This window comes from Kogia breviceps, chromosome 1, assembly GCF_026419965.1.
Source record: "Kogia breviceps isolate mKogBre1 chromosome 1, mKogBre1 haplotype 1, whole genome shotgun sequence".
Taxonomy (NCBI): domain Eukaryota; kingdom Metazoa; phylum Chordata; class Mammalia; order Artiodactyla; family Physeteridae; genus Kogia; species Kogia breviceps.
Window position 1 is genome coordinate 117295683 of NC_081310.1, and position 72089 is coordinate 117367771.

At 41.2% G+C, this 72089-nt stretch overlaps 2 protein-coding genes, 1 long non-coding RNA gene and 1 pseudogene across 3 annotated transcripts in view; 2 read left to right on the forward strand and 2 right to left on the reverse strand.

Moving 5' to 3' along the window:
* Positions 1 to 16722: 16722 nt before the first annotated feature.
* SLC16A1 (solute carrier family 16 member 1) lies at positions 16723 to 56866 on the reverse strand. The gene is made up of 5 exons (XM_059060937.2): positions 56245 to 56866; positions 34884 to 35144; positions 29521 to 29664; positions 23392 to 24258; positions 16723 to 21113 (listed from the first exon to the last, which is right to left on the reverse strand). The coding sequence occupies exons 2-5, from the start codon at positions 35098 to 35100 to the stop codon at positions 20836 to 20838; spliced, it is 1506 nt and encodes a 501-aa protein (XP_058916920.1). The 5' UTR covers positions 35101 to 35144; positions 56245 to 56866; the 3' UTR covers positions 16723 to 20835.
* Positions 32629 to 32986, forward strand: LOC131754943 (large ribosomal subunit protein eL37 pseudogene; annotated as a pseudogene).
* LOC136793554 (uncharacterized) lies at positions 55612 to 57406 on the forward strand. The gene is made up of 3 exons (XM_067025559.1): positions 55612 to 55752; positions 55900 to 56824; positions 57112 to 57406. The coding sequence occupies exons 1-2, from the start codon at positions 55612 to 55614 to the stop codon at positions 56434 to 56436; spliced, it is 678 nt and encodes a 225-aa protein (XP_066881660.1). The 3' UTR covers positions 56437 to 56824; positions 57112 to 57406.
* Positions 57407 to 58713: 1307 nt separating this feature from the next.
* The window catches only part of LOC131754974 (uncharacterized), a 14714-nt gene continuing 1338 nt past the window's right edge, over positions 58714 to 72089 (reverse strand). The window contains exons 3-4 of the long non-coding RNA XR_009335378.2: positions 59499 to 59562; positions 58714 to 58844 (exon numbers count right to left, since the gene is read on the reverse strand). This is a non-coding gene — a long non-coding RNA (uncharacterized lncRNA). The remainder of the gene's footprint in view (positions 58845 to 59498; positions 59563 to 72089) is intronic.

Genomic DNA, 72089 nt, shown 5'->3' on the forward strand with positions numbered 1-72089 from the left:
CGTAGGAAAGCCAAGACGTGCAGGTTATGGTCCAGCTCAGCCGGGTCCCCAGGACTGGAGTTCCAGCTCAGGGCTCAATCCCCAAGACAGCTGGGCCTGCCAGAGTCCTAGTTGGATTGGTCTGTTTCCTCTACCCCTTCTTCTCTGCCCTCCTCTGAGAGGCCTGTAGAAGGGGTGAGTAAGGGAGGGGAATCCTGAGTCAGATACTCTATCTTCTATTATCGTCCAAAAGTTCCAGGAGAAACCAGCTCATTCCAATTCTCACCATGCAGAGGCCTTAAGTAAACCTTCAAATCCTATTTCCTTTTTTTTGAGGGTAAGCAATTAGTGAATGGTCTGTTAATAATGATGGAGATCAGAATTGTGATTTGTTTGGGAGTTTGCTTTTTAAATTTTTTTCCTCGTTCTCTGAGAAGTGGCTTCAGTGCAGGAGAGGAACAAGAAAAAAGGAAACTAATGTTTAGTAAGTATCTGTTAAATGCAGCAGGATTCCTTGTCAAGGGTTCTCATGAAATTGTTACCAATTGAACAGTGCCTGTTGCCCCATCTTACATATAGGGAGAACATATGATTTGCTTTTGACCAACACAAGACCTCAGTGTAAAGGTAGCTATGTCCATTCAGAGCACCAGTGAGCCTTCCTCAGGTGAGGCTGGCCTCATGTTTCCCCAGGGACACAAAAATTTATCTGGCTGGGCTGGGATCCATGGACATGTGGGTTTTCCCACTGCATATCTCTGTGCCCTAAGCCTCTTTCACCTCCCAGGACCTGGGGCCCTCCACACACATGCCTCAGGGAGGCATATGTGGAATTCGGAGATGAGAATAAACAGGATATTGTATACAATGCAGGTAAGAATATAAACTGGAAACAATTGGACAGTCTCTTGTTAAATGGAACATTTGTGTACCCTAATACCTAGTATCTTATTTCTTACACATACATAGAGAAATTTTAGAACTGTGTACCAGGACACATGTACAAAACGTATTCAATGCTTGGTATCATTGTTCAAATGGCAAAGGAGTAGAAACAGTCTCAGCATCTATCAAAAGGAGAATGGGTAAGTAAATTATGGCATATTCACACTGTATCAGCTGAGATCCAGTCTGGAAAGCAGAAGCTACACTTTCTCTCTACTCTGCTGCGCATGGCATTTCTCTAGTTGTGGCGAGTGGGGGCTACTCTTCATTGCAGTGTGCGGGCTTCTCTTGTTGCGGAGCACGGGCTCTAGGTGTGCGGGCTTCAGTAGTTGTGACCTGTGGGCTTAGTAGTTGTGGCTCGCGGGCTCTAGAGCGCAGGCTTAGTAGTTGTGGCGCGTGGGCTTAGTTGCTCCGTGGCATGTGGGATCTTCCCGGACCAGGGCTCAAACTTGTGTCCCCTGCATTGGCGGGCGGATTCTTAACCACTGTACCACCAGGGAAGCCCAGAAGCCATACTTTCAATCAGAAAGGATTTAATACAGGATGTTGTTAGCAGAGGCACTGGAGGGCTGAAAGAAGAGAGAGGGAGTGCTGAGCTAAACCCTGAATAAAAAGTCAGGAAGCAGCTACCCACTCCAGGGTGGAGAAACAAAAAGGAAGGGAGGGTTTTACAGACCTCCCAGAAGCTTGGTGGAGGGGCTTTAAGGAATCTGGGCTCTGACCTCTGAGGATGGGACAAAACCCACCACTGCCTCTGAGAGGAAGCAAGAGGTTTTGGGGGAGTGAAGAAAGGGCTGGAGCCTGGGGCTAAGTGCCACCACTAGAGAATCACTGGAAGGAGCTGTAGGGCCTTAACTATACTTACACCCCTACTTCCCTATCGATACTTTTGAGCTTTAAGCTTTTTCGGCTGGCAATAAGATACTGGAATGTCCCCCCCCTGGGCAGAAACCGTTCCGAGCAAACAGGTATGGCGGGGGATGAAACCTCGAGCAAACCAGTATGGCGGGTGATAAGAATGATTAAGCCAGAGTTTAAAGGTCGCCCTAGCCAACCATAACTCATGTGACTCAACCCCCCACCACAAAAACACGAAAATGTAAAGTAGGCATCCGACAGCTAACCAATCAAGGAACTAGAGCCAAGACCCCACTCCGGTAAATGTAAAGTAGGCATCCGACAGCCAACCAATCAAGGAAGTAGAGCCAAGTCCCCACTCCAGTCCAGGAACAAACAAACCAATGAGAAAAAAACCCTTGATATATCCACACTTTGCATAATGAAAAATGAAAGCTATAAAATGTATGTGATTCCGCTTGGGGGGGGTTCCTCTTCGGCCTCCTGCGTGAGGACCAAGGAACCCCGGTGCACCGGCTCCTAATAAACCTCTTGCGTGTTGCAGCGACTCTCGACTCTTGGCGGTTCTTGGGCGAGCTGGGATCCCTCAGAGACCGTTCAGGTCTAACAGAGCCAGGGATATACAGAGATAAAAAGAAGGTAGTCCCTTCTCCCCTCCTCCACCCTCCAATTTTCTTCAGCGCCCCCTATTAGCAGAACCTAACAGCATGCCAGCTGAAAATGGATCAAGGACCTAAATGCAAGAACTAAAACAATGAATCACTTCAAAGAAGACGTAGGACAAAATCTTCACAATGTTGGATTTGGCAATAATTTCTTGCATATGACACCAAAGGCACAGGTAACAAAAGAAAAAATGGACAAATTGGACTTCAAGAAAATTTTAAACTTTTGTGCACCAAAAGACACTATCAATAGAGAAAAAGGCAACCCACAGAATGGGAGAAAATACTTGCAAGTCATATTTGCAAAGGGATTACTATCCAGAATATATAGAAAACTAAAACTCAACAACAACAAAAACCTGAATAAAAAGTGGGCAAAGGACTTTAATAGACATTTTTCTAAAGAAGATATACAAATATTCAATAAGCACATGAAAAGATGCTCAATATCACTAATCACTGGGGAAATGTATATCAAAACTACAATGAAATACCACCTCACATCAATTAGTATGGCTATTATTTAAAAAAAAAAAAAAACAGAAAACAAGTGTTGGCGAGGAGAAAAATTGGAATCTTTGTGCACCATTGGTAGGATTGTAAAATGGTACAGCCACTGTGGAAAACAGTACGGCGGTGCTTCCAAAAATTAAAAATAGAACGATCATATCATCCAGCAATTCCACGTCTTGGTACATACCCAAAAGAATTGGTAACCGGGTCTCAAAGAGATATTTGTATACTCATGTTGATAGCAGCATTACTCACAGTAGCTAAAAACGCTGAAGCAACCCAAGTGTCCATTGATGGATGAACGGCTAAGCAAATGTGGTGTATAAGCACAATGGAATGTTACTCAACCTTAAAAAGGAAGAAAATCCTGACACATGCTACAATATGGATGAACCCTGTGGGCATTATGCTAAGTGAAATAAGCCAGTCCCCAAAGGATAAAAACTGCATGATTCTGCTTATGTAAGATACTTAAGAGTAGTCAAATTCATAGACAAAAAGTAGAACGGCAGTTGCCTGGGGCTAGGGGAAGTGTGGAATGGAGAGTTATTGTTAATGGGTACAGAGTTTCAGTTTCACAAGATGAAAAGAGTTGTGGAGACGGCTGGTGGTGATGGTTGTACAACATTATGAATGTATTTAATACCACCAAACTGTAGACTTAAAAATGGCTAACCTGGTAAGTTTTATGTGTATTTTACTACAATAAGAAAAATTGGGGGAAAAAAAGACGAGAAAACATGAACTTTAGGACAGTGTTTACTTCTTGTTGGGGGAGACAGGAGGGAGTGGGGTGAAGAGCAACACAAAGGAAGATGCAAGTTATTACTGATGTTTCAGCTCTCTTGTCGGGTGGCAGGCTCATGGATGTTAACCGTATTATGTTTTATAGATAATATTTTGTTAAATATGCCTTTAAAAATGCATAGAACATTGAATTTTAAAATATAAGTGAGAAAACATTCAGAGGTAAAAGAAGGAAGGAATGTAGCTTGGAGGCGGGCCAGTTGGAGTAGTGGGCGTGGGTGGTGGCACAGCCATGACATCCGTGGGACAGCGGGGCCCGGGGCTCCAGCAGGAGGGCAGCACGGGTGCAGGAGGAGGAGAAGGAGGGCAGCCTGGGATCCTGGCGGCGGGGGCTGCAGGGCCGCTCTCGACCACACGAGGGCGCCCCACACCGCCACATCCAGGCGGCGGCGGGGAAACAGGCGGGGCAGAAAGAAAGGAGGGAAGCCGGGGAGAGGCCTTCTGGGGAGTGTGGGGTGGAGGGACAGCCTCCTGTCCGCCCAGACTGGCCCCTGTGTTCAGGTTTACCGTGTGGTCAATCCTGGAAGGTCAGTGTGAGGTTCAACTGGAAACACAGCCTGCCTTCAGGCCCTGAGGAATCCGCCCCAGGGTCCACCAGGGCTGCCTGCGGGGGTGGGTGGGTGGGTATTTGTTATTTATTGAGGCGTGGGTGGTGTGCCTGTGCTGTGTCGGGAGTGACTCTATAGGTTAGCTGGTGTGGGTTTGTTTCTCCAGGAATATAGTGGAGAGTAGGAGCAGGGCCAGGAGAGGGGCAGTTGCTGCTTCCGCCGGCCTTGGGCTGGTACTAACAAGGAGAACCTGTAGCAAGATCCAGCCTGTGAGGACTCAGAACTTTTTCCGCCTCAGAGGGGACTCAGAACTTTTTCCGCCTCAGAGCAGCCTCAGGTCTGAAAGAGGAGGGGTGAGCCTGGCTGCCGGCGGTGGAGGGCACCTTCCTCAGTCTGGCCCAGCAGGACTGTATATTGGGGGCTTCCTCTGGGGCCTGCAGACAACGCGCCCCCCCTCCCCCAAGCCTTCTAGTGGTGGTTCAGCACCCAGAAACGTCTAGAATGCCACAGCGACTGCCAGGCCCCGGATCCTGCCTAAAACTGCTGCTTGGGGACCTGGTGTTGCTAACTGGTACCCAAGGGCATAGCCCAGCAGAGGTCTGTGACCTGAAGAACACCGCTGACCTCACGTTAGACCAGAACATTTGTTTTCTCCTCAAAGCAGTGGCAGGGAGCCCAGGTTTGAGGAGGGTATGAGGGGTGGGAGAATGTGCCACCTCAAAATGCGCCTCTAGCAGGATTATTCTGAGCTGATTATTTTGAGAAACTACAGACAAAGGAGGAGTTTTGAAAAACGTAGAAATTACTTTTTTGAAAGAGAAATTTACATTTATAAAGAAAATCTCCATTTGTAAGGGTATCTCCCTCACTGGGTGGAGAAGTTGACTTTGAATCACAGAGAAACTTAAAAATCCCTGAAGAAGGCAGTGACTTAAATCTGCATAACAAACCCTACCCTTGTTTACTCTGCTTTTCCTGGTAGCCCTTCAGAACTGACTTCCTCCCACACTAACCTTTGTTTTTTCCTGTTTTTGGCTGAAGGTGGTATTTAAACCGCTGGTTTAGGCCACCTGGGAGAGTTAACTCCTTTTGCCTAGGTATGGTGTACAAGTATATGTGAATAAACTTCTGTTTTCTTCTTGGTAATCTGTCTTTTGTTTACAGAGGTCTCAGGAGACTCAGAGGGTAGGGGAAAGTTACTTTTCCTCTCCTACAGCGGGGACAGCTTCCAGGACCTAGAGGCTTCTCCCCTTCCCACCAGTCACTGGTTGGCTATTGCCGTGAATGTGCTTTGCGGCCTATATCCTGGTCTGGCGTCTCAGCCCAGAATTTGAGAGCATTAGGTTTGGTAGAAATCAAACCCAGGGTGGGAGCCTCTGGCCAGCAGGCTGAGGCCCTGGTACAGTGTCCCAGAGCAGGGGGAAGAGAAAGTCCTGCAGCTTCTCAGGGGAAGAGGAGGAATAGCAAGCCACAGGCGTCCTGGGGATGGGAGCAGGACATCGCAGTGCCCGGGAGATGCCCTGCGGGGGAGGGAGAACAAGAGCAAGCCTCAGAGGGCTCTGGCTGATCACTCTGTCCTTGTCCAGACTTCTCCCCAGTGGCCTGGCCTTGGCTCTGTACACCCCATCTTTCCAGGAGCTTCATTCTAGCCAAACAGCCACGAGGAAGATGTGAGAGAACTGGCTCTGTACACCCCATCTTTCCAGGAGCTTCATTCTAGCCAAACAGCCACGAGGAAGATGTGAGAGAACAACATCCTTCTGGGATGGGACCACTCTGGGGAGTAGCAGGACCTGGTGGGGAGCGGGGGTCCAGGGAGCAAAGGTTTAATGACCATGTAGTCGTTAAGAAGGCATCAGCATCAGTCCTGGGTTGGTTAAATTTCCAGTTCAGCCACCTAGTAGCCATGTGAACTTAAATGAGCAAATTACTTAACTGAACTTCAGTTTCATCATCTGCAAAATATGGGAACAATAATTACCTTGAAAAATTATGAAGATTTAGAAATTAGGAATGTAGAATGCTCACTCAATAGTAAATGCTGTTACTATTGAAACTGACTTCACCTAAAACCTCTGCTGAGTTTATGATTAACCTCTCTATGCAAAATTTTATTCCCTTTCTTGTTGCATATCTGTTCCCCACAGGATTGAGGATTATCAAAGAAAAAGGGGGATTGAAACCTAGCAGGACCCTGCAGAGATCTCCCAGGTACAAAAAGCCTTTCCATTTCCCCGTTTTTCCTTTGTAGGAAAAGGCTTTAGTCTTCTAGGCCTGAGTTCCAAAGAGCAGATTCAAGCAGTTACTAATTCGGGAAGTGAGGAAATGCAGAAATAAAGGAAAAGCAGCCAAGAAACAATAGTTCAGTGATAAAACAGAGTCCTAAGGATATATATAACAATCTGACAGGTATCTTTGAATTGTTCTGCAGGAAGTAAAGCCCTTATCCAGGTGGAGGTCAAGCTGAGCACAAGCAGGAACATCCCAGACTGGTTGGAACCAGAAGGTTGGTGATTAAGATTCCTGAAATATCACCCTGTTACCTCACCACCAACCAATCAGAAGAAAGTCATGCCCCCTGCAGCCCTCACCCCACATGTTGCCTTTAAAAACCCTTCCCTGGGGCTTCCCTTGTGGCACAGTGGTTAAGAATCCACGTGCCAATGCAGGGGACACGGGTTCAAGCCCTGGTCCCGAAAGATCCCACATGCCATAGGGCAACTAAGGCTGTGCGCCACAACTACTGAGCCTGTGCTCTACAGCCCGCAAGCCACAACTACTGAGCCCATACACTGAAACTGCTGAAGCCCGTGTGCTGAGAGCCTGTGCTCCACAAAAAGAGAAGCCATTGCAATGAGAAGCCTGCGCACCGCAACAAAGAGTAGCCCCTGCTCGCCACAGCTAGAGAAAGCCTGCATGCAGCAATGAAGACCCAACGCAGCCCAAAGTAAATAAATGAATAAATTTATTTAAAAAAACAAAAACCCTTCCTTGAAAGCCATCTAGGAGTTTGGGTCTTTTGAGCACAAGCCACCTGTACTCCTTGCTGGGCCCTGCAGTAGACGCTGTATGTGTCTTCACCACAACCTGATGTCAGTAAGTTGGCTTTGCTGTGCCATGAGCAAGCAGACCCAAGTCCGGTTTGGTAACACTATCGTTACTTTCCAATGCCCAGACCCATGTAGGATGGCTCCAGGCCTCTCTTCCAGGCTCCAGCAAAAGCAATCTTATAATTTACCTGTACTATTGTACTGTGATAGTGAATCACTAAGAAGTTATTATGTTACCCAGACAGGAATGGGTTAATGTCTCTCTGTTGACGGGAGCCTCTGGGAAAATGCCTTGATTCCAAAGGCTTAGTCTGTTGGTTGGTGGGCCTCTCCTTTCATCAGGGATCTCACAGCAGAAGTCATACAGAACTTTCAGAGCAGAAAGAGACCAGGGGTGGTGTCTGTCTCTATTGCCTGCCCCAATCTGTTGGGGCCCAGGAGTTCAGTGTAAGGCTGTGCTGATGTCCCTTGTAACTTTTGTATCATGGGGGTAAGAGCTCAGCAGAGCTTCCCCTCCAGCATTGGGGGAAGAGAAAGGGCCTGAACTTAAACTGTGTGTACAGCTTTTCCCTTCTCCCTGCTCTGGAGCCTCTCAGGCATCCAGTTAATACTCCCTTCGGTGAGGCAGGGAGAAGCCTCCCTGGTTCATGGCACATAACAGCTGCTTAATAAATGTTGCTGGAATTGAATTGGATGCAGACAATAAGGTTTTTGGGAGCCAAGGGACTTTATGTGAATTCAGTCCAGAGGCAGGAGCCTGTAGGTGGGCACCACCCAGGATCAAGTGCCAGGAGTTGATAGGGGCCGCACCCTTCTGGGTGCCCCTGATGTTGAAACCTTGGCAGCCACACCCTAGGTTTCTCCCTGCTCCCACTCCCACCCTGCTGTGCTCACTCCGCCTCTTCCTAAACTCGCTTGAATCTGCTCTGCCTTTACCCTTGTCCTCCTCTCAGCAACCATATCTCCAGCCCAGACCACACTGCTGTATACCTGAAATCCTCATTTCCAACCTGTTGCACAAACCGCATCAAAGTGCTATTACTGAGACCAGAATGGTGATGATCCCTCTCCCTGCTTAAACACTGCTATGCGTCCCCACTGCCTACAGGATAAAGCTCAAATTCTTAAAAAAATGACATGTAAAGCCCCATGCACCTGCTTTCCTCTCCAGTTTCCCTTCTTACCCACTACTCCACTGGGCATGGGTCAGACTGAACTGTCCACTCGTGGAGAATGCCAAGCCAAGCACCCTTTATCTTCCAGGGTTTTGTGTATGTATATGCTTCCTCGAGGTGGAAATTAGCATTGTCTCATACACACACACACACACACACACACACACACACACACACACACACACACACACACCCCTTGTTTCCTCCTGCTTAGTCTGATTAATTTCTAGTTCTCCTTCAAGCCTCATATTAGACTCCGCTGCTACTGGGAAACTGTCACTTACCTCCTTCCCTCCCCACCCTGTCAGTGCTGGCCTGGCTGCCCCCTCTCTGCTCTCCCAGCTCCCGGGTGCTCCCAGGCCTTTACTTTAGCATTGACCTTTGTGATCCCAGTTTTTGCTCCCCCTGAGGAGTGAGTCTCCTCACTTCTTCAGGGTGTGGCCCTGCCTGGTTCACTGCTTTATCTCCAGGGCCTGGCCCAGTGCTGGCACTTGGCAGGCATGTAGCCATGACCACTGTAACATTTGCCAGAGCCCACCTTCATTCAGCACGTGCTGCGTGCCAGGACCCGGGAGGGTGCCTCCAGGCATAAATGTGGTTAATCCTCACATGGCTGAATAGCACACAGGATCCATTCCCACCTGTTTCCTGTCCTTTAGAGGTGGAAAGCTAAAGCCTCGTCACCTAGACCTACTCCTTCGGGAGTGGTGGGTGCACATTGTTATCCAACGCTGAAACCCTCACATGGGATTTGGAAGGTGGAAGGGAGCCAGAGGCCACCTTCCTACCGCTTTGGCTGTTCCAATCTGGCAAACAGGGTCATACAGATGTGCATCTTTTCCTGCAGCGGTGTCCAGTGTGTGGTCCCCACCCCCCACAGCAGCAGTGGAGGCCCTGCCTGCTCCCTGGATCACGGCCACGACAGGGTATCTTGAACTCAGAACTCAGGTTGCCAGTGATAACGTCCAGATGCCCACCTTCCTCTCCTACCCACAGTGAGGGAGCAGATCCTCTGGAGACTCAGCCTTACCTCCTCCCCTCCCCCGTCCAGCCATCCAACCATCTCATTAGCACCTAACCCCCATATCAAGTCACTCTCTGCTCAAAATACCTTGAGTGGTTCCTGTTTCCTGTGCTAAACTCTGGCTGATACGACTGTTGTTATCCTTATTTTACAGATGGGGAAACCAAGGCACAGAGAAGCAAAGTGATCTTCCCAGAGCCACACAGCCAGTGGGTGGTAGGGCCAGGCTCCAAACCCAGGTCTTTCTGAGCCCCGAGCCCACTGCACCATCTTGCCTGGTGAATACGTGTTGGTGTTGGCGGATGTGGGAGGAGGCCCGGTGAGCTTTTAGGCGGTGGGCTGGGCTGATGCCCACGGGCAGGTCCTGAGCAGGTCCCCAAGGTGTCTGTTCCTTCCTGAGAAGCACACGCGGCTCAGGTTCCTGGGGACTGACCCCGAGGCTGGGGCTGTGGGATGTGTGGGGCAGGGACGCTGCCGAGAGCCAAGCCGTCTGGGCACCGCGTCAGTCAGTTGCCAGGGTTGGAGCCCATCAGCAGTGTCTGGAGAAACACTTAAGTGACCAGTGCAAAATCAAATTAGGGGGATGGTGAGGTGGAGGTGTCACCAGGCCCGGAGGCCGTCTTGGGTGGCACCACCTTGGTGAACTTGTAGTGGTTGTTCTTGTCAGTCCCCCAGGGTTGAATGGAGCCTGACAGTCTGACGGACATTTGAGGCTCATGTATGTACCAGAATTCATAGGAAGAACATGGAGGGCACTCAGATTGAATGTTCCTGCCAGCATACTCTCTCCTATTAGACAGCTAAAAGTATAGGGGAGGCCAAAAGGTTGTCCAATGAGGAGAAAAGTAAATCAGAGGAGTTGGTTGATGCTTCAGGTATTTAAAGGGCACCAGTCTTTGGCTGACTACATCTGATGGCAGGGAACAAGGCAGCCAGAGGGCCCGCCCCTCTTCCTGGACAGATCTTCTGGAGTCTTCACTCATGTATCCATTCTTTCTTTCTTAGACTCAATGAGTGCTATCACATAACAAGCATAAACAGATCCTCCCTGCCTCACAGAGACGTTCCAAGGGAAAACATGTCTTCTGAGTTTCCTTGATTAGTCCCTTTCAACATCCTGCCTTTCCACAGGTGCAAACCATTTTCTTGGCAATGAGTCTAAGTGTGCTAGTTGCCTGTGAGACTTGGGTAATACTGCAGGGTTGCCTGGCCCTGTAATGAGGCCTTAACATTCCTAGAGATCTGAGGTACCTGGGATATTAATTCTCTGCCACCACAGGTCTGCCGGCAGAAGTTCAGCCAAAAGGTAGGAAGGGAGGGGAAGGAGTCTGACAAAGGGTATAGAACGCAGACACTTTTTCATTCATTTATCTGAGGCTGCCCATAGGTTCACAGGGATCTCCTGTGTTTGTTCCTTTATCAGACCTGGGCTTGGGAAACACTGCTGCTAATTCACTCGAGTTCCTGAAGTTCATTTTCTGGATTTTAGGGTCCTTGTCACACTGTATTGTAAGCACTGATTTTCTTTTATTGCCCTCACCAGACAGAGCTTCTTGCAAACAGAGACTGGCCCTCACTCACTTTGCTATCTTCCTAGCCTAAGCCAGGGCCTGGCACATGGTCTGTGTTTAACACATGCTTGCTGGTCAGTTCTACCATGGCTCCACACAGCTCATTCTGGATGCTCTTCTCTGGGAGAAATGTAGCCTTCCCTTTCTCTACCCAGCTCAGATGTCACCTCCTGCAGAAGCTTCCCCAGTCTCTGAAATCAAAAGGGCTCAACAACTTTGCATGTTGTTCCCTCTCCTCTCAAGAAGCTCACAGTCTGGTAGGGGTTTAGAAAAGCAAGCTAATGTGTACAATGCTGTGGTGCTAGGAAAAATTATGACAGACTTTAAATGGGCAAAGGATCACTGGGTGTTCATTCACTGGAGTGCTCTGAGTTGTCTAGGATTCCAAGCTGTCTGATTCTCTAGGGAACTAACTGCACATTTGATTATCTTTTGCTGGGCTGTTTTATAACTTTGCTGTGATGGAAGTTAACTTGTACAGGGCTGATGATGGTGCAGATGTTTCCTGCCTGATGTGTGATGCAAATTGTCCCTGTTCGTGGCAATGCAAATGAGTTTTGTCCAGTAGAGAATAAGTCTCCATAAGTCCAATTCTCGTTTGAAAGTTGTAAAATCTTACTGGTTCTTTCCTTTTTTTTCAATTCAATTACTTATTTTAGTAAATAAGAAATAGAAAAATTAAAATATAGATATGTGTCTTTTTACATTTTATTTTATTTTAAATTAATTTTTATTGGAGTATAGTTGCTTTCCAATGTTGTCTTAGTTTCTACTGTACAGCAAAATGAATCAGCCACAAACATACATACATCCCCTCCTTTTTGGATTTCCCTCCCATTTAGGTCACCACAGTGCATTAAGTAGAGTTCCCTGTGCTATACAGTATGTTCTCATTAGTTGTCTATACTGGTTCTTTCGTTAATTAATGAATTATATAAACATGTTAATTTTATTTCTGTATGAGAGTCATGATTTTACCATTTTGAAAATTATGTTTCAGTGGTAAAAACTATGACAGAGGTAGTGATAATATGTACTGAGCATATATTCTGTGTCAGGAAGTATGCTAAAGATTTTATAGTTGTCATATTTAATCCTCATAGCAACTCTATAAGGTAAGTTCTATTTATTAGTCCCATTTTACAGATATAGGAACCGAGGCCTAGAGGTTAAGTAACTTGCTTAAGGACCCAGCGTGAATAAGTGGTCTATCTGGACTTTGTACCCAGAGACCTGGGATTTGACACTAAGATTCATACTCTAAGTGCACTGTCGCCATAAAGGCACTCAGAAACAAATTGGGGCAGCCACTGTGGAAAACAGTATGGAGATTTCTCAAAAAACTAAAAATAGAACTACCATATGACCCAGCAATTCCACTCCTGGGTAAATATCCAAAACAACAACAAGGAAAAACAACACTAATTTGAAAAGGTACATGCACCCCAATGTTCACAGCAGCATTATTTACAATTGTCAAGATACGGGGACTTCCCTGGTGGTCCAGTGGTTAAGACTCCGTGCTTCCACCGCAGGGGGCTCGGGTTTGATCCCTGGTCAGGGAACTAAGATCCCCCATGCTGTGTGGTGTGGCCAATAAATAAATAAATAAAATATGGAAGCAACCAAAGTGTCCATCAACAGACAAATGGGTAAAGAAGTGGGTGTATATATGTGCAATGGAATACTACTCAGCCATAAAAAAGAATGAAATTTTGCCATTTGCAGCAACATGGATGGAATTGGAGGGTATTATACTAAGTGAAATGTCAGACAAAGACATACTATATGTTATCACTTGTATGTGTGATGTAAAAATTACAACTGGTGAATAAAACAAAAAGAAGCAGACTCACAGATATAGAGAACAACCTAGTGGCTACCAGTGGGGAGAGGGGCAATATAGGGGTAAGAAGAAGAAAAAGGGTTGCTATGGGATTATATGAGATCATGTGTGTGAAACTTTTGAAAACTGTAAAGCACTATAGAATTTAAAGAATCATTCATTCAATTAAAAGAACAAAACAGATCAGTGGGAAAAAAAAAACAAATTGGGGAATCAGAGAAGTCCTCCTGGTAAAAGGAGACATGAAGCAAGTTTCAAACGGTGGATAGGAGTTGGTGCAGAGGAGAAAGGAGGGAGGGGTTTCCAGGCAGAAGTCAGCACGTAGGAAGGCAGGGAGGTCTGAAACAAGGTCTTGCACTTAAGGAACTAAGAAATTCACCTGGGGCTTCCCTGGTGGTGCAGTGGTTGAGAATCCGCCCACCAATTTGGGGGACACGGGTTCAAGCCCTAGTCCGGGAGGATCCCACATGCTGCAGAGCAACTAAGCCCATGCTCCACAACTACTGAGCCTGCATGCCACAACTACTGAAGCCTGCGTACCTAGAGCCCGTGCTCCGCAATGGTGCTCCGCAACGAGAAGCCACTGCAATGAGAAGCCCATGCACTGCATCTAAGAGTAGCTCCTGCTCGCCGCAACCAGAGAAAGCCCACTTGCAGCAACGAAGACCGAACACAGCCAAAACTAAATAAATAAAATAAATGTATTAAGAAGAAAAAGAAACTCACCTGGGCTGGAGAGCGGGGTGTGGGCTGAGTATTGGCAGGAGAAGACTGCAGAGGTATGCGGGAGCTAATCAAGAAGGGCCCTATGGGTCAGGCTAAGGAGTTTGGACTTTATCCTCAAACTACAGGATTTAAAGCAGAGTGAGTGATTAGATGAGTTTTATTATTTTTATCTTTATTGCCTTTATTTGAAGTTATAAAAGCAGCTGAAAATCTGGCCTTTTTAGAAAAATCATTTTAGAAGCAGTGTTGAGGCTAGATTGGAGGTGGTGAGAAAAGACAGAGAGGATGTTAAAAACCAAGCCTATGGCAGGGAAAAAAAAAAGCATTGCAAGGAGAAACAGTACCTACAGCAGTTCAATCTATACATTCGGGAAACCGAGGAGGTACGTGGACGTGGGAATGGGGAGAGGCTGGGACGCAGGTAGTTCAGGAGCCCCTCCAAAGCTCAAAACTCCATCTACTGCAGGCCTGTTTTACGCTCATTCTTAGCATCTGAGAAACAAGATAGTACTTGGGATTTAAAAGGAAAAGGGTTCTTCCCATTCTGAAAAGCATATGTAAATAGGGCCTGACACAAAAGTACCCAGGCACTTTTCTTTTAGCCTCAAGGGGAAAAAAATGAGTTAGGAAAATAAAGATAAAACACAATGACAAGAACTATTATAAACCTTCTCAATAATTACAGACATACAGATTATCAGCACACCAGGTGATTTTTAATCCCAGCCCAGTTCCCCTCCTTGCTTCTTAATGGCTGCTGGCCACTTCCTCTTGGGACCTGGCCAGAGTAAGCTCAGGAAATGCAAACTTTTAATTCTGCAATCAGTAAAGCATATTAGGAAAGGAAATCCCACAAGTGAAGAAATCACATTATGAATTCCAAAGCCAAGGAAAAGGATTGTAAATCAGATTGTGAATTCACTGGAGACAGGACCATTTTACTTATTTTGGTGCAGGATCCAAGTGATTGGTTTGGTCTCTATTCACCATTCAAGATTATCCAGGATTCAACCTCTTTCATTCTCGTGTTTCCAAACTTCCACCCAGTACAACATTTAGCTCTAGCAGCTGAGCTGTCTGCAGTCTTGCTTTGTACCCTTCTGACAGCAGGGGTGGGGGAGGGGTGGTGCCAGCTAAAGGGTCAGTGTTTTTCATTTATACCCACTTCCCTAGGATTGTGCAAGAATCAGATGATAGAACATACTTGAAAGGCCTTTGTACACTCTGATGAGCTATACAAATATTACCACATGTTCTGGTTGATGACAACTGACACTTTAATTTTTTTTTTTTTTTTTTTTTTTTTTTTTTTTTTTTTTTTTTTTTTTTTTTTTTTCGGTATGCGGGCCTCTCACCGCCGCGGCCTCCCCCGCTGCGGAGCACAGGCTCCGGACGCGCAGGCCCAGCGGCCATGGCTCACGGGCTCAGTTGCTCCGCGGCATGTGGGATCTTCCCGGACCAGGGCACGAACCCGTGTCCCCCGCATCGGCAGGCGGACTCCCAACCACTGCGCCACCAGGGAAGCCCTGACACTTTAATTTTTAAAACTACTATGAGCTCAACTAATACTACTATGCACTCAACTGTATGCAGTGTACATTCACAATCCGCACAATAATTTCATTATGTTTAACTTACCAAAGAGGCTCAGAGAAATTAACGTGCTCGAGTATATACTTCTTGTCCTTTTTAGGCCCTCCTGAGATTGGGTAAGAGACTTCTCCATGTGCTGTCCCATCACAGCACTTAGTATGCAGTCTCCCCCACTAGACTAGGAGCTGGGGGTGCCAGGAACTGCATTCTGATCACTGTTATGCCTTCTATCTAGGAAACAGGCACATAGATGATGCTCCAAAAAATACTATTTAGGTGAATTAATGAAGGCTTATGTCCACTGCTCTTTTCTGAATATTGCTGTTTTCCTTATAACTTACTGTTCACTGTCTGCTTTCCCTTACTAGGAGGTAAGATGCATAGAAAGACATCTTGTTCATGACTGGATTCTCAAAGCCTAGAACAATGCTTGGGTAACTAGTAAGGGTCCAATAAATACCCGTTAGTAAATAAACTAAAATAGCTGCTCGGACAAGCAAATTCTACTTTTTGTGACATCATAGTATTGTTTTCTGATGCTGATCTCAGTACGATAATGTTCGACAACCGTTAACGCTGTGATGTGGGTAAGTGCAGAATGCTCTGGCTTCCTGAGTTAAACATTCACTTGCAGCTGAATGATGACTGCAAGGGGAACCACAGGAACGCTGTCCCCAAGAGCACTGTCTCAGGAAGGAGACACTGGTGGTTGACACAGGCAGCCTGTGGACTCTACTCTCCACAGCTTTAGTCCAGCACCAGCAAAATCACGGCTAGAGACCACTGTGCTCTTGATTTCCATCTCATTCAGCTTTCTTTCACCAGATGCAATTCTTGAAGCAGAAAAATAAAACCTGTCTGTAATAATTATCAGCTTCATTTTCTTAGGAGTCATGTGTCTCTTGCCAGAACTCTTCTAGATCAAAGGTACTGTTTTTTCCTCTCTGTAAACCAGTATTATGTGCTCCATTAAATATTTTCTTTTACTATAAAAGTAACCATGACATCAAGAAAATTTAGAATGTGGAAAAAATATAGAAAAAAGTTACCTCTAAATTTACCATGCTCACAAAATTAGTGTATTTCCTTTATCCCCTGTGCCTATGTATATATATGTATTATGCACACACACACACCATGGTAGTTTGTGTTCTGTTTTCATTTAACATTGTGCTGTGAATATATCATAAGGACTTCATATCCATCCGTTTAAATAGTTATTGATACAAGAAATTGATAATTTCAAAGGAATAATTTTCTTATATAAATTCCAAGTCTGGAATTCTTAGGGAAAAGATGTGAACTCATGGTATTTGACACATATTATGAAATTGCTTTGCCAATATTGTTGTACCAATTTATTGAGCCTAAGTCATGTTATTGATATAGAAGAGAAAAGTAAAAATCTCATCAATCTTTCAGTTTACCTTTAAGAACATTGCTAGGGACAAAGGACTTTAATCATGATTGGTTACTAGTTACATTTCTGCTCTTTAAGAATCATCACAAATATTGAAGGGAAAAGATTATCAGTTACTAATCAGGTGTCTTCCTTGTGGAGGCAGTGTACAAAGAGCAAGGGCTTTGGGATTCAAATCCACCTTACGTAAAAGTGCCAGGACATATATGCAACAACCTCATGAGCTGTTAGTTTCCATTCATTTCCAAACAAAAACCATTACATTTGTAAGACTAAACAGAGGATCTGATCCAACAGGAGAGTTTTTGATCCAGCTAACAGTCTTATCTTTAAGAGTCACTCCCTTAGAGCTATACTCTGCATGTAAGGCTCCACCCACCTTGGGAACTGGAAGAGCTCAATTTTTTCCCAGGTACCACTTTTCTTTGATTTTTTAAAAAATAGTCAGGTGCTTACCCTATTAAGCCCTTACTTAACACAAGCTGTCACATATCAACTAACCTTCATGACAACCCTAGTGGGGGATGGTACTAATTATTAATACCTTACAAAAGAAAACATCTGATGCATAACCCTAGCAGTCTATATTGTTAAGCAACTGGTAGGCTGTGATTCCTTTGCTAACTATTCCAGTCTCCTCTAGCAAGTCAAGGTAAAATTCAGCAAAAAGTAAGTAAATCAGTGCTGTTCAGCTGAGGAGAAAGATACTCTGCCAATCACTCTCAATTGATTGACTGTCACTGTGGCCCAGACTAAATGGGGGAAAGGATAAAAAGCTAGAACACATTTCAGGAATGATGTACTTGAAACCTCCTTAAATGTTTCAGATTAGAAGCATCTAAGGAGGTTTGGCTTAATTTCTCACATCTGGGCAAGCCAGGCAAGCTTAGGCCATCACTTCCTTATCAAGTTTTCATAGTGACAGAAGTCTATCATTAACCTCTTTCTTCAAGTGCCTGACCTGATTATTAAAACAAGCCATGTTGTTGCAAAGGTGGAAATTTACTGTTAACCTTTCCTCATCTTTCCAACCATAAGGAGGGGGCAGGGGGCACACACCTGATCATTAAGTTTATTACACTGTGAACCATTTGCTAGGGAAGGTGTAAAACCCAGACACTGAGGTTTTTCATATAAACCAATATCCTATTTATCAATCTGAAATTCAATATAATAAAACATTGGCTCATATATTAAATGGCTTTTAACACATTTTTTTTCCTTTTTAAAATACAGGATTAATATTGACATGTAAAATCTATGGCACAAACTACTAAATTCACACAACCCAAGAATAAGAGGATTATTCATCAATGTGATTAAATCGGGGATAAAAATACCTCCCTGAATTTTCCATTATTTGTTTTAGCATCATCCTTTCCTGAATATTTTTTGTATAAATTATTTATTTTGAATAGTTTAAGACAATTTCAGTTCTCAATAGAGGACTATAATGTGATAATATGGTCTTGTTATCATGATCATCTGCAACTGTCCAACCTATCAGTTTCTTAAATAATTTTCCAGATTTGAATTGGGAGGCTATTTCAGAGTATACTCTTAAACAGTCCCAAGCCTCTTTGGGCACAACTACTTAGAGAGCTGTATGTTTTCTCTGTGACTTAGAGAGTGTGGGACAACGCAAAGATAGGCAGGTACTCTATTTTCCCAAAGTAGCCACTGAAGCTGTGTCAACTGAAATAAAATTTAGAAGTCTAGTCATATGGAGCAAGGGACAACAGACTGCCCAGTCACAGAGCCCAGATGCATCCAGTGTTGAACACAACACTGCAACACAGAGAGGATTAGCTGATTGTTAACAAGGAATAGATGGCAGGGTAGGCCTATATCGGGTTTTAGTGTTGGCTCTGTTACCAAACTTGATCTTGAATAAATCCCTTAAGCTTGTATCTTCAGTGGGAAAAAGTCAGAGTTGGACTGGGTGATAAAAGGTTTGTTTAGTCCAGCTTTGAGCCAGTTTTTAAACTTTGCTTCAGAATACAGCAACTTCAGAACACTTCCTTCTAATAAATGGTCAGTCTGCACCAAAACCCCCTCACTTCAGTAACAAGATTCAACTAATGGAAAAAAGACTAAGTAGGGTCTTATGTGTGGATGTAGCTTAACAACTGGGATGGGGAAAAATAATCTTATACACCGGGTTTACTCCCCCCACCTTACATTTTTTACTTGTATTACTTTACTCAAGGGTGATCCTCATTTTTATAGAAGGGGAAACCAGTACACAGAGGTTAAGTCCATGGAAAAATGGCAGAGTCCAAACTGGAGCCAAGCCTGCCAACAATCACAGTAGGCTTCTCCACTAAAATTCCTCTTCCATCTGTCATGATACTCGGACACAGAAAGGGAGCTTTCATTGTATCCTTAAGATTAACTGCTCTGGTTTCAAAATGCTTTCAGAGAGGTCGTTTCAAAAAATTCCCCTCCTGCTTGCCTTAGAGAAGAGGTAAGGAGAAAAATCAAAATAAGCAATATACACAAATCCCAACACACATAAGCTGAGTAATTTATATTAGGAAGGGCCAAATTGAATCTTGATAATAAAAATGAAGACACAATATTTTCCTCAAGAAAATAAGCAGATGGAAGAAGAAACATTTCTTAAAAAAAAAAAGTTTATTTTAAAAAGCCAGCCTCTTAAGGTTTTATATCTATACTTTCACACTGTCTATTACAATATTTTAAAATGCATTGAATATAATTTATTGAATGTCTATCATTATCCTCCTGCCACCATTTAAAAGATATTAGGTGAAAAAATATTTACAGTTTTCATTCTGGTCCATCCTCCTTCCTATCCTTGTAAACCCATTTCTCTACTTTTCAGATAAGTGAAAAGGGTCACAAATCTTTAGGTTTGTGTAAAGAGTAAGAATGTGTCCAATAATTCTAAGCAAAACATAACTTTCTTTAAGGCCTTATAAGAAAAAGAAAAGGAGTTACTTATTGAAGCAAACATAGCAACTTCTCTCCCAATCTTATCCTTATTGGTTTGTGTGGGCCAAATCTCTATGGGTCTCTTTAATTAGCAAACATTAAAAAAAAAAAAAAAAAAAAAAACTGAACACACAAAGACTATCTCACACACAGTGCTAAGCTAGATGTGGATATAAATGGAACCACTATGAATCAAAGGAGGAAAATTCCAGGAAAAACAACAACAAAAGATTCCAAGTCTCACAGTTTAACTGAAGTTTTGGAAAAGCCTAAGCTGAATTCAGCTGCTGTTTGAAATAGCTATGTTTAATTTACTAAGGAGGCACAAATACACAGTTTTGTGTATTTTAATACTAATTTTTCCAGTGGGGGAAAAAAAATACTATGTGATCTCAAAAGGGGCGGTGATCTATGACCACTCAAAATTTATCTTTGGAAAGGGGAGCAAAAATAGTAATTTAACGAAGTCAACTCTCAAGCACTTGGCTTCTAATAAGCAAACGAAGAAAAGATACTGGAGGTGTACTGATGAGTACAGTGCATCTAGAACAGCCAAGATGTTTACAAAGTTTTATGCCTTAAATTTCCTAAATATATATCTAGCAGGCACATATGCCAAGCAACTATTGATGCTAGGAAAATATTTTAGTCAGGATTTTATAAAAACCCCAACTTTCAAATCTTCTAGTGACAACGTCTGACACTATTATTACAAATAACAATGAAGCACAATTAATTTTAAATTTTAGATTTGCCTCAAACTAGTTATTTTTCCTTGTAACGGAACACTTAAAATGGATGAATTAAGCAGAATGGTTTTAAAAGTTAAGGCTCCCTAAAGACTAAAACTTAAGGCACATATTATTATCACACTATCACAGCACATTATCATGACACTGTTAAAAGCAAAGATTTAAACAAACAAACACACAAACCGACTTCCTTCTCTCATTCTTTTTCAACCACTTCCTTCCCAGAGGCTCTGACATTTTTAGCCCCGGCTACTGGTAAGGAGTGAAACAAAAATTCATCAATGAACCCCTGGTATGATTCCCACAGAAATGTCCAGTATTTGCATTGAGCACCACTGGTAGATCACAGGCCAACAGAACATTTGGGGTCATGAGCTGCTCCATTTACCCATCAGCCCCGCAGGTTCAAACAGGACTCTCCTCCTCTTTGGGGCCTCCTTCTATGCCTTTAGGCTCCAGAGATTCTGCTGCATCGGTAACTTCTTTTGGCTTCTCAGCAACATCTATACTGGTCTCCTCCTCTTTACTTTCCTTTTTCTGCTGCTGCTCAGCTTTCTGTTCTTTTGCAAGAAGTCGGTAATTGATGCCCATGCCGATGAAAAGATAGATGCCTGCGACAATAAGGATTATACCACATGCCCAGTATGTGTATTTGTAGTCTCCATATATGTCATTGAGACGACCTAAAGATGTCAGAAAGAAAAGAAAAAAATTATGTGGGTAGACAGTTATGCCCTTTCCCAAACAAAGCTTAAGAATCCATTCAAAGAGCCCATAAATGACAAATCAGTCTAAAAAGAAACTGCTCATAATTATCTGATCTTTTACTTATAATGTCACACTGATTTTGGATTCTGGATAGTCTGTTAACTTTAGGAACTTGAAAATAATTAAATCTTGGCGAATTTGAATTGGGAAAGTCCTAGAGACCACCTAGAGTCAATCCTCTCAATATTCAATGGAAAAATTTGTTGCTCAAAAGAGGTTTAGTAGTCTTGCCCAAGGCCATAGCGCTAATTCCAGTCTCCCAGGCCAATGCACTTTCTCTGACATCAGCATTTCCCAAAGGGCGTTCCTGTGAACACTCATCCTCTGCTAAAACATTAACTAACAGCAACACCTTTCCACCATTCTAAGTGTTTAATCCTCACAACAGGAAGGTTCTATCATCATTCCCGTTGTATAACAGAAAAACTGAAGTACAAAAACCTTAAGTAACTCGTCCAAGGTCACAAAGCTTGTAAATGAAACAGGTTGGCTTTCAACCCACAGCAAGTCTGAAACTTGAGGCCTGCACCATAACTTCTGTGCTACAGGGTTACTCCCTAGTGTTTCCAAAGTCAAGTAAATTTGGAAATGACATAGTCTTTTCTATAAAGCCTTTATTAGGCCTGATAGTAAAGAAGCTTATTTACTTTGGCATTTCCAAACTTTTTTCGGCCATGAATTCCTTGTTATAGTAAAATTTATTAGCATCTCAAACTAGTATTTATTAAACTATGGAAAACCCTACACATATAAAGGACATAATAACCAATTCAAATATAATTCCATACGGTTTTCCAACATAGGGCACCACACACTCAGCCATACTTACTGATTCTCTAAATATACACAGGGCCCTGGGTCTGCTAGGCCCTGAGTTAAGGGTAAGCAGAGGAGGTAACATCCACAGTTCAGTGGAGAAGAGAAACGTTAATCCAATAACTACACAGACTGTGACAAGTGCTACAAGGAGGGTTTGAAGGCAGAAAATAGGGGTTTTAGACCAGCAATTAGGGTCAGGAAGCCTTTTCTTAAAGTGTAACCTTAGCCAAGACTTATAGGATAGGAGTTATCAAGGAGAAGGGAGATGGGAAAAGGCTCAGGGCAGAGAACAGCCAGTGCAAAGGCAGGTGATAAGAGGAAGCACAGGGTGTGAGAGGAGAAGCACAGAGAGCAAAATGAGTGGTGGGAAATGAGGCTGGAGACACAGGTGGCCAGGCCACGGCAGGACCTAGTAGGCCACAGCAGGGAATCTGATCTTCACCCTGAGAACGTGGGAAGCAACTGGAGTGTTCTAAGAGATGAAGAACAGCTAGAGTGGATATGGGTAAAGTTAGAAAGCTACTGATAGAAGATAGGAGATTTGGATAAGAGTGGTCGTTGTGATGGACGGAAAATGGGCAGATTAGAAAGAGATTTAGGAAGCAAAAATGGACAGGATTTGGAATCTCCTTGGGTATATGTATAGGGAGGAGAGAGGGTGGATAGGTCAGTAGTGGACCTACTGTTATGTATCCTTCCTGACTTTATAGTGCATAGTCTCAAAAGCATGAGTTGCATCCAGAAGTCCAAATTATAGTTGCATTCTATATTTATAATAATTAAAAAATGTAAACCATTTAGCCTTCTTAAGAGAATAATACATCAGGTTTTATTGTCACTAGCTGTGTGATCTTGGGCAAGTTATTTCACTTTTAGAAGCCTCTATTTCTTTATTTATAAAGCAGGAACAATAATAGTCCTACATCACAGACCTGTAATATATGACAGAATATAGAAAAAGATTAGGACAGTCCCTGGTATACTGTGAGCCCTCACCTGGTACCTATTGTTATTATTTTAAATATTACTGCTGAGATAAATTCCACAATTAAAAAGAAATCACCAACAGTATTTTAAAGGTGGTTATACATACATTTTTCTACAATAAACAGGTTAGGTTTTTTTACCAGGAAAAATTATTATACATACTTAAGTTTGTAATAGTTTTTTATTCCTCTTTCAGCTTGATGATTCACTTTAATTCAGTTCTATTAAGTATTTGAGCAATTACGCTGTACCAAGCATTGTGCCAGCACTGAGGGTACAGAAGCGAAGAAAGACTATCAAGCAGCTCACTGATTTCTGCTTTCTATCACCTTCCTAATCTTCTGTTTTATGTTAATAGAACCACAGAAATAGGGAAACATACTATACCTAAAAGTGGTGGCCCCAGCAGGACAGGACAGCATTCCACAATGGTCACCAATCCCACAGCGCTGGAGAACCTCTGGGGTCCAACAAGGTCCATCAGCGTTTCAAACAATACTGAGCTGAGCCACCCAAATGCAAATCCGAAGAATCCCGCATAGACACAGAATCCTATATAGCTAGAGGACAAAGGTGCTGCCAGATGACAAACTCCATTTGCAATAATAGAAGCAGCAAAAAAATACTGAACTCGAGGTCTTATCCACTTTGTGTTGGCTACAAGTCCCATAGAAGGTCTGGCTACCATGTCAACAAAAGCCAGAATGGAAAGAAGGAAAGCAGACTTCTCACTAGAGTAATGCTGACTCTTGCCATAATTACTAAGAAAGACCAAAGGTGTAAATAGTCCAAAAAACATGAGCACATTTCCAGACAGGTAGAGCAAGAAGCCTCTGTGCTTGAACAGGGATAAGTCCAGGAATTTATTCAGTGTTTGGAAGATTGAGCTCTTCTCTTCTTTTGGATTTCCTCCAATGAGATCTGTATTTGCATCACTTGCCCCCTTTTTTGTGTCATATTTTCCAGCTTCCTGAAGGGATTCTTTAGACTTAAATTTCCCTGCAGTGGTTGGCTTGGGCCCTATTGGTCTCATCAGAGCTCCAGCCACACAGCAGTTTAATAGTAAGCCCCCAAGAATTAGGAAGCTTCCTCTCCAGCCATAGATACCAAAGAAAGCCTGATTGAGGGGGGCCAGGGTAGAGAGGAACACAGGGCTGCCTGCCATGGCCAGTCCATTTGCCAACGGTCGCCTCTTGTAGAAATACTTGCCAATCATGGTTAAAGCTGGATTCAAGTTGAAGGCAAGCCCAAGACCTGCGGGGTGGGGGGCAAGAATCACATACTCCAATAAATGTCAGAAACATATTTGGCATTACTTAACCAGATAAAGAAACTAAGATATATAATTCAAAAAGATATAAATAAATGGAAAGATATTCTGTGCTCATGGATTAGAAGAATTAACATCGTCAAAATGTCCTTTTATTACCTAAAGCAATCTACATGTTCAGTGCAATCCCTATCAAAATCCCAAGGACATTTTTCACAGAAATAGAACAAGAAATTCTAAAATTTACATGGAACTACAAAAGGCCCAATGTTCATAACAGCATTATTTACAGTTGCCAAGATATAGAAGCAACCTAAGTGTCCACCAACAAAAGAATGAATAAAGAAGTTATATATAAAAATTCCCCCCAATGGAATACTACTCAGCCATAAAAAAGGACAAAAATTTGCCATTTGGAACAACATGGATGGACTTGGAGGGTATCATGCTAAGTGAAAAAAGGTAAATTAGAGAGAGAGTAATGCAAATACTGTATGTTACCAATTATATGTGGAATCTAAAAAATAAAACAAACTAGCAAATATAACAGAAAAGAAACAGACTCATAGAGAACAAATTGGTGGTTAACAGTGGAGAGAGGGAAAGGGTGAGGGGTAAGATTGTGGTAGGGAATTAGGAGGTACAAAGTATTATATATAAAATAAGCTACAAGGATCTACTGTACCACACAGAGAATATAGCCAATATTTTATAATAACTATAAATGGAACATAACCTTTAAAAATTGTGAATCACTGTGCTATACGTCTGAAACTTAATATTGTAAACCAACTATACCTCAATAAACAATGAAATGAAAAGTAAACTTTAAAAAAAGATATAAGTAATGGAAAGTAGGACATAATATTGTATAGCGGGGTTTAAAGTGTGAGCTCTAAAGCCAGGCTATGTGGACTAACCAGAGTAATTCAGCAAGAAAAAGAAATAAAAGACATCCAAATTGGAAAGGAATTAAAATTGTCATGTTTGTAGACTGTCATGTTTTTATCTATAGAAAACCCTGAAGACTCCACCAAGAAATTATTAGAAATAATAAACAAATACAATAAAATTGCAGCATACAAAATCAGTATAAATCAAAATCTGTTGCATTTCTATATGCTAACAATGAGCTATCAGAAATTAACAATCCTATTTATAATCCTAAGAAAAAGAATAAAATATCTAGGAATAAATAAATAATATATAATAAATATATAAAAATATATAATAAATAAATATCTAGGTTAAAGACTTGCATCATGAAAACTATAAGACACTGTTCAAGGAAACTGAAGACACAAATCAATGGAAAGATATTTTGTGCTCATGGACTAGAAGAATCAACATTGTCAAAATGTCCTTATTACCTAAAGCAATCTACAGGTTCAACGCAATCCCTATCAAAATCCCAAGGACATTATTCACAGAAATAGAACAAAAAATTCTAAAATTTATATGGAACCACAAAAGACCCCAAATAGCCAAAGCAATCCTGAGAAAAACGAACAAAGCTGGAGGTAGCACACTCCCTGATTTCTAACTATACTACAAAGCCATAGTAATCAAAACAGCATTGTAGTGGCAGAGAAATAGATAATAGATCTATGCAGAACTGAAAGCCCAGAAATAAACCCATGCATACATGGGCAGTTAATTTACAGCAAAGGAACAAAGAACATATAGTAAGAAAGGATAGTCTCAGTAAATGATGTTGGGAAAACCAGACAGCCAACGCCAAAAAAAACCAAAAAACAAAAAACCTAGACCACTATCTCACACCAAACACAAAAATTAATTCAAAACGGATTACAGACTTGAATATAAGATCTGAAACCATAAAATTCCTAGAAGAAAATGCAGGCAGTATGGTCTTAGCAATATATTTCTAGATATGTCTCCTCCTCAGGCAAAGAAAACCAAAGCAAAAATAAACAAATGGGATTACATCAAATTGTTTCTGCATAGCAAAGGAAGTGGATCAATAAAATGAAAAGAGAACCTACTGAATGGGAGAAGTTATTTGCAAATGCTATATCTGATAAGGGATAATGTCCAAAATATATAAAGAACTCATACAATTCAACAACAAAAAACCACAATTATAAAATGGGCAGAGTTGGGACTTCCCTGTCAGTCCAGTGGTTAAGACTCAATGCTTTCACTGCAGGGGGCATGGGTTCATCCCTGGTTAGGGATCTAAGATCCCACATGCTGTGAGGAGTGGTCAAAAAAAAAAAAAAAAAGGCAGAGCAGTTGAACAGACATTTTTCCAAAGAAGACATACAGATGGCCAACAGGCACCTGATTCCACATCACTTATTATTAGGGAAATGCTAATCAAAACCACAATGAGATCACCTCATACCTGTCAGAATGGCTATTACCAAAAACAAGAAATGACAACTGTTGGCAAGGATGTGGAGAAAAGGAAACACTCATACACTGTTGGTAGGAATAAACTGGTACAGCCACTGTGGAACACAGTATGGAGATTCCTAAAAAAATTAAAGACTTGAACTACCATATGATCCAGGTATCCCACTTCTGTGTATTTATCCAAAGAATACAAAAGAACACTAATTTGAAAAGATAACGGCACCCACCCATGTTCATCACAGCATTATTTACAATAGCCAAGATATGGAAACAACCTAAGTGCCCATCAATGATAGAATGGATAAAGATCATGGATGTGTATATATATATACATACCCCCCTTACAAACACACATAACCAAATCAAACAATTATGTAGATATAGAGAACAGAGTAGTAGTCACCAGAGAAAAACGGGCAGAGGGTGAAATGAGTAAGGGGATCAACTGTGTGGTGAAAAAATAAACAAATAAATAAAACCAGACTATGTAGGTTCAAATCTCATCATCATCACTTATTGGCTGTGTAATGTCAGAAATGTTGACCCTCCTGTGACTGTTTCCTGGTATGTAAAACAGGCGCACAGCACTGCCGTTACTCAAGAACTTAGTGCCTGGCATGTAGTAAGCACTCAATAAATGTTAGTAGTTATTTTTATAATTGTTATTTATATTATTTGAAGGTGATTATCAAATCTGGCAAGTCACGTGAAGGATCATTACAAGCAAAGAGGGTAATTAAGGAGACGGTTATCAAATAGAGTTTTGAAAACAGTTTTTAAAATAGAATATGCAATACAAAATTATTCCTTTTACAACAGCACCAAAAACTTTAAAGTGTGCAATTTATAATGGCTAAATTGTATAACTTTCCTGAAGGGCCAGAGAATTAAAACCAACACACAAAGTTTTTGTATAATTAAACACAACATTGCCAAGATGTCAATACTCCCCAAATGAAAGTACTAACTTGACGTGATTCCAATGACAGTATCAGTGCATTTCATTTTGGAGATGAGGTAAAATGATTCTAAAACATACTAGAGAATACACAGGAGTCAACCAGAAAATTCTGGGGGATGCAGGATGGGACTAAACAGAACAGATATTTTATTTATTTATTTATTTATTTATTTATTATTTTGCGGTATGCGGGCCTCTCACTGTTGTGGCCTCTCCCGTTGCGGAGCACAGGCTCCGGACGCACAGGCCCAGCGGCCATGGCTCACGGGCTTAGTTGCTCCGCGGCACGTGGGATCTTCCCGGACCAGGGCACGAACCCGTGTCTCCTGCATCGGCAGGCGGATTCTCAACCACTGCGCCACCAGGGAAGCCCAGAACAGATATTTTAAATGGACTTTTAAAAGCTACTATCAATAGAATAGTGTGACTCTGACTTAGGAATAGGTAAACTCTGAATGAAGAAAGTGGACAGAAAGTCCAGGAATATACTTAAAATATATATAAACATTTAATGTACGATAGAACTAATATTTTAAATTACTGCAACAAGAATTATTCAATAAATGGTACTAGTATAAGTAAATATTCAAATAACGTGGAGATACTCTCTCCCTGGCCCCTGCTTGCTCCCTACCATTTATGTCTAAGCTATTCACAGAGACTTAAACCAGTAAACCAGACTAAGTCACTCCCCTATTGCAAACCTGCTATTGGCTTTCTGTCCATAACCTTTACCCTGACCTTACCTCCCTGATCTCATACCAGACCATTCTCACCTGTGCTAACAAGCATGCTGCTGATTTAGGGCCTATATTCCCCTAGATTTTCACAAAGCTAGTTCCCTGCTGTTACTCTATTAAGGTCATCTCTTCAGCAAGGTCTTTGTATAGAATTTATCACTCCCTGATTTTTCTCATTTATTTGTGAGGAGCAGCGCCTGCCTCCTCCCATGAAAGAGCACGACTTTGCTGGACTTGTTGCCTTATGCCCACAGCATGTAGACAGTGCCCAACATACATATAGTTGTTGTTCATGATATGCTCTTAAGTGACAAAAACTGGTTATAAAATACTTTATGTAACTGTATCCCTTTTTGTTCTGAAAAAAAGTATTTTTGTATATAGAAAGAAGTTTGGAAGGATATATATATATATATATACATCAAAATGTTAGTAGTAAAAGTCTCTGGACTGTGAAGTTATACATAATCTTTATTTATCATACTCATCAGCAGTTCATTATCTTAATTTGGCTATTAAAATAAGGGGAAAGGACTTCCCTGGTGGCACAGGGGTTAAGAATCTACCTGCCAACAGAGGGGACCTGGGTTCGAGCCCTGCCTGGTCTGGGAAGATCCCACATGCCACGGAGCAACTAAGCCCGTGCGCCACAACTACTGAGCCTGTGCTCTAGAGCCCGCAAGCCACAACTACTGAAGCCTGTGCACCTAGAGCCCGTGCTCTGCAACAAGAAAAGCCACCCCAATGAGAAGCCCGCTCACTGCAACTAGAGAAAGCCTGTGCGCAGCAATAAAGACCTAAAGCAGCCATAAACAAACAAACAAACAAATAAATAAATAAATTTTTTTCAAAAAGAGAGCGAGACAGAGATAGTAACCAATGACCACCCTTGCAATGACTGCCGGACACATTTTATCTACAAACCACTGACGATTCTTAGGATGAGGCATACAATCATTTCTTTCAATTCATTTATTCAACAATGTACATCTACTGTATGACGGCAATTTCTTTTAAAACTTGATTTTCTATTGCTCTTAAATTAACAGGTTGTCAAAATGATAATTTCTATAAGGAGGGACTTTCACTCAAAAGATCTGAAAGACCATTGCAGGTAATACCAAATAGCCAGCAATATATTAATGCTTGAAAATGAATCAACTCACCTCCAATGACTCCGACACACAAGTAAAGTTCCTGCACAGTGTTACAGAAGGAAGCTGCGATCAAGCCGCAGCCTGACAAGCAGCCACCAACAATCATGATTGGACGACTGCCATATTTATTCACCAGGATACTGCTGATAGGACCTAAGAGATAATCAAAAATTTAGTGGCACACAGGCATTGATGGCACTAAATGACAAGTCCTTCCAAATAAGCAGATACAACAAAAGGCAATGGTAAGAATATTGTTATCTATAATTATTTCATAATCATAGGTATGTGTGCTGGAAAATAAAGATGGTAGAAGAATCATTAATTGTGTATCTATCTTCTCTATCTTAAAATCTTGGATGGAATTTTACTAAAATATTAAAGACTCTAGTCTTTCCTTAATCTTTCTCTTATAAGACATAATAGGCTGAAAGCCTTGGTAACAGACGTTCATAGGCTTCTTGATTTATCTAGGATATGATCAACACATATTTAGTAAGTTTGCTCTATGCCAATTTTTGGGATAGGCAGACTGATGAGAGATTTTTTTTTTTTTTTTTTTTTTTTTTTGGCGGTGCGCGGGCCTCTCACCGCCGTGGCCTCTCCTGTTGCGGAGCACAGGCTCCGGACGCGCAGGCTCAGCGGCCATGGATCACGGGCCCAGCAGCTCTGTGGCACGTGGGATCTTCCCAGACCGGGGCACGAACCCTCATCCCCTGCATCGGCAGGCGGACTCTCAACCACTGCGCCACCAGGGAAGCCCCTGATGAGAGATTTTAAGAGTATTCTTTACACATCATCATAAGTGTAGTGTGTGTCATATTTTTTAAAAAGAAGAAAAAACAAAGGCAAAATACATAATTTTTTCCCCAAGTTCAGTAGTTTTGCAATTAGGACATCTAAATGTAAAACAAAACAAAACAAAACTCTTCCCATTTACACCTAGATAGCTCAGGTATTGAATTGAATGGAATGTCTTCTAGGGTTAACCGGGTTCCGTGCCTATACTGCCGTTTTGTGACAGCAAAACTATGAAAAAATGTTTGTAGAAGAATAAGTCAGATAATGGTCAAAACATTCTCAGGTTTAACAACATAAACCAGATTAAATTTCCTCAGCTAAAGAGATGCATACCAAAAAATCAGTTTTCTTTAACGTGAGAAAAGAAACCAAACAAAAGTGTAGTGTTATAAGGATCACAAATAAAAAGATTTTATGCGTTTCATGTATCAGTTTTCAAGTACAGAAAAAATCAAATGGCCTCTCCTTACTTGCTACAAATAGGTATAAACTGAAATTCCCCTTTTCCAAAATTTTAAGCCTTAATTATGAGTCTTATCTAAAGCAAACAATGTTTTAAGAGCTGTAACACAACTCTTAGACTAACAATATTTGCTGATTACAAATGAATGACATTTGACATTCTCTGAATTTCATTTATTTTTCATGTTCCTACATCATGGCTTTGGACTTTGGAGATGACAACTTTGTTTACATGACACCATAACATGTCTGCCTTGTTAAGGCAGATGACTGCAAATAAGAAAGGGTCACTGCAATGCATCAGTAGGGAAGGGGACACAAGAAGAACTAATATTTGAACTTGCAGCTAGTGAGAACCAAGTTTTGAATCCAGCCCATTTTCTCCCCATTACATATGTATTTTTGGAACTACAGCTCCAAACTTATAAAGCAGAAGACATACAAATCAAGTTTTTCTTCTATTTGTACAGTAAATTCTGACTTTATTCTGTTTATTCTATACTTAGCTCCCTAGAAGATAGTAAGTCTTTTTTTTTTTTTTTTTTTTTGCGGTACATGGGCCTCTCACTGTTGTGCCCTCTCCCTTTGCGGAGCACAGGCTCCGGACGCGCAGGCTTAGCGGCCATGGCTCACAGGCCCAGCCGCTCAGCGGCATATGGGATCCTCCTGGACCGGGGCACAAACCCGTGTCCCCTGCATCGGCAGGCGGACTCTCAACCACTGCGCCATCAGGGAAGCCCAGTAAGTCTATTTTTAAAAACAGACACAGAATGCACATATTCAGAATATACTAATTCATATGTTGACATATTTTATTTCCATAAACACTGAAAAATTCTGCGTTACTCATATTCTAGTGCTACTATATTCAGAGTTGCAGTATGGTGCACTATGATTTAAAGGACAGGCTCTGGCCCCAGGAAACCCAATTTCAAATTATGGTATGTATGTTCAAACTGTGGTATGTATATATGTATACATACATATAATAAACATGGAAGAATGAATGAAAGCTTTTGATATCCTTGTATTTTGGAGGACCAATTCTCTCTAAGGGGCTGGGTCAAGAAGTGGCCGTGGAAGAGACTTCAGGCTCAACCTAGGATGTGTATAAACAAGTTCTCATTGAACTTTTAAGTCACTTCATGAAAAATATTAGGCCACAGCTGCTCTGGAAATAATTTGAATTTACAGCTTATGTATGATGAAAGCATTAAATATTGAAAGAATATTCATGAAATATGTCCATATAAATTAGTCATTAAACAGATTTTTGTATAGTCAGAATTACAAAGATTAAAAAATATTGCCACATTGTTGACTCTGTGAAGTTGAAGTTAATGCTGTAAAGTTTGCAGTATTTTAAGTTCTAAACTAGGAATGTTACGATGACATTACTGTGGAACTGAAAATATGTGAATTTATACTCTCATTTTTTAAAATTAATTTTTATTGGAGTATACTTGCTTTACAATACTGTACAGCAAAATGAATCAGCTCTACGTATACATATATCCCCTCTTTTTTGGATTTCCTTCCCATTCAGGTCATCACAGAGCACCGAGTGAGTTCCCTGTGCCATACAGTAGGTTCTCATTAGTTATCTATTTTATACATAGTTTCAATAGCATATATGTGTCAATCCCAATCTCCCAATTCCTCCCACCCCCCATACTTTTCTTTCATGTTAAAAAAAGGAAAAACTAAGAGTAAGTAACTAAGATTTTCTCCTTTAAAAATATACTTTTAACAAGTATCAGTATGTATCTGTGAACCAAAGCACATGGAGGGAGGGAGGGAGGGAGGGAGGGAGGGAGGAAGGAAAACTGAACCCTAAACCACACACAAGTCGGTTTCAGTCTCTTTGGTCTAGGCGGCAGAAGCGGGATGATGAAGGGAACGTCCTCGTTTGGAAAGCGTCGGAATAAGACGCACACGTTGTGCCGCCGCTGTGGCTCTAAGGCCTACCACCTTCAGAAGTCGACCTGTGGTAAATGTGGCTATCCTGCCAAGCGGAAGAGCAAGTATAACTGGAGTGCTAAAGCTAAAAGACGAAATACCACCGGGACTGGTCGAATGAGGCACCTAAAAATTGTATACCGCAGATTCAGGCATGGATTCCGTAAAGGAACAACACCTAAACCCAAGAGGGCAGCTGTTGCAGCATCAAGTTCATCTTAAGGATTTCAATTATTAGTCATGCAATAAATGTTCTGGTTTCGAGAAAGAAAAAAAAAAAAAAAAACCCACACCACACACAACTCAAAACATATTAGTGTTGAGGGTGTGGCCAAAATGTACAAGTTAAAGAATTAAGGCAGTTTTAAGTATAATTCTTATGGGGTCATACCACCTAGAAGCCAAACAAAACAAAATAACACATTTAGTAAAAATTATGCCACAAGGCTCTTGATATGCAATTTATCTTTCAGAGTTATTTCAGGAAGAATGGCCCCAATTAGCTATCATTAAAAATAGAGCAGGGTACAGTTTGTAGGCCTACTATAACACAAATTCAGAGAATCGTGCTAGTTATCTCTGGGTGAGGACAAAGAAGGAACTGTTTTCCCAAAAGAAAGTGTCATGTGCAATTAGCACAACTGACATCACTTACTTCTGATGCAAAATGCAAACGGCTCTCAAGCTCTTGCCCTTAGAATTGCAACATGTGAACCTCTTGTTTGTAATCAGCTTAAAGGTACACTGAGCACCTGGAGTACCTATGGATAATATTTACACCCATTTCTTCAAGCCATCAGTCAACACCTGATTAGAAATCCTAGCAGATCAAGTTCAGAGCCTCCAAAATTATTGGTTCTCAGAAGCTAGAAAATGTCCAAAATTCCTTTTGATTTCTCTGGGCTCATGAAAAAAAAAGTAAGTACTATAATTTAGCACTTACGTTCTTTTAAAAAGTACTTAATTTTACAATAGACAAAACAGGCATACGTTCAAAATTTAAAAGGCACAAAAAACCCGTTTTTCTGTGCAATGAGATTAAGTACTGAACTAATTTACGGACTTCAAATACTTATTCCTGTTTCATGAGATTACATTATTGTCTCGAGAGGATTACAAACTTCCCAAGCACAGGGATCAAGATCAGTGTTCTCTATCACTCACACCTAGCCTTGTGAGGACTATGTGCATACGGCTTAATAAATATTGGTTGAATCTGCCACCAGATTAGAAACCTAAGCTAAGGTTTTACAGTTGAAATGCAGAACCTTTATATTGGGCTATTAAAGAGCTCATGTGAAAATAATCTGAGGCACTAAATTATGATTTAAAAAGTGAAAGCTTGGCTAAATAAGCAACATGAAACCCTGTCAATCCCCAAAAATACATACACTTAACTTTCGAATCTCTGCAAACTAAGCAACTACATATTTTATTATTATGGGAGGTTTTGACTTTTACATGTTAAATTGTGTTTTGATGTTCCAAGGCAAACAAACAAACAAACCCACAGTATTTTAAATGATATTAAGGTAAGCAACTTACTCTCCACATTTCCTTCACAACATGTCAAAGAAAACAGAAATGGAAAAAATGATAAAACTTAAGTTTAAGATGTAGCTGAAATGCTTTAGGACTAATTACATCGCAAGGAACAAAAACAAGGAGGATTTTATCCAGTTCTTTAATTCTAACACTAGGAAAAGATTTTTACCTGAGACTTTGAACTGTGCTATTCAGGTTGTCCCGATTTACTTTAATTCTCCCAACATCAATTTTTAAAAATCTTTATTTACATTTATACTTCAAGAGTCTAGCAGAGAGCAATAAGAAAAATAAGTTGTGCACATGTCATTTTTCTGAGAGTTTAAAAAAATTTTTTTCCCTCTGAGAGCTTTAAGTTCAATGATACGGAATGGAACAAATCCTCACAATTTCTTATTTCTGTTTCAGAATAGTACAGTGCAACGAACAAAGCAAGAGTTGTCATTGTTAACAAGAATAAAAAATGTGACTCTAAACATAAAGCTCTGAAAAATACCATTTCAAAACACCTCACCGAATAAAGCATTTTTTTTTTAAAGTTACCTAAAACAGAGCATCTGGTTGCTTAATGAAAATTAAAACAGCAAGCCTTAGTGGGTACTTACCTCCACCATACATGACAGCCAACATGATGGAAGATATCCATGACACTTCACTGGTGGTGGCATTGAATATACCTTCAATTTCTTTGAAGAACACAGTAATAGATTTGGGAAACGCATAGGAGAAGCCGATGGAAATGAAAGCTCCAACTACCACTGCCCATCCCCAGCCTCCATCTGGGGGGGTGTATCCAACTGGACCTCCAACTGCCGGTGGCATTTTCAGTGTAGATAAATCCCAAAATGCAGTTCAAATCCAAATATCTAAACGATACAAAATTTAAATAAAACATCAGCAATAAAACACTCCCACCTAGCATTCCCAACAACAAAGCACCCTTTACACCTAGCTCTCAAGTAACTGAACTATTTTTCCACGTTACTTGGCCAATATACATTATCTTCTAAGGACGTTATCAGAAAAAGTGACTTCAGAGCCATGATATTGTCCACATTTTTTAGTAGCTTAAAGAAAAACAGCTCCTCACCATCTAAGAAACCATAACTGAAACAAATCCTTTTCAATAAATGTAGCCTTTGTATTTCAAATAAGTCTTCTTGTCTTAGCAGTTAATATAATTCCTCAAATTATTAATAACTAAATAAGGAAATAAATGTCTTATTTGACTATCTGCTTGCAAAATTCACATAACACATACCCTACAAAAGTTTGTGGGGTTTTTTTTGCGGTATGCAGGCCTCTCATTGTTGTGGCCTCTCCCCATTGCGGAACACAGGCTCCGGACGCGCAGGCTCAGCGGCCATGCCTCACAGGTCCAGCCACTCCGCGGCATGTGGGATCTTCCTGGACCGGGGCACAAACCCGTGTACCCCGCATCGGCAGACGTACTCTCAACCACTGCGCCACCAAGGAAGCCCAAAGTTTCAGGTTTTAATACAGGCTTTATAGGTTTTTCCCTTTTCCCATGTATTCTACAATACTGACTTTCTCTTCCTAATATGCTGACTTAAAAGTAATAGGAAAGAGCTTCCCTGGTGGCACAGTGGTTGAGAGTCCGTCTGCCGATGCGGGGGACACAGGTTCGTGCCCCGGTCCGGGAAAATCCCACATGCCGCGGAGCCTGCGCGTCCGGAACCTGTGCTCCGCAACGGGGAGAGGCCACAACAGTGAGAGGCCCGCGTACCGCATTAAAAAAAAAAAAAAAAAAAAAAAAAAAAAAAAAAAGATGTAGCAATTTGCAAAATAAAAGATCATTCTGAACACATAAGAATTTCACTTAATGACCTGGAAAAAGTTTCCTTTTATCTAACTTCCTTGGTTAAACTCCTAAACAACGAAACTAATCAATACAGTTAAACTCACAAGTTAAACTATAATGTCAAAAGATGGTAGTTTCAAATCAAAGATTATCCCGTTTTCTTGAAGCCACCTAGTACTAATGAATGGCAAGGTTAGAAAAAGAAACTTAGATTATGAATAGGAAGAAGATGGGAATGTTTGATAGTAGGCTTACCTATTTTCTCATGAAGGTCTCCTTTAATTTATTTAAAGCCAACTTCCACCCTATACTATAACTCATCCTACAACAGTATGTTAGCATGTCCATTTCAAATTATCTCCACTCAGACTGTATTATACAATAAATAAATACAGGTCACAGATGATAAACTCACTCTTGGCTACAGCATTCTTTAGTCTAAAACACAAATCCTAACTTCATAGTGTAGAAGTAGTGTAGAAGTCATCTCCTAAATACTGTTCCTTCCAATCCATCTGAACACTTCAAATATGATTTAAGACAATGGACATTGTAGGGGTGGGAAGAAGACAGTCCCAAAGGGAAGTTTCCCTAAAGGCAAGGATATAGGTTTCATCACTTCTACTCAACATTGTACTAAAGGTTCTTTCTAGTCAGTTTGTGCAGGCAAGAAAAAGAAATAAAAGGCATAAAGACTAGAAAGGAAGGAGTAAAGCTGTCTTCATTTACATAAGACATAATTGTCTATGTAAGTAATTCTAAAGAATATACAAAAAAAGGTACTAGAACTAAAAATGAACTTAACTAGATCTCAGGATACAAGACCAATAAATAGAAATCAACTCTATAAGCCAGCAAAGAACAATCAGAATTTGAAAATTAAAAAAAAAAAACTAAACTAAACATTTACAACAGGACCAAAAAACAGGGATAAATCTGATAAACTATATATAAGATGTGTATACTGAAAACTACAAAATATTACTGAGAAATTAAACAACTAAATAGATAACCCACCCCTATGATTTGAAAAAAATCAAAATTTAGGCAAAGATTTCTTTTTTTTTTTTTTTCTTTTTTTTTTTGCGGTATGCGGGCCTCTCACTGTTGTGGCCTCTCCCGTTGCGGAGCACAGGCTCCGGACGCGCAGGCCTAGCAGCCATGGCTCACGGGCTTAGTTGCTCCACGGCACGTGGGATCTTCCCGGACCAGGGCACGAACCGTGTCTCCTGCATCGGCAGGCGGATTCTCAACCACTGCGCCACCAGGGAAGCCCTAGGCAAAGATTTCTGAAGGCACATGGCAACATGTTAATTTAAAAGTTTATAAATTGGGGTTTCCCTGGTGGCGCAGTGGTTAAGAATCCACCTGCCAATGTAGGGGACACGGGCTTGAGCCCTGGTCCTGGAAGATCCCGCATGCCGCAGAACAACTAAGCCCACGTGCCACAACTACTGAGCCTGCGCTCTAGAGCGTGTGCACCACAACTACTGAAGCCCGCGTGCCTAGAGCCCATGCTCTGCAACAAGAGAAGCCACCGCAATGAGAAGCCCGTGCACTGCAATGAAGAGTAGCCCCTGCTCGCCGCAACTAGAGAAAGCCAGCGTGCAGCAACAAAGACCCAACACAGCCACACACATACAAAAAGTTTATAAATTGAATTTCAGGCTACAGATTGGGAGAAAATATATACAAATCATATATCCAAGAAAAGACATGTCCAGAATATAAAAAGAACTTTTATGGCTTAATAGCAAAAAGACAAACAACACAGTTTTTAAATGTGCAAAAGATTTGAAAAGATACTTTACCTAAGAAGTACATGATAAAATACTAAAAATTGTTATTCGTTTGTGAAATATAAATTAAAATCCTAATAGAGATACTAATATATCTCTAGTAGAATGACCAAATTTCAGACTGAGAATACCAAGACTTGGTAAGGATATGAAGCAAACGGAACTCCTATATTGCTGGTGGTAAATCAAAATGATACAGCCAAGTTGGAAAACATTTTGGCAGCTCCTTATGAAGTTAAATATACATTTAACATGTGACCCGGCCATTTCTAGGTATTATCCAAGAGAAATGAAAATATAGATCTTCACAAAGATGTATATAAGAACTCTCTAGTAGCTTTATTCACAATGGCCCAAACTGAAAACCCAAATGTACATAAAGAACTGAATGGATAAACAAATCATGGTATAGCCATACAATGGAACATTACTCAGCAATAAAAAGTAACCAACTACCAACACATGCAAGAACATGGATAAATCACAAATGCATTATGTTAAGTGAAAAAAAGCTAGACATGAGCCTACATTAAGTTCTAGGAAAGACAAAATTATAGTACTAGAAAACAGATCGGGGGTTGGGGAGAGGAGGCTGACTGCAAAAGGGTTTCAAGAGAACTTGATTTTGGTCATGGACATGCTCTATTATTATGGTTGTGGCAGTAATTATTCATCGAATTGTACATCTTAAATTGGCACATTTTATTGTATGTGAATCATACCTCAATACAGCTGATCAAAACAAAAAATATAATCAAGGGCAGTGGTAAGGAGGATAAACTCTGGTGGCAGAGGGACATAATACAGAAGGAAAAGATGATGGCAGGTGAATTCCTCTGTCTTGCCTATCTGGATGGTTAAAAGAAAAGAATAGGAAAAGGAAGAGGATAAAGAAAAGGAGAGAAGACTCTCTTCTGAGAATTCACAACTGCAGGCCTGTTTGAGCTTATGCTTGGCACGGCAACATCTGTGGGAAACCTCCATTGTTCTTCCAGAGATATATTATGTTTGATTTTGCTAGCAAAGATTTCCCACAGACAAAGCTCCACCAAGTATAAGCTGACAATCTAAATTTTCAAAACACACCAAGAGGGCTTCCCTGGTGGCGCAGTGGTTGAGAGTCCGCCTGCCGATGCAGGGGGGACACGGGTTCGTGCCCTGGTCCAGGAAGATCCCACATGCTGCAGAGCAGCTAGGCCTGTGAGGACAGGCCACAACAGTGAGAAGTCCGAGTACTGGAAAACAAAACAAAACAAAACAAACAAAAAAACCCATCAAGAATCAATTAACCATGAGTGAAGTAATAAAACCAATCCAATGCAGCCAGAACTATATCCATTGGATATGGATACTTAAAATGATTAAAAGCATGAAATAATAAAGCATTAAAAGAAAACACACACACACACACAAAATACTATAAAAAGACTAGTTAATTTGAAACAACTTCTAGAAATGAAAAGTATATTCAACAAAATTAATAGGTTAACCAGCAGACTGAACATAGCTGGGAAGAAACACAATGAACTGGATGATGGGTTTTAAGAAAATAAAATTCAGGGAGACCTTTATTCTGAAGCTAGGAGAAAGGTTTAGAAACATGGAGTTTAGAATGGGAGGATCTGGCAAACATCTAATGGGACTTTGGAAGAAGAGAATAGAGAAAGTAGGAAGAGATAATTTTCAAGAGTTAATGGCTAAGTATATTCCAGACTTGATGAATAATATGAACCTACAGTTTAAGGAAATCTAACAAGCCAGAGAAAAATCTTTAAAAAAACTATTGAGGGCTTCCCTGGTGGCGCAGTGGTTGAGAGTCCGCCTGCCAATGCAGGGGACACGGGTTCGTGCCCTGGTCCGGGAAGATCCCACATGCCGCGGAGCGGCTGGGCCCGTGAGCCATGGCCGCTGACCCTGCGCGTCCGGAGCCTGTGCTCCGCTACGGGAGAGGCCACAACAGTGAGAGGCCCGTGTACCGGAAAAAAAAAAAAAAAAAAAAAAAAAAAAAACTATTGAGAAAACACAGATTATAAAACTAACAGATAATCACACCGACAAAACAGAATTCCCATCGATTTTGAAAAACTCTCAGCCACCATATATTCAAATATTGATTCTTCACCAGTCCCTCCTTCCACTCCTCTGAGCTCCAACTGGATGTGGGTTGTCCAGACAGAATAAGGTCCTGCCTCTTACAATATTTCTGCTTAACCCCTGTCACGAGACTCTTTCTCTCTGGGACTATGTATTCTGGAATGTTCCCTCCTTTGGGGGCCCCAGAGATTTTTACAGCCTGTGGCAGTGAACCACAGTAAGATCTGGGATAAATGAGAGCTATACTTTCCTTGTGTAGTGGATCTAAGGGCTTTTGGATAAAGCAAATTAGAAAAGGAGAAGCAGCAGACCTCAGGCCTCTATTCTCAGGAGAGATGATTTTTAAGAAATAAAATAAATTTATTTATTTTATTTTTGGCTGCCTTGGGTCTTTGTTGCTGCGTGCAGGCTTCCTCTAGTTGTGGTGAGTAGGAGCTACTCTTTTTTTTTAAAAATTAATTAATTAATTAATTAATTTGTTTTTGGCTGTGTTGGGTCTCCGTTTCTGTGCGAGGGCTTTCTCTAGTTGCAGCAAGTGGGGGCCACTCTTCATCGCGGTGCGCGGGCTTCTCACTATTGCGGCCTCTCTTGTTGCGGAGCACAAACTACAGACGCGCAGGCTCAGTAGTCATGGCTCACGGGTCTAGTTGCTCCGCAGCATGTGGGATCTTCCCAGACCAGGGCTCAAACCTGTGTCCCCTGCATTGGCAGGCAGATTCTCAACCACTGCGCCACCAGGGAAGCCCAGGAGAGATGATTTTTAGTTAAGGGTATCTGAATCCGAGAATCTGGAGAATAATTCCATTAAAAATATAACCCAGTTGAAAGAGTAAAGACCTCGTCCTAGGACATTTCACTTACCTATGATTCAGGTGGGACAAAAATATTTACATGTTGAATCTTCCTTAAATTTCTACTGGAATGAATATAAATAAAAGCTATTTAACAGCTCAGTTCTGCTGAAGGAAACAGTATGGATTCTAAAATTATGTTAAACAGAATGGCTCCGGGCATTAATTTTGAGTTTTTCCTTCATCTAATTATGAAAAAAGAGAAAAGCACTTGAAATTTTTCAATCAAAGAACCACTAAAAAGATTACTTTGCCTCAGAATGTTTGCACACACTGGAGAGAGACACCCACACACAGACGGTAGAGCTGCTTAACACATCAAGCTCTGACTCCAACGGCTAATACGTGCTGGACGTGATTAAACTTTGAGCTTTGCTGCCAGCTATGATTTGTCCCAGTTAGTTACAGGAGTTACAATTTTTAGTTTCCAAGACTTGCCTCATCAAGTTAATAATACCTTATTCCATAGTATAAAACTTAAGATTTAAAACTTCAAGAAGCTTTAAAAAGACTCATTAGGAAATAAAAAGTATAAGAAATAAGAGTATCCAAATTTCAAAAGAACACTTCAAAAAACCAGCCTGGATTCAACACAGTTCTGCCACCATCCAACAAATGGCTGTCCTTCCTAACTTAAAAATTCTGATGGTACCTAATAGAAAGTGTGTAATATCATTATCTAAACACACTATTTTCTTTTAAACTGACCAAATCTCAGCTATAAACAAAAGGGTTCATTCAGAAAGTAAATTATGTGAGCAGGCCCCCTGGCGCAGTATTCAGAGCCCCACTGAGAAGAAGGAATACTCAAGTCAAGAGGCTAAAAGAGATTAAAGTTTAATCACAGTAGCCTTCCTATTATTAGCTTAGCTATTATTTTATGACTCTCTAGTATTTGCCTGAAAGTGACAGGAAGATTTTTTTTTAAAGAGATATGGTATATATGTCAATGCTACTTAGTCCCACCTTCCCCTTCCCACCCTGTGTCCTCAAGTCCATTCTCTATGTCTACGTCTTTATTCCTGTCCTGTCACTAGGTTCATCAGTACTGTTTTTTTAGATTCCATATATGTGCCTTAGCATATGGTATTTGTTTTTCTCTTTCTGACTTACTTCACTCTGTATGACAGACACTTAAGTCTATCCACCTCATTACAAATAAGTCAATTTTGTTCCTTTTTATGGCTGAGTAATATTCCATTGTATATATGTGCCACATCTTCTTTATCCATTCATCTGTCAGTGGACACTTAGGTTGCTTCCATGTCCTGTCTATTGTAAATAGTACTGCAATGAACACTGTGGTACATGTATCCTTCTGAATTACGGTTTTCTCAGGGTATATGCCCAGTAGTGGGATCGCTGGGTCATATGGTGGTTCTACTTTTAGTTTTTTAAGGAAGCTCCATACTGTTCTCCATAGTGGCTGTATCAATTTACATTCCCACCAACAGTGCAGGAGGGTTCCCATTTCTCCACACCCTCTCCAGCATCTATTGTTTGTAGATTTTTTGATGATGGCCATTCTGACCAGTGTGAGATGATACCTCATTGTAGTTTGATTTGCATTTCTCTAATGATTAGTAATGTTGAGCAGCTTTGCATGTGTTTGTTGGCAATCTGTATGGCTACTTTGGAGAAATGTCTGTTTAGGTCTTCCGCCAATTTTTGGATTGGGTTGTTATATTTTCTCACATTCTGAGGGTTGTCTTTTTTATGGTTTCCTTTGCTGTGCAAAAGCTTTTAAGTTTCATTAGTTCCCATTTGTTTATTTTTTATTTTCTTTCCATTTCTCTAGGAGGTGGGTCAAAAAGGATCTTGTGATTTATGTCAGTGTTGTGCCTATGTTTTCCTCTAAGAGTATTATAGTGTCTGGCCTTACATTTAGGTCTTTAATCCATTTTGAGTTTATTTCTGTATATGGTGTTAGGGAGTGTTCTAATTTCATTCTTTTACATGTAGCTATCCAGTTTTCCCAGCACCACTTGTTGAAGAGGCTATCTTTTCTCCATTGTATATTCTTGCCTCCTTTTTCACTACCAAATGTAAAATAGATAGCTAGTGGGAAGCTGCTGCATAGCACAGGAAGATCAGCTTGGTGCTTTGTGACCTAGGGGGCTGGGACAGGGAGGGTGGGAGTGAGGCTCAAGAGGGAGGGGATATGGGGATATATTGTATACATATAGCTAATTCACTTTGTTGTACAGCAGAAACTAACACAACATTGTAAAGCAATTATACTCCAATAAAGATATTTTTTAAAAAAAGAATTGAAGGAGGTACAGTGCGTGTCAAAAAAAAAAAAAAGTGATAGGGTAAAGAACAGAAGGAAACAATAAATAACCCTAACTTTTCTTAGCACTGATGGTGACATGGTGACAAGAACCACCTTCTAGATTTTCTGATTTCTCTCCTTCTCTCATAACTCTCAGGAATCGTGCAAGTAAACATCTGGAAAACCAAAGTTGAGCTCCCTACCCCTCATGTTCTGCCGCTACTCCAAAATAGTTAGAAAAGCCCCTGGAAATAGTATTCATTATTTTCTCCGGCAACATTTTAAAACAAAGCCACTGTCATTTCCTAAAATGACAATGGCCAGTATGTGAAATTAAAAGAAACAGAAAGCATCTGAAATCAATTATCTGAAAAGAATTTGTTACTAAGTGTAGACCAGTTTTAGGTTTCAAATTCACATGCAAGGACTTCCCTGGTGGCGCAGTGGTTAGGAATCCACCTGCCAACGCAGGGGACACAAGTTTGAGCCTTGGTCCGGGAATATCCCACATGCCATGGAACAACTAAGCCCGTGCGCCACAACTACTAAGCCTGTGCTCTAGAGCTCACGTGCCACAACTACTGAGCCCAGTGAGCCAAAATTACTGAAGCCCACGCACCTAGAGCCCATGCTCTGTAAGAGAGAAGCCGCCCGCAATGAGAAGCCTGCGCACCACAATGAAGAGGAGTCCCTGGTCACCGCAACTAGGGAAAGCCTGCGCACAGCAACGAAGACCCAATGCAGCCAAAAATAAATAAATAAAATTTAAAAAACCTCACATGGACACATTCAAATCCAGAAACGCTGATTTACTGAAGCTATTGGTGCTGAACTAGCTAATTTACTGCTCTTTATAACTGGCCTTAGTCCAGCTTCATGGCTTTCAGAACCACTTGCCGCAAGGTAAATCACATGATTCAAGGTCTAGGAAAACTCCTTTTGCCTTCTTTTCCATTTTGAAATTGAATAAAATGAAGAAAACAAAAAACAAATTAAAAAAAAACCCCACAAACAAGCAGAAAGTACTAATGAAAATGAGACAGGAGGGAAGGTGGCAGGGCACAAGCTTTTTTTTTTTTTTTTTTTTCCTGTAAGATCTAAGTTTACTGACCAAGGATCAAACCTGAGTACTGGCAGTGAAAGCCCCGTGTCCTAACCACTGGACCACCAGGGAATTCCCAGGGCACAACTTTTAAAAGAATGTCATAGCCATTCAGAACAAAAACTGATTAGGCCCAAGATGGTGGAAGATTCAACTTCCAGTGGACCTGGAGCATCATTATAGGCTCACTGTAATACACTAGTACATGCTACTTGACACACCCACAGGCACCATGACAGTTCCGAGGCCTACCATAAAAGGCCAAAAAATGGGCAGTGGCCCAATTCCTGGAAATCCCTGCCCCTTCCCACCCAAATAATTGGAATAATCCTCCCACTGGTTAGCCTATGACATTACCCAGCCCATAAAAACCAACAACCCCATAACCCAGGGCTGCTCTCACCTTCTGAGATGGCCCACACTCTGTGGAGTGTGTTGTAGAGTGCGTATCTCCCAGGGCTGCTCTTGCCTTTTGAGATGGACCACATTCTGTCTATAGAATGTGTGTCTCCCTGGGCTTCTCACCTCCTGAGATGGCCCACACTCTGTCTACGGAGTGTGTATCTCCTTAAATCAACCTGCTTTCCCACTTGGTTCTGGAGCAGAGCCTCTTGCCTGCCTGCTTGTGTCCTTCCAAGCATTCTATATTTAATAAATCTACTTCTTGCCTATCGCTTTGCCTCTTGCTGAATTTCTTCTGCACTGAGATATAAAGAACCTCAGCTTCATTAAGTCCTGGGACCAGGTGCGTGGTTTCAGCTGAGAGATTGTGGATTTGAGTACCCTCCTGAGCCAGAGCTTGTGGGTTCAAGTCCCAGCTGAGAGGTACGATAGGGTTCGAGTCCCAATCTGAGGTGTGCAGTTTCAAAAGGAGTAAAATATAACTACTCTAACTGGCTAGGCAAACACTTGGCAGTTTTGCAATGCATGATTCTGATCAAATGGCATACAAAGAACTTAAACTTGGTTTTGTAAACTTCCAACAGTTTGAATCTCCCTTTTCAGGGTAATTCCAAACAACATTACAAGAAATTATACATAACTACCCTTGAAGAGAGATAAACTATTTGCTAAATACTCTATGGATGTACCATACTTTTAAAAAAAAAGAAAAAAAAAATCACCTATTGTTGCACATATGGGTTATTACTTTTTTTTCTTCTATAAAAACTACCATGGTGGGACTTCCTGGGCAGTCCAGTGGTTAAGATTTTGCCTTCCAACGTGTGGGGGTGTGGGGGTTCAATCCCTGGTCAGGGAGCTAAAATCCCACATGCCTCATGGTCAAAAACCAAAACATAAAACGGAAGCAATATTGTAACAAATTCAATACAGACTTTAAAAATGGTCCACATCAAAAAAACAAAAAAAAGCTACTGCGGTGAACTAGAAATTTAGGACAGATGTTTAGATATGGAATTTCTGCAAAATTCAAAGGCTTTTGATTCATATTGTAAAAAATAAAAAGAGCCTATTTTTCCTCTTTCATTGTATTTTGTGGCAAAAACACTTTAAGAATCATACCAATATTCGGAACTCTGAGAACAGTGTATGTCAACAATGGTAAGGTTTATTTTAAGACAGACAATAACATTACGTTTTTTTCTACATTAAAAAGCAGCTGGGCTTCCCTGGTGGCGCAGTGGTTGAGAGTCCGCCTGCCGATGCAGGGGACAAGGGTTCGTGCCCCGGTCCAGGAAGATCCCACATGCCCCGGAGTGGCTGGGCCCATGAGCCATGGCCGCTGAGCCTGTGCGTCTGGAGCACAGGCAACGGGAGAGACCACAACAGTGAGAGGTCCGCGTAACACACACACACACACACACACACAAAAAGCAGCTAATACTCCAATATAACAAGTCTGTGGATTATTTAGGGCTGAGCATTAATTAAAATCCTTGGGTAAAAGGTGGACACCTAGTCAAAGAAGTGGCAAATTCATTTTTACTTTTCACTGCAAATCCCTAACTTCCAGGGCACTATTCCACCTCAATGTGTGTGGCTAGGCACTTAGGCTACCCTCAAAGTCACACAACAGAGGAGCTAAAGTACTGTACATCTGTAATACATTTTAGGAAATAGAAGCATAATTAACTAAAAAACCATGAGATCAAGTTAGTTTAAGTGCTCTTTAATGCTGGGGCTTACATATGGGGATAAGGAGGCAAATGAAGATGTCCAAAGATTAGAGAATAACTTCTATGGGGGAATTCCCTGGTCGTCCAGTGGTTAGGACTAGGTGCTTTCACTGCCATGGCCCAGGTTCAATCCCTGGTTGGAGAACTAAGATCCCACAAGCCATGCTGTGCGGCCTAAACAGACAAACAAAGTTGTTTGTTCATTTAAAAAAAAAAGAAAGAAAGTAAGTTCTATGGATATTTCAAAGCCTTTTTAAAAAATTGGAATATAGTTGCTTTATCAAAGCTTTAAGAGAAGTTAGTAGAACCAATTCTTTATTACATCAGACACAACTAAAATTTATACTTACAAGAGGCACCAATGCTTTAGGATACCTTAGTGTTAAAGATCAATTCAGAAACGAACAAAAGCAAAAACAGTATAATTTTCTTCCAAGTCCACATATTGGTGTGACACAAGCATTTAGTAATTTGCAAAAATAAAATTATTTTTTCATTAACTGACAATACCATAATTATAAATTTATCTAATGCTAAAATTCTGTTCCAGCCCATCAACATCACTATTGTTTTTCTGAATATACCTTGCCACATGGAATTAATCCCCTCCATGACATTTTAACTCAATGCTTCTTGGGTAGCATGCTGAAAACTCTAAGATAAGAAGTTGCATATTTGTTTCTTCCTCTGTAAGTAACTATTTCCCTAAGTAGATTTGGTGTGTGCTTGTAGATCATGAATTAAGGACAGAGGCTATTGTTTCAACAACAAGCTAGGGAATTCCCTGACAGCCCATTGGCTAGAACCCCATGCTTTCACTGCAGTGGGCCTGGGTTCGATCCCTGGTCAGGGAACTATGATCCCACAAGCTGTGCAGGGAGGCCAAAAAAAAGTAACAACCAACTAACCCCTCCCCCATGACCAAATGTTAGGATTCAAAGAATCTGACTCTCCCAGTTTTTGAGAAGTGTGGAAAAATATGAAACCAGAAAAAACCCTCCAGTGATGTTACGCTTTCTGGAACTCTAAGAAACACAGGCAGAAAGGTATTTTGTTTTGTTTTAATAAAAGAAAAAAATTATGGAATACAACTTTCGGCACAGAACTTATCTGATCAGTATCACTTTCTGAGTTATTACTACACCAGCAGATTTTGCCTTCTTTAATGCTTCATTTCTGCCTGATTCTAGCAGATTAAAAAACTAGCTATTGTCCATGTTGAGACCAAGTCCTGTTCCCTTTCACATGTTAATTTATTTCTTGCTTGGGTAAGAGTTTCCAAATGTAAAACCATTTCAAATTTATATAAAACATAAGAATGTGAGCAGTAGTGAATGAAGAAAGGGAAGCTGGAGGCTGTGTCCTCCAAAAGCAGGTTTTGCTTGGCAGAATTCCAGGCTATATTTTGGAATACCTGTATATGTTGTTTTCTACAGCAAGGCAAATATATATTCAACAAGTCAAGATCTAAGTGGGCCATTTCAATTTATTAATATATGACCTATCCTCTTCCAAAATCTAAAGAAGAAATATAGGCTGAATTAAAATTTCAAATAGATGTGATGTCAAAACTGTGTCATTTATGTTACTTTGAATATAAATCAATACTTGAATATAATTGGTGGTATTTCAGTTAGAATCTACTTCACTACAGGTGTTCTGAAGCTTAATGGGGAGATTTACAATTCATTAAAAGACAAACAACAAAGAAAGCTTTTCCTTTTCTTGCAAAAGTCTAAGTTGAACTCAGAAAAAATTAACATTATACTTAGTTTCACCTGAAAATCTAAGTTTTGAAGACTAGAGGCAACATAGTAATATGCTGACATTTCATTTCAAAGCTTAATTCTCTTCCTAAAAGTTTCAAACCGTATTTTTAAATATATATTTCTCCATCCCTTTCTAGTAATTTCTTATACACATAATTGTTTAATAAATATCCTTTGAATGAGCCTGAACTTCATTATTATGCTACCTTTGACCCTCATTATTTCAAAGAACTAAGTTGGTTTGTTTTCTTGTTTGTTTTATTAGTAACAGACAAACCACAAAAAAGTAAGTATTAAAACTGAGTACTGTTTGTCTGGCATTAAAGCATTATCCACCATTCTCAAATGTTTACTTGCAAAGCTTTTTAAGAATAGAGACTAAAGATGCATCAAAAAGAAGTCGGGGGCTTCCCTGGTGGCGCAGTGGTTGAGAGTCCGCCTGCCAATGCAGGGGACACGGGTTCGTGCCCCGGTCCAGAAAAGTCCCACATGCCACAGAGCGGCTGGGCCCGTGAGCCATGGCCGCTGAGCCTGCGTGTCCGGAGCCTGTGAGAGGCCACGACAGTGAGAGGCCCGCGTACCACAAAAAAAAAAGTTGGCGTTATTACCTCAAAATATACTGTTATTAAACTTAAATAGCCTTTTCTTTAACTTTTTTTTTTTTTTAGATGTTGGGAGTAGGAGTTTATTTATTTATTTTTGCTGTGTTGGGTCTTCGTTTCTGTGCGAGGGCTTTCTCTAGTTGTGGCAAGCGGGGGCCACTCTTCATCGCGGCGCGCGGGCCTCTCACTATCGCGGCCTCTCTTGTTGCGGAGCACAGGCTCCAGTCGCGCAGGCTCAGTAGCTGTGGCTCACGGGCCTAGTTGCTCCGCGTCATGTGGGATCCTCCCGGACCAGGGCTTGAACCCGTATCCCCTGCATTAGCAGGCAGATTCTCAACCACTGCCCCACCAGGGAAGCCCTAAAAAGCCTTTTTTTTTTTTTTTTTTGCGGTATGCGGGCCTCTCACTGTTGTGGCCTCTCCCATTGCGGAGCACAGGCTCCGGACGCGCAGGCCCAGCGGCCATGGCTCACGGGCTTAGTTGCTCCGCGGCATGTGGGATCTTCCCGGACCAGGGCACGAACCCGTGTCTCCTGCATCGGCAGGCGGATTCTCAACCACTGCGCCACCAGGGAAGCCCCTAAAAAGCCTTTTAAATTGCTGACAGTATGTGTTCTCGTTAAGATAATAATCAGTTCCTTTATTAGAAATACATAAGTTTCAGGGGCTTCCCTGGTGGCGCAGTGGTTGAGAATCCGCCTGCCAATGAAGGGGACAAGGGTTCGAGCCCTGGTCCGGGAAGATCCCACATGCCGCAGAGCAAATAAGCCCCTGCGCCACTACTGAGCCTGCGAGCCACAACCACCAAAGCCCACACTCCTAGAGACCTTGATCTGCAACAAGAGAAGCCACCGCAATGAGAAGCTCGTGCTCGGCAACGAAGAGTAGTCCCCGCTCTCCCCAACTAGAGAAAAAGACCGCGTGCAACAACGATGACCCAACGCAGCCATAAAAAATATATAAATAAATAAATAAATAAATAAATATAAAATACGTTAAGTTTCAAATGAATGTTTTACTTTCCTGGAAACAGGTAATTTGTTAAACCACTCCTCTTCCCTCTAATACATCAAGTAAGTAGTTCTCTAGGTAATACAGTAAATACAAATAACATCATTACACAATCACAATAGATAATAAGTGTAATAATAATAGTAAGTGTATTTCTAACCTACAGAGTAGGTATTTCAAACCTGAGATTCATCAACATCTTTAGGGGTTCCTCCAGTTGAGCAAAATAAAGGCCTGAATCTAATATAGCGAGCTGCTGAAGACAAGATTTGAAGCAGTTTTAAGCACATTTGCTGAAGCACCCAAAAGAGGGCAAGGAAATCCCCCAAGATGATGACGACACACATTATCCTATTTAAGTTATGGCCCTTAAAACGGAACTCCTTTGGAAACAGTAATTTTAAACATATACTTCCTAAATACAAGGGAAAATTATTCTGCCTTAATTTGTGAAAATCATTTTACTCTCCCTTAGCATATACACAAGCATTTTGTTCCCTCTCATTTGTGAGATCAGAATTTATGATTTAGTACATAAAAGTCAAGGGCCAAAAAATTTACATAACTGTGACATCATGAGTTGTGTGCTGTGTTGCATCACAGGTTCTGGCTAACTTTACTCTCACATAGGAACAGAAGTACAGGAGTTAGGAGCAGCAGTTCTTAGCTTTTTTGGTGCCACAGATTCCTTTAGCGGTGTGATAAAACCTATGAAGCCTTTATCAGAATGTTTTTAAATGTATACAAAGGTATTATTGTCAAAACATTTAAAATTGGATATAATAATGTGATTTTTAAAGTAAGAAATTAGGTAAGATCTAGCAGTGGGTCTAATAACCACAGCGAAGTAGTAATGAATTTGAACAATTTCAAGATAGCTGCAGCCACTGTATCATGATACGAAAATATGTGATTTCTATTGGTGACAAAGTCACAGGTACTGCCAAAACTACTATACTTTGTTGCCTGCATTCAGTTGGAATAAATTCTAAATTTTACTTAGAGGTTAATAATGAAAAGATGTAATTTTTTCCCCAACCAAGTTCACAGACTCTCTGAATTCCATCCAACATGGAGTATCAATCTGCAGATCCCAGGTTAAAACCTCTGGGGAACAGAAGAGAAAGTTAATAAAGTAAAAACTTAGCTTTCATTCTCAAAAGCTCAAGGCAATTTACAAAAGCTCTTTTAAGCTCTGTTATTATCCAAGATAGTTTAACACACAAGAACAGCATCATCAGGCCTTCACTCAGAAATCTTCCGAAGATTTACATAAGAAAAACAAAATCACAGGGAAGAAATACTTTTCAACAAATAATCAAATATGCAGCTTACAATGCCTGTATATTTTGAGGAATTTCTCCTTTATATGAAGGCTAAATCATTGTAATCAAATCGGATTCAACATTATGAGTAGCTGTGATCAGCAATAGGGGAGTGTGGACAACCAAAGGAGCTGGATCCTACTGTTTCTGCATAAAAGGTCAGTAGCAGTCTTCAAAGGCTTATTAGCCCATGCAGCCAGTCACACTGTCCTGGATGTTAACTCATGTAGTTATTGTACATACTGTGACCCCAGGAGAGAAATCACCATTTCTATAAGATCATTATTGCTATTTTAATCACTTGTCTGCAAGACACTATGGCTCAAACAGGTCACCCACACTAGTCTCTCTGCCATAAATCCATTATAAAATGGATCCTACAACCAAAAACAGAGAGGGAGAAAGAGGTGGGGGGAAGGAGAAGGGGAAGGGAAAGGGGAAGAGGAGGAAGAGGAGGGAGAAGAGGGAGAGGTAAAAGAAAAAAATTAGAGGAAAAAAGCATGGAGAAAAATTTGTCAGGGCAAATTAAAGGATGAGTAACATACAACTTAAAAGGCCACTGTACCAATCTAATGATGACAGCAGCCTAAATTAGGAAGCAGTAATAAGAATGAAAAAGGGGAGTAGAATGGGGTGGGAAGGAATGGACATGAGACGACAAAGGGGAGAAGGGGCTGGCACTTAATTGCATTTGGTAGAGTGGGGGCCCACTGGAGAACTATTAAAATGACTCAGATTTTAAGTCTGGCTACCTGGAGTAGTCAATCCCTGTCCTCAAGAAATTTAAAATCTGTAATCTGGTTACAGCTAGAGACTTAGATTTGGTAGGGAGTGATTCTACCAGAAATTCCCCCAAAGCTATGGGAACAGATAAGCTCTTCAAGAAAGAACAAAGACCAAAAGAATCCCTACCAATTTAAGAACAGAAATTCTAAATACCCCAAATACTAAAAACTATTCGAAACATTAACATCAAGTGCTAAAAAACAACCTAACAAAATATGTACTGGCTTTTTAAAGAGGATGTACCTTGATACATTTAAATACATTTCTCCAAAAACAAAGTGTTGTGATCATATATGATATTGTATTAAAGCACACAAACTTTTAACTTGACCTTCCTATTCCAACTACCTCTCTTTTATAGAGGTATTTTAGCTAATCAATTATGAAGGAATGTTAGAATTAAAGGCACAATTAAATTATTGCCATTTGCAAACCACTAATGAAATAACGGAACTAGGCCATCAATATAGCAGAATGAGGGACAACCAAACATCATATGCCTCCTGATGGAAAAATACACACCACCACCTATGAATTATATTTGCCCTCTCCACCACACCATGCCTCCTCTCAGAAATCCAACCTCAATCTAGTTATAAATTTACAGAAAATACGAGGGATAGGAGAACATGTTAAACTAGGACATGTTAAATCTATACCAGAGGGACATTCAACAAATTCCAGAATGAGGGAAACTGCAGAAAAAATAACCCGGTTCCATCAACAAATAACTTATGAGGAAAATAAGAGAGAAAAGGGGAACCTGTAGTTTAAAAGACATACCAACCAAATGTAATTTGGATGCCAAATCAAACAGACCACTTACTTTGAAAACAATTTAGGAAAATTTGAATACTGCCTGGCTATTTGGTTATGTTAATGCTTAAAGGTGGAATAATGGTATTGTGGTTATGGTTTTTTAAGAGTCATATCTTCTAGAGATATACTGAAATATTTACAGATGAAATGCGTATCTATGTTTTGCTTCACAATAATCCAGTAGGGGGCAGCAGGGAGTAAGTAGGAGTACAGATGAAACAGTAATGGTTGTTTGAAACTTCAATTGGGTTTGAAGCTTTCCATAATAAATTATGTAGAAGGGAAAAAAAATCACTATCAATAACAGCAAAAACACAGAAAGGACAAAAATGGATTTGAGTCTTGTTTCCAACCCTTACAAGTTGAACAGCCCTGGGCAGTCACACAACCTCTAAATGTCCATATTGGTTAAATGGAGAAAAAGAATAAACTCATTTGCTCAAGCTAGAAACCTGGGAGATATTTTTAACTTCTCTTGCTTCCCCAGTCTCCCACATCTGGTCTATCACTGAATCCTGTCTGTTCCCCTCTCTCTTCCATCTTCCCACTACTGTCCATCTTGTCCATCACTGTGGTCTCACAAAACCCCAACAGCCTCCCTCCAACCTATTCTCCACTTTGTATCCAGAGTGATATTCCTAAAATTCAAAATCTGATCATGCTATTTCCAGCCCCATTTAAAACCATTAAACTGCTTCATTTAGCTTCAAGACAGGTGCACTCTTCCTTAAGTGCTTAACTTTAAGCACTTAAGTTTTTTTTACCTAGTCCATTCCCTATTTCCTTAAGATGACTAATAAGGCCTTTCATTATCTGATATTGTCTACTTTCTTTTTTTTTTTTTTTTTTTTTGCGGTATTCGGGCCTCTCACTGTTGTGGCCTCTCCCATTGCGGAGCACAGGCTCCGGATGCGCAGGCGCAGCGGCCATGGCTCACGAGCTTAGTTGCTCCGCGGCATGTGGGATCTTCCCGGACCGGGGCACGAACCCGTGTCTCCTGCATCGGCAGGCGGATTCTCAACCACTGCGCCACCAGGGAAGCCCAGATATTGTCTACTTTCATCTTTCCCCATTCTCTCTGCTCCCTCTTCATACTTCAGCTTTGGTGAAATTCTTTCCGTTTTTCTAATGTACCCTGTACTCTGACTGCAGCTTTAGCATGAGCTAGACATGAGCTTTACTCATGACTGTAATGCTCTTTCCACTATCACTCCCTGGCCTAGCTACCTCCTATTCATCCTTCAATTCTCGGGTTAAATAGCATTTCCTCGGAGAGGCCTACCTTTGCTTCTATACTAAATTGGGAGTTTTCTCACACCTACATAATACAGTATTTGTTCCCAAAGGAACCTGTACTTCCTCGATCATATATATACTCAATACTTGTTTGTAAAGAGTACTTGTTCTTAAAAAAAAAAAAAAAAAAAGTACTTGTTCTGGTAATTATATATATTATTTGTTTTCCAGTTACACCATAAACTCTGGGAGTGATGAACTTGTTCATTGATGAATCCTAGCTCTCTCTGAATCCTAGTGCCTGGCAGCCAATAATAAATCAAGTCGCATCTCCCTAGCCCTCTAACAAAATGAGATTGGCCATGTAGGCATTTACAGGGACCTAAATCCTGCACAGGAATGCATATTATGAAGTGGATGTAAAATATAGTGGGAATGAAGGACATAAGAAGCTGGGAAGTTATTATTCAAAATAACTGTTTTTTGGCATGAGATAATTCATATCTATATTTATAATTTTAGAGAATGCACAGGAGCACCAAACTCACTAAATGGGAGTCAAAAGACACATAATCTCCACCCAACCATTAAAAAGTTTTCAGAACTAAGATGAGAAGTCACTTACCCTCTCCAACCTTAGTTTCCTAACCTATAAAATAAGGGAAACTGAGGTTTCCCTGAGCTGGTCATTAACATCTTTTCCAGAGTTATATGCATTAATATTTAAATGCTAAAAATATGTAAACTATTGAAACACACTGATCAGTTGGTTCATCCTATGGTGGCATGATCCTTTTTCCTTTTTAATCTGTTTAGGTATGCTATAGCCTATTATGTTAAGCTTACAACTAAACCTCTGAACCTATTCAGCTATGAAGATCTCAGGTAATGCTCCCCAGACCATTAACTTGCATTTTTAACAAGGATCACTGCAATCCAATGAAAGAACAGCATCTATCTAATTACTGAAGTGCAACTTTTGCTTAATACTTACCCTAATACCTGTTTTAAGGGCTAGATGTCTTAAATTCTTTATCATATCTATGGCAATTTGAAGGCAAAATTATACCCTACGGTATAAAACTCGGATTTATAGGTATATTTCGTGCCTAACTAAAAAACTACACTAAAATACATACTCTCTGCATCACCTCACTGATCTGGTAGCTGACATCAAAACTGCTTATTAATGGCTAATTCCTACTTACACTCTTTCAAACTCTCACACAATTCAGAGTTCACCCTATCACGACATTCCTCTAACTATACCCACATCTGTTTTATCAGGGCACTGAAATATACACGTTTTATCTCGAAACCAGAATAATTTTTGAAAAAAAAAATTTCAAAACTAGTTCTGACAAAGTAGCTTGTCAACATTTTACTGTTATCAGTAGATGCCTAGTTTATAAGCAAACTGGAAACTTGACTAAAGTGGTAACGTTTGTTTTTTGGGGAGTAATGTTTGTTTTTTTGATTAAGATTAATTACAAACTAGTTTTGGCAACTAATTGCTTGTCGCACCAAATAAGTCATGACAAATAAATGAAATGTTAAAACGCACGTGGAAAAAAAGGATGTAATTGGAACAAAAAGCGTGCATCAGACCAAGTATAACGCTATGCTTCAGATTCCTCCCGACAGGGCCGGCCTTAAAGCCCCAGAGCGAGGGCGCTGCGGCGGACGTTCTGCAGCTACAGGTTGAATGACAAAAGAGTTCCCGTCAGCACCACTCCGGGCGTCTGCCAGTTGCAATGTCCCCTCGTCAAACTCCTCTCAGACACTGCAGTCACGCCTAGGCTGCGGGGACTGCAGCTCCCTCAGGCCACTACCGCCAACTCGCCAGGTGGGACAAGGATTGGCTGGCCGAGGAGGTTGGGGCGGGCGTGCCACGAGTCCAAAATAACTCCCGCCCCGAGTCCCTACCCCGGGAGAAAGCCGCCAGCAGTCTGGAGGCACCACGTGAATCGGCCCCACGTCGATCCTTTCCCAGATCAAAAGCATCTCCGGAGCAGCCTACTTAAGACTAGAGGGAAGCGACTTCCCCAAGGTCACCAGCACCTCGATCCAACTCCTCGACCAGGCCGGTGGCCCGCACCTGACAACGGGGCTGCAGCTCTGCTGGGAGAAGCGCTGTCCCCAGCGCCTCAGGGTCTCCTTCACCAAGGCTGCGCTCCGAGGCCACGTGGCTGCTGCGGCCAAGATGCCCCCGCCCGGCCGCTTCCCCTCCCCCGGAGACCAAGCTCTCCACTCCCCCGAGGCTCCCTCCGACCCAGCCGAGGAAGCAAGGGCACCGCGGGGTCCCGGCCGAACGCGCGGCCGCCAGTTACCAACTAACCGTTATGCGCGGCTCGCGGCGCCGAGCGTGAACGTGACGCCGCAGCGCGGCAGGAGTCCCGCAGGGCCCAGGGTCCAGGTAGCGTCTTTCACCGGCTGCCTCGTCTGCTCGCCCGGGAACCCACGCTACAGGATAGTCACGTCGCAGCTCGCCAGCACTTTGTCGGGCCGGGCCCGCGAGGCTGCCTTATAACTGGCCGGGGCCGGAGCATGCGCACAGGGGGCGGAGTCGGCCCTCCCGGCCACCGCCCCCTCCCCCCTACACTCACACCCGAACCGCGACTCGCGCCTCCACAGCTCTCAGGCGCGCGCCCGCTCACTCTCTCGCGCGCGCTGGCGCCCCCTCCTCGCCACGTGACCGGCGGCCCGGCAAGACCCGAAAGCTGCTCCCCCGCTATGCAGCGCCGACCGCGTTGCCGCACTGCTGTGGAGGACTTGCCCTTTCGGCCAGCCGTCGGAGGACCTCGGGGTGGCCTACTCGCATCTGGGACACCAACGTCGATCTCGCCCTCAGTCTCTGCCAGAGAAAAGGGGGAAAACGCTAAGGACGGATGGGGCGTGCCCCTAGGGGCCTGACTCAGGTGTGGGGGGAGATGGGCGCGCGGAAGAGCAGGGAAGTGACTGGAAGTGGGGGACTGGGCGGGGCTTGAGTGGACGCGAGTGCACCTCCGACCCGGGAAGAGGCCGAGGGCTAGAGGTTAAGAGCGTGGGCTGTGGGCTTGCTGCTTGAGTTCCGTGACCTCGGGGAAGTCACTCAAACCCTCAGGGCCTGTTTCCTGCTCCCTAAAATGGCAACAGTAGTAGAAGCGACCTCAGAAGGGCTTTTGGTGGTTTTGATGAGAGAATTTATGGAACCTTCTTCCTACAGAGCCTGGTCTGTAGCATTTGGTGAATGGTGGGTGTAAAGGCAGAAGTCGGGAGAGAAGAGCACGTCTGACGGTGGCGACACTGGTCCCAAGGGAGGGTCTGTGTGTCGGAAATATGAAGAAATGAGACTGCAGAGAGGCCAACTTTTTAGGGACGCTGAGGATTTGGGACAAAATATAATTATAGCTCACAGTTCTGAAGGGCCGATTGTATTCTTAGCAGTTCACCTGAACTATCCTCACAATCCTATGGTGTTGTTGAAGTGATCAAATTAAATAATCATGGAGTGCTTCTGATGTCTCAGAGGTATTTCTTTTGAGAAATGCCAAGAATGTACGAATCAAGGCCCCTGCCTTACAAATTTTGGGGGAGGGTGAGTCAGGTAGAAATCCACCAACACTGACAAGTACTTGGAGCCTGCCCTAACCCTGCCCTCCTCTCCTCCCCTCCCCTTCTCCTTAATTCCCTCTACAACCCTATGAGGTTGGCCTTCAGCTTTTTGTTTTGCAAGTGAGGAACCTAGATTGATGGAGTGGGGATTGAAGGATAAAATTCTGAACGCTTCCGTGTGCTTTCTTCCTCTCTCCCACTCTGCCTCTGTTTTACACAACAAGAAGCTTTCAGTAACAGTTCAGCACATTAGAAGACAGTATGGACTCTATAGCCAAGTACTGCTTATAAGCAGTAATCGCTTTTTACCTTTGATAAATGCAGAGAAGGAAGGCTCTTCAGGTGTTTCAGGTAGTCAGGATTTAGAACAGCAGTGCTTCAGGACTGTTAGGGTAGTAGCAGCGTTCAGGGTAGACGGTAGGAGAGTTGAATTAGGGAGACAAACTAGGACTAGTTCAGAAGTGAATTATCAGGACCAGAACAATGGAATGTAAAGGTAAGTAGTAAAATAAGATGATTCCCAGGAAACCTCAAAAGAAGGCTTATAGAGGAGCATAGTGTGGTAGATTAACGATATGGACCCAGGATCAGATCTGAATTCCAACTTTGATACTTGGCACTTAACTAGCTCTTTGTCCCTAGGCAAATCATTTTACCTCTCTGACCCTCCCTCATTCTCTGCTCTGTAAAACAAGGACAGTACCTTCCCCATAGAGTTGTTATGATAATAAAGTCAGTATTTACTTTAGTGTCTGGCATATAGTAAGCACTAAATAAATGTGTAACCACGGAAAACCATGAAATTGAATCCTAAAGATTAACTCTAAAGGTCCCTCACTTGGTCCTAACAGTGTAGTCACAGGATCACACTTAGTGTTGTATTGTACTTTTGTATTTCTTTTCTTGAAGCTGTCCACCAAAATTATATATACCTCAAGCCCCATAAAATCTGGATCTGCTCCTAGTAGGATCTGTAGTGTTGTGAAAAGAACATAGGTTTTGGAATCAGACTTGTTCCCATAACTTATTATCCCTGTTACTTTCGGCAGTTAATTCACTGACCTATTCTGGTCTCAGTTTTCTTACCAGATAAGTTGAAGGTAATATCTACCAGCCTGAGCTGTTGTGAGTCAAATAAGATAGTATTCACAAAAGCAGTGAAACTTGCTCTACAAATGTTTATGAATTAATATTGGTATAATTTGTCCATAAAGTGTTTAAGAGGCAAAGATCAGAAGTATCCCCAAGGTGGGACTTCCCTGGCTGTCCAGTGGTTAAGACTCCGCACTTCCAATGCAGGGGACACAGGTTCGATCCCTGGTTGGGGAGTGAAGGTCCCACGTGCTGCGTGGCCAAAAAATAAATAAAGGAAACAAAGTAAAAAAAAAAAAAAAAAAAAAGCAACTCCAGGGTTCTTAGCTGAAAAAGTAGAAACGGCATGGGTGAGCTGGCAAAAATAATGAAATGACACAGGTAAAATTTTTGCTTTTTTGCCAGGTTTTCTTCCTGATTAATCCATGAGGCACTGAAGAGGTAAACTAGTAAGCATAAGATCAGAAATTTAGAGCTGAGAGGAGGTTGAAGATCATCTAGCATAACCCCCTACATTTTACAGAAAGCGAAATTAAGGTCTAGGGAAGCTAAAAGACTTTTCTAAGGCCACCCATCTAATAAATGGCATACTCAGAAGATAAGATAAAAGCATTTCATCATGGGGTCTTTCAAAATCAGAGAAGGTATGGTACTCTCTAGTGGCTTTTGGCTTCATCACAAAATTTTCTAGGTACACTTTTCTGTTTTAAAGGCTGATAGACTGCAAGCTTGTTAGCAAGTGAGCAAAACTTCTGAAGATTTCAAGGTAAGAGTTACAACTTCAGAAATTAGTAATGAGATGAGACAAGCAGATGCAAAATTTGAAAGTTCATAACAGCTAGTTAGTATTCAAGTTGAGAAAGTTACTCAAGTGCTTTATCTGGAAAAGGAGAATAATAAAATTACCGTGTATTTTCTCTGGAATTCAACTGCATACTTCATTTACATTCCCCCAGTTATTCCATCATTTCTGTGACGTAGGAAATAGCAGGAAAGGATTCTTTTAAAACACAATAATACTTAATAGATTAAGAACATTCCCCCCATTTAACATTTATAGCAATTTAATTGGGAATGTGGAAAATGAAATTTTCAGAACAGTCCATATGGGGAACAAGTGACAAGAATATTCCTTTTTGACCTATTTATCCTCTAATTCAGTTTGTTTTCAGCCAAACTGCATAAGGCTCTCCTTATGGCAGTCCAGTTCCCATACCCTTATTCCATTCAGTGGTCTGATATGGCTTTTGTCTCCTGCTTCTTGTCTCTGCCAGCACAGGCTAGTTTTGGCCTATGCTGTTTGTAACCTACATCACTGTTTAGGACCTATCCTAGCAAGCATTCCTTTTAGGCATGGTCCTACATATTTGCCAGCCCGTCTACTTCCTTGACCCTGGCTAACCCTGAGCTCACCCCTTCTTTTTTTCCTCTCTCCTGTCTCTTCCTTTCTTCCTTCCTTCTTCCTTCTCTTCCTGTGTTTAGTATTCTAGGCAGGTGGGCTGAGGGTGGGGGAATAACAATAACAATAAATTGATGATGGCTAAGATTTAGGGACTATTTAGTATATGCCAGGCATCGATCTAAGCTTTTTACACATATTAACTCATTGACTCCTCATAAAAATGCTATGGACTAGGTACTATTTTTTTTAATTATTTTAAAAAATATTTATTTGGCTGTGCCAGGTCTTAGTTGTGGCACATGGGATATTTTAGTTGCAGCATGCAGGATCTTTAGTTGCGGCATGGGGGATCTGGTTCCCTGACCAGGGATCAAACCCAGGCCGCCTGCATTGGGAGTGCAGAGTCTTAGCCACTGGACCACCAGGGAAGTCTCTGCACTAGGTACTAGTATAATCCCTATCTTACAGACAGATACAGAGATGTTAAGTAACCGGCCCAAAGTCACATAATCAGCATTGTCTGTAATTAACAGGAAGTAGTCATTATTTAGTTTTCAGTATGAAAATGAGTAGAAATTGTCATTTGTAACTGATAATACCATAGGAGACTAATCAATAGACTTTGAAGGCCATCCTAGGAAGACCATGTTCTAGGTTGCTTCTACCCCTGGTAAAGCTAAACAGTCATTACAAAAACTGTTGGCCAGGGCTTCCCTGGTGACGCAGTGGTTAAGAATCCATCTGCCAATGCGGGGGACATGGGTTCGAGCCCTGGTTCGGGAAGATCCCACATGCCACGGAGCAACTAAGCCTGTGTGCCACAACTACTGAGCCTGCGCTCTAGAGCCCGCAAGCCACAACTACTGAGCCCGTGTGCCTAGAGCCCGTGCTCCGCAACAAGAGAAACCACCACAATGAGAAGCCCGCGCATCACAACAAAGAGTAGCCCCCGCTCACCGCAACTAGAGAAAGCCTGCGTGCAGCAACGAAGACCCAATGCAGCCAAAAAAACCAAAACAAAACTCTTGGCCATGGAAGCTGCCTTTGAAACTAGAGAGTTCAAAAGGAACTACCTCCTCCTTTTCTGAATCAGGGTAGTTGTGAACCTCTGGGCAGCTAAGTTGGGGTGGAGATGTTGGGATATCTTTTTCAACAGCTAAATTTTAAGATCACCTGTATTCCAGGAAGTTCTGGGTGTCCTGGCACCCACATTCCACGCTGTGAGATCTTTCAGCATGAGAACTTGGACCTTATGGCCCTCACCCAACAGCAGCAGCAGGCAGTTGGAACTCCTTGAACAGCTGTACCTCAAACCTGGTGTGACTCGGAAGAGGGTTGCATGCAGCGAAGGAAGCCTCTTAGATCATAATGACTAACTTTATGTATCCACTTGGGGAGTCAGGCCTGGGTGTTCTAACTGGACCTTGATACTGCTGCACTGGTGTACAAGATGAGGCTTGGATAAAGCACAGAAATCGATCTGTGGTGACCTCTGAGAACCCTGAATCTGCCACAGTGCCCTGCACCATACAGCACCTGTGACACCTGTGCCCAGGTGAGGTCCAGGGCTGTCAGCCTCACTTCTGAGCTGTGTATTAATAGAGTGAAGCGTCTCTCCACCTGCTTTCCTTTTGCACAAATCATGAGTTCAGATGTCATGCCTATTGTATTTTACCCTGACAGCCTTATTTTTTGTGGTCATAGAATAAGGCCATACCCCTCTGGGTAGGGTGTAAAGATTTCCCTAAATAAGGTAAATATTCTCATCATCGATCATTCAAAGAAGAAGATAATTCTCACACAGGAATACTTGCAACATGAAACAGGCAAGATGGCACTTCTGGATTTACTTTCTTAGGGTTTGGACTTAGAGGAGGTAAGAAATGTTGAGGGCCCTCCTCACTGATTCTGGAGAAATGGCCTCTGCCACAGAGCTGCCTAGTAGGAACCAGGCAAAGAGGTTTTCCTGGAGACCCAAAAATGAAGGTAAATATTCATGTTTTGTTAGTCTGCTTATTGATGCATCACTCTACTTATCCTTGAACTTCAGTCAAGTTTAATCTATCCATCTAGGCATCCAAGTTCACACGTTTCAAATGAAGCACTTTCCCATGTAACACTAACAGTACAAGTTTGCTCGACATTTCTGCATAATACATTATTCAATAATTCAAAAGAAAATAGAATTCTTTAAATTACTAGCACTTTATATGTAATCAATATAAAGGGGAAAACAATGACAGGAAATTGTGGGAGGGTTAGAAAGTGAGGAACGGGTAGGCAGATGGGGAGTAGGGCGAACAAATATTGCAGCAGGCTCATCTGTTCCAGATTGGTCTCTGCTGAAGGATTTAAGAAGCAGGCAAAAAGGGGAGTGCTCCTTCCTGGCCCCCAGGTCCTCCCCATGGTGTCAGTGGTGACTTATGAAAGATCTTCAAGGAAAATCTTAGTCTCAAAACAAAGGTCTTAGTAACAAGATTTGGCAGTCCCCTCCCTATGACGAGATTCTCCTTCCATTACGACCTTTGGCACATCAGGATTCAAGTTTGAGACCCTGTGGATTGCCTTACAATTTCACCCACGGTTTTCTCCCATTCCAGGCCCATGGTTCCATTTTGGTCACCATGGCCACAGTAACTGAAATGGCCTGCTTCATCATTTGCAATGGACAGCCCTCCAGCCCCAGACTCCAAACCAACTGCCTAAAGACAAGTTATTTTGTCCCTAGTGTCTCAAACTCATGGTGTCAGACTGAGGGCTTTAATTTTATCCTGCTTTGGGAGAGCCCTCTTTAAGTCTTCTAGATCTACATAATGCCTCTTACTGTTTATCATTTCTAATCTAGTAGCAAAAAAGAAACTGAAATATCTTGTAGCAGAATATCCTTTATTCTATGATACCTACCTCCGGGATACCTGGTCTATTCAGTGCCCCAAAACCAGAAGCATAGTAACTCTTAGCAAGGTCAGAATATACCATTCTACTGCAGCTTTGTTGTGTTTTGTTTTTCACCACTCCCTCATTGATTTGTCTCATGTATGCTTGCCATAGCCACATCACCAGGAACCAGAATCTGGAGAAGTTACATGCCAGCAACTACAGGAAGCACAAAGCCGTAAACTGCAAACAGTCAACAAACATCAGGGCAACCATCCATGTAGAAGATTAGGTATGCCTTTCATGTTGCATCAGGCCAAAACAATAATAATGAAATAATGGGTTTTTTACTGCTGTTGCCAATGAAAAGATAAATTAATCTTGGAGCCTTCCAACTTCATATGTATCCCCTCTGGTTTGCTAGTCATTGCATTTACCAACCCAGGTGAGACCACATCATGCATGAAACACAGCCCAAATATGCTTCAACCATAACATGGGAATATATAATGCAGGCTATGTTGATTACCAAGCCCACTACAGAATCCAATGGGATGAGTGAGGTATGGACACCAGGACTTACTGGAGGAGTTCCTTGTTGCTGCAACCATGCTTCTTAACAAAGACCTTCCACCAAGAATCTAGGAAAATCCCATCCCATTCCCCCAAACTTATAGGTATGTTATTAAGCTATTCTTATGCTTAGTCATACAGTGGGTATTTTTTAGCTTATAATTACTAAAAGGCTGAGATTTAAACCTAGGTCTCATAGCTTGTGCTCCTAAATGCTGGACGATTTTCATTTATCTAAAACTCTGAGGTCATAGAGAGGGATGGGGATGAGGAGGATAAGAGGCAGGAAATAGATGGCTGTTTTATAGTCCCAACCCTGAGCCTTAGCCTTACATGCTGTTTCTTCAGAGAAAGCACTTCCTCCGTGTACCAGGTGAACTGTATACAGAATAACATGGAGATGAAATGAGAAGCAGACAGACTAACAAGGGAGTAGTTTTAGTAATTCTGTTATATAATTCAAACCTCTTTGTAATCCAGTTTAGCTGCCCCACTAATTAATGTGAATTAATAAGTTTCATAATTATCATACTTATTCACCAGGTTCTTTCTACATAATTACTGTTTACACTTTAATAAATTGCTTAGGAAGGCCACCTCCAAATCCAAATTAAATGTAGTGTGTTTCATTTCCTATTTCCTTCCCATAGGCACATGATTATTTTGGAAAAAGCTTTGGCTTGATAATTAAATTCCATATCTTGCTCACTCTATAACATTACATATTCATAAGCCTTGCCAATCCAAGGGAAGGGCACTTCTAGGCTGTTAGTGGATCTCCTGAAGTTTTAAGGACTTCAAGCAAAAATGGATGCAGTCTTTGTACTTTAAAATTCAGGCTTTCCAGGGGATTCCCTGGTGGCGCAGTGGTTGAGAGTCTGCCTGCTAATGCAGGGGACACGGGTTCGAGCCCTGTTCTGGGAATATCCCACATGCCGTGGAGCAACTAGGCCCGTGAGCCACAACTACTGAGCCTGCACGTCTGGAGCCTGTGCTCCGCAACAAGAGAGGCCGCGATAGTGAGAGGCCCACACACCGCGATGAAGAGTGGCCCCCGCTTGCCACAACTGGAGAAAGCCCTCGCACAGAAACGAAGACCCAACACAGTCATAAATGAATAAATAAATTTTTTTTAAAAAAAATTCAGGCATTCCAAACTTCTAATGTGTTGTCAGCTAACAAGAATGCAAAAGTCATAGAATTCAGAAAATATCTTAAGAGTATTAGATAGCCATATAAACATTTTATGATCTAATTTATACATTTTTCATATAGAAAGCTTTTCCTCAGGTCAGCAAAGCAAATTAAGTTTCTCCTTTATTTTCACATGCGGGGGGAAAGCTGGGGAGAGAGAAGGAAAGGTAATGTTTTTAAGGTAGATTAAAAAGGCCTAATTCCCCAAGAATTTTCTATCTATGTATTGGAGGGACATTTAAATTCTATGTTAGCATTTGGTATGACTTTCTGTTAACTTGTAAAGTTAACCTTTCTAGGACAGTCTCTACTAGAAATTGGGACTTCCTCTTCAAAAAGATTTTGGCTTCTTTTCAAAGAGATTGCAAGATAATTTTAACTCACTGAAGAACATTTTCCACCTCTTGATTATCCAATACAGCTATAGTACAGTTCCTTTTATCCCTCCTCCCTTTGTCTTTTAGACTGGAAGTTATCAAAAGGTAAAAGGTTCAGAAATGGAGGCAAACATGGATGAAGCCTAAAGACATTCCCTCATATCCAGGTCTCTAGCAGCCTTCCTCCTGGCCTCTCCCTCTTGGCATTCTATCCTTATCAGGAAAAAAAAAAAAATTACTCTGTAGGCCCCCACTCAAGGACCTGACTTCCCTGGGAATTTTTATTCTTATATTCAAAATACATATAGCGTTTGATTCAGTTAAGTTTTATTACACAGGGACTTCCCTGGAGGCAGAGTGGTTAAGAATCTGCCTGCCAATGCAGGGGACATGAGTATGAGCCCTGGTCCAGGAAGATCCCACATGCTGCGGAGCAACTAAGCCCATGTGCCACAACTACTGAGCCTGTGCTCTCGAGCCCACAAGCCACAACCACTGAAGCCTGTGCTCCTAGAGCCTGTGCTCCACAAGAGAAGCCACCACAATGAGAAGCCCATGAACCACAATGAAGAGTAGCCTCCACTAGCCACAACTAGAGAAAGCCCGTGTGCAGCAACAAAGACCCAATGCAGCCAAAAGTTTAAAAATTAATAAATAAATTTATATTTTAAAAAAGACCAGATAGATGCTAGTTTAAAAAAAAAGTTTTATGACATGAAAATTTTTGAAAAGCAATAAATTATTACTGTGTAATTTCTGTTTATATCAGTGATCTCTGTTTTAAACTCATTTGAGAAAGAATAGGCTATGCAAGACATGGAAGCAACCTAAGTGTCCATTGACAGATGAATGGATAAAGAAGATGTGGCACATATATACAATGGAATATTTCTCAGCCATAAAAAGAAACAAAATTGAGTTATTTGTTGTGAGGTGTATGGACCTAGAGTCTGTCATACAAAGTGAAGTAAGTCAGAAAGAGAGAAACAAATACCATATGCTAACACATATATATGTAATCTAAAAAAAGAAAAAAAATGGTTCTGAAGAACCTAGGGGCAAGACGGGAATAAAGAGGCAGACCTACTAGAGAATGGACTTGAGGACACGGGGAGAGGGAAGGGTAAGCTGGGACAAAATGAGAGAGTGGTAGTGTATATATGGACATATATACACTACCAAATGTAAAATAGATAGCTAATGTGAAGCAGTCGCATAGCACAGGGAGATCAGCTCAGTGCTTTGTGACCAGCTAGAAGGGTGGGATAGGGAGAGTGGGAAGGAGGGAGACTCAAGAGGGAAGAGATATGGGGATATATGTATATGTATAACTGATTCACTTTGTTATAAAGCAAAAACTAACACACCATTGTAAAGCAATTATACTCCGATAAAAACGTTGAAAAAAAAAAAAAAGAATAGGCTATGAACTTCTCTCAACCTTTGATGCAGGACTCCAGCTGAACTAGCAAAGGACATTACCTCAAAGAATCTTAAATATGTTTTTCTTTAACAATTTAACTTTCTATCTTTTCTTCTTCCCAACATATCGCTATAAACTTCTTAAAAACAGGGACTGTTTCTTCTCCTGGTCTCATACAGATTGCTTTATATAAAGCTATGTATATGCTAATACAACTTGGTTGATTATTTCAGTGGTGTCAGCATAATAATGATGGTAAATAACAACTAACATTTATATAGCACAGCCTCTGTGCCAGGCACTGTTGTAAGCATTTTATGTAGAGTTGCTTAATGTAAAGCCACTTTTATCTGATTGTCTTTATTTTTCTGACAAAACTCTTTAAAAATCTGTGCTGCAATAAATTCCACAATTCAGCCTTCACCTCCCCAACAAGAATAACTAGAATTCCAGTGTCTCTCTTTATTATTTTGACTCCAATAAACTATCACTTTTTAGGTCCATGCTTGCCCTCAAGTCTTGACCTGAGGACACAGCTGGTAGTTGTTTGCTTATCTTAGCATAGAAAGCAGCAAACAAAGCCTCAAGTAACTTTGCTCTTGGTATAAATCCTTGATTAGCTTCACTGAAGTAAAAGATACAGTAAAAATGTTGATTTGAAGTTTGTTTGCTCTACCTTTCATAATTTTTCGGAAAAATATTGGCCAGGTCAGCAAATATATGCCATATATATATATGTGAAAGTTCCTTATCCCTTGTAATGTAATAAAGAGTAATGGATTGGTTCAATTTAGAATCTAACAAAATGACTAGTTTTTTCTTCCAATTCAGACTTTCTCTTCTTAAGACATTTAGTTTCATGCAATTATGAAATTTCACTGTTTAGCAGTGAGAAGAAGTTTGATAAAACTGCCATTAGACAAGCTTGGTCCTTTTTTAAAAAAATATGTATATATTTATTTTGGCTGTGCCATGTCTTAGTTGTGGCACGCGGGATCTTCGTTGCAGCATGCGGGATCTTTAGTTGCAGCATGTGAACTCTTAGTTGTGGCATGCATGCAGGATCTAGTTCCCTGACCAGGGATTGAACCCAGGCCCCTTGCATTGGCAGTGCTGAGTCTTAGCCACCAGACCACCAGAGAAGTCCCGGGACCTGACACCTGACAAAAACAAGAGGTGTTTTTGCCAATTAGTAATTCTTCCTTAGATTTAGGGGATGGAAGATAATCTGGCTTTGTTTACTTAGGAATTATTTATTTATTTATTTATTTATTTATTTTTGGCTGTGTTGGGTCTTTGTTGCTGCTCATGGACTTTCTCTAGCTGTGGTGAGTGGGAGCTACTCTGTTGCGGTGCGCAGGCCTCTCATTGCAGTGCCTTCTCTTGTTGTGGAGCACAGGCTCTAGCACATGCAGACTTCAGTAGTTGTGGCACGTGGGCTCACCAGTTGTGGCTTGTGGGCTCTAGAGTGCAGGCTCAGTAGTTGTGGTACACGGGCTTAGTTGCTCCTTGGCTTGTGGGATCTTCCTGGACTAGGGCTCAAACCCGTGTCCCTTGCATTGGCAGGCAGATTCTTAACCACTGCACCACCAGGGGAGTCCCAACTTAGGAATTTTTTAAGCATTAACCTAGAACCAATTATAAAAATGTTGTTGTTCTATTAACCAAAGCACTTTTCCTAGCTGTACCACACTTCTGCCATTTCTGAAGGTGTTTACAGAAAGTTTGCTACCGTTTTGGCACATCCATTTTAGCAATACCACTGCTATACTTACAGATTCCACAAGGCTTTAGTAATCCAAGTGCATGTTTAAGACATTCAGTCATTGTACTTAATTCTTCCATTTATTCATTCATTCCATGTTTATTGAATACCTACTATGTGTAATAAGATTTTTATAATTAAATTATTTGTAAAAAAATATGTTAATTCCTGTACATGGAACAAAATTTTAATAATACAAAGGAATGGGCTTCCCTAGTGGCGCAGTGGTTGAGAGTCCGCCTGCCGATGCTGGGGACGAGGGTTCGTGCCCCGGTCCGGGAGGATCCCACATGCCGTGGAGCGCCTGGGCCTGTGAGCCATGGCTGCTGAGCTTGCGTGTCCGGAGCCTGTGCTCCACAACGGGAGAGACCACAGCAGTGAGAGGCCTGCGTACTGCAAAAAAAAAAAAACAACAAAAAAAAACAAGGGAATATTACCAGTAGCATTTTTATTAATATGTTACTTTTAAATGCTTCTAGAGATATTCTATGTATATATAAGTATATACATATATATATATAATGGTAGCATACTGTATATACTACTCTGTACCTCTCCTTTTTTCACTTAACAGTTTCTAATGGATAAGATTTATTGCTCTTTGGGTACATTAGATTAATTTCAATATCATGACCAGCACATTTCAATATTAAAGTTTTAGTAAAAAGATGCTTCAGAAAAGACCGTGGGGCTTCCCTGGTGGCGCAGTGGTTGAGAATCCGCCTGCCGATGCAGGGGACACGGGTTCGTGCCCCGGTCCGGGAGGATCCCACATGCCGCGGAGCGGCTGGGCCCGTGAGCCATGGCCGCTGAGCCTGCGCGTCCGGAGCCTGTGCTCTGCAATGGGAGAGCTCACAGCAGTGAGAGGCCCGCGTACCGCAAAAAAAATAAATAAATAAAAAGAAAAGACCGTGAAATGATTTCCTTAAGTCAATAGGACAGTGTTTATTACAGAATCTAAAAGTTATCACAAACTTCTACTTTTTCTAAAAAATAAATTGTAAATATAGTTATACACATGAAACAACCAAAAAAAACACAAAAAACAAAAATAAAAAACGAGGAAAGAGAATAATAATACATACATGCTCAGAAAAGAATCTGTATAGGCTCAGAAAAAGGTAAAAGGGCAATAAGCTATGTGAAGATGTGCTTTGTGATTCTGTACATGATGTTACAGGTTGTTGTTTTGAATGATCAGCTATCAATAATAACCTGCTCAGCCAGTAAGTCAGAGTCCAGCAAGGGGGTTCTGTGGGTTTCCACTGTTTCTAGCTTAGTGTTTTTTCTAAGGGGTCTAAAGAGCATTTGTGAGCACATTTGTCAGGATCACTGAAAGCTTTTTGTTTTGTTTTGTTTTTTAGAAAGTTCTAACGAAGGTAGTGACTTCCAAGGTTTTTGCCTTTTTATTTACCTAGCCAATCCACCCACATAATCTGATGAGTCAAATTGTCAAATATCTGAATGTAAATTTTTCTGCCATCATAATTTTGATACAGTCTAGGAAGTTGTACATTTAAAAATTGAATACCTGCAATGTGTGTTCCTCCAGTTTTTCCAGTATTGGCTTACTGATGTTTAAGATTTATTAATGTTCAATGCAAAAAATTAATGAAGTCTTAATATCTTACTAAAAGTATTTCAGGGCTTCCCTGGTGGTACAGTAGTTGAGAGTCCGCCTGCCAATGCAGGGGATGCGGGTTTGTGCCCCTGTCCGGGAAGATCCCACATGCCGTGGAGCCACTAAGCCCATGCACCACAACTACTGAGCCTGCGAGCCACAGCTACTGAAGCCCACGCGCCCAGAGCCCATGCTCCGCAACAAGATAAGCCACCACAAGGAGAGCCCATGCACCACAACAAAGAGTAGCCCCCGCTCACCACAACTAGAGAAAGCCCATGAGCAGCAACGACGACCCAACACAGCCAAAAACAAAAAAAATTAAAAAAATTAAAAATATTTCATTATTGGGACTTCCCTTGTGGTCCAGTAGTTAAGAATCTGCCTTCCAATGCAGGGGATATGGATTCGATCCCTGGTCGGGGAACTGAGATACCACATGGCGCAGGGCAACTAAGCCTGTGCACCACAACTAGAGAGAAGCTTGTGCACAACGAAGAGCCTGTGCACCGCAATGAAAGATGCTGTATAGCTTAGGAAACTATATTCAGTATCTTATAATAACCTATAATGGAAAAGAATCTGAAAAAGTGTACATACAGTAAATCCCATATGTACGAACCTTCAAGTTGTGAACTTTCAAAGATGCGAACGTACATTCCCATGTCCAATCACATAAGTTGGTTCATGTGTTTGGCATACATTGTCACATGTTCATTCTCTACAAGTAGTTGTGCTTTTGTGTACTTTACTGTACAGTACCATGTAGAGTACAGGAGTACAGTATCTTTATTTCAAGCCCAGGATGTTTGGAAGCAAGCTTAAAAGCAGCAGTGATGTAGCTGGTACTACTATACTTTTCAAGATACTGTACTGTAAGATTAAAAACGTTTTCTTTATTTTTTGTGTTTGTTTTTTATGTATTATTTGTGCTAAAAGTAATATAAACCTATTGCAGTACAGTATTATATTGCTGATTGTGTTAGTTGGGTACCTAGGTTAACTTTGTTGGACTTATGAACAAATTGGACTTACAAGCGTGCTCTCAGAATGGAACTCGTTCATATGTAGGGGACTTAACTTGTGTATATAACTGAATCACTTGTCTGTACACCTGAAACTAACACAACATTGTAAATCAACTATACTTTAATAAAAAATGAATAAAATTTAAAAACCTGAATCTCCCTGAATCTGCAGGGCACCTTCTAAACTCTACCCCATCAAGAAAAGTGAGGCATTTGAGGATATCTCAAAAAGAAAAGTGAGTAAGTGGGAAAATGGGCAAAATAATGGGAATAGACATTTAATCAAAGAAAGAAATTCAAATGACCAAAGCAAAATATAGAAAGGTATTCAATAATAATCAGATATGGATATCGACAGGGATTTCTCTGAATTATAAAGTCCAGACCAAGGGGGGAAAGCGGGGGTGGGGGTGGGATGAACTGGGAGATTGGGATTGACATATATACACTAATATGTATAAAACAGATAACTAATAAAAACCTGCTGTATTAAAAAGTAAATAAATTATGTAAGAGTTTTTCACATTATTGACAAAGATGTATTTAAATTATAAAACCAGTTTTATAACTCTCAAGGGTATCTTGAGAGCACTCTCATACATTGCTAGCAGGAGTAATTCTAGTTATGAGAATTTATCCTTAGGAAATAATCATATATTCTTGTACAAGTTTTTTCAGTGCAGTGTTATTTATAATAAAGACTATACATAACCTAGATGTTTAACGATAATAGGTGAGTTAAACTGTGGTTTTTCTTGGGACTTCCCTGGTGGTCCAGTGGTTAAGACTCCATGCTCCCAATGCAGGCGCCCTGGGTTTGATGCCTGGTCAAGGAACTAGATCTCGCACGCCACAACTAGGAGCCTGTGTGCACAACTAAGACCTGGCACAGCCAAAATAAATAAATAAATATTTTTCTAAACTGGTTTTTCTAAATGTTGGATTACAAATGTAGCCATGAAAAACGATCATGCTTTAGAAAAATATGGGGAATATTTATGATGTATTATTAAAGAATGAAGGTTTCAAAACACTAAGTACAAATCCATCACGATTTTATTTTTTAAGAAAAGTAAGCACACAAAAGTAACAGAAGATTATACCTCAAAATGTTAAGAATGTTACTCAGTGGTGGGATTATAGGGTGGTATTTATTTTCTTTATATCTTTATTTGGATATTTTTTATAATTTTTAAGTTGTGCCATGACTACCTGAAAAAAAAGGGAATACACTTTG

Coding starts and splice junctions, on each gene's coding strand:
- SLC16A1 (XM_059060937.2), bottom strand. CDS start 35,100: ATGCCACCGGCAGTTGGAGGTCCAGTTGGATACACCCCCCCAGATGGA. Junction 29,665..34,883: donor GGCTGTCATGTATGGTGGAG/GTAAGTACCCAC, acceptor ATTATCTCTTAG/GTCCTATCAGCAGTATCCTG. Junction 24,259..29,520: donor GTGTGTCGGAGTCATTGGAG/GTGAGTTGATTC, acceptor CCCACCCCGCAG/GTCTTGGGCTTGCCTTCAAC.
- LOC136793554 (XM_067025559.1), top strand. CDS start 55,612: ATGACAAAAGAGTTCCCGTCAGCACCACTCCGGGCGTCTGCCAGTTGC. Junction 55,753..55,899: donor CACTACCGCCAACTCGCCAG/GTGGGACAAGGA, acceptor ATCCTTTCCCAG/ATCAAAAGCATCTCCGGAGC.